Here is a 72,089-nt window from a genome sequence, read left to right as displayed (position 1 = left end):
ATATTTTCTTACCCCAGGAATGTCAGGCTGGGTCATGTGACTAGCTTTGTCAATAAAAAATGTGGATTAAGATGAAGTGTGACATTTCTGAGCAGACACTCCAAGAGTCTGAGTGCTTCCACCGTCTTCTCTTTGTCCTCTGACACAAGAACAGCAACAACCCAGGCAGAGATCACACCTTCATCCTGGATGCTGAAATGAAGAGGATATGGCATAGAATTATGGTCAATCTGCACAAGACAGGTAACGTGAGCAAAAAGCAAGCCTTTGCAACTGTAAGAAATTAAAATTTGGGGGTTGTTGGTTATCACTGCGTAACTTCCAAGGTGTCGGATACAAACTTCAAGCTGTCAAGTATAACTGCATTTTTAAAATATTTTGTATATTTTCTAAAACTTCCAAGTGTTTAGAGTAGATCCAAACACTACATAGTCATTATGCTTTTCATCATAGTAAAATATACATCAAATTTACCATTTTAACCATTTTAAAGTGTGCAATTCAATGGCATTAAGTATCTTCAGAATATCATGCAGTCATCACCACTATTCATTTTCAGAACATTTTCATTATCCCAAATAGAAGCTCTACACCCATTAAACAATAATTTCCCATTCTTTCACCCCCCAGCTTCTGGTAACCTTGATTCTATTTTCTGTCTTCTAAGAACTGCTGTGCTCCAGGTACCTCACATAAGTGAAACCACACAATATATGTTTCCTTTGGCATCAGGCTTACTTCACTTAGTATAATATTTTCAATGTTTATCCATTTTGTAGCATATGTCAGAATTTTGTTCTCTTTTCTTTTTTTAGATTTTTTGTTTTTTGGATGCAGACTGTTTTTAATGTCTTTATCGAACTTGTTAAAATGTTGCCTCTGTTTCATGTTTTGTTATATTTGGCCACAAGGCATGTGGGATCTTAGTTACTCCACCAGGGATCAAACCTGCATTTCCTGCGTTGGAAGGTGAAGTCTTAACACTGGACTGCTAGAGAAGTCCCAGAATTTCATTCCTTTTTAAGGCTCAGTAGTATTTCTTTTGTGTGTGTCTGTGTGTATACCCCACCTTTTGTTTATCCATTTATCTGTTGATGGACATTTGAACTGTGTCTCCTCTTTATGGCTATTGTCACTGTGCTTTTTTGATCTAGTAGCAGCCAAAAACATACTATAATAGAAAAAGACCTGAAATATTGCACAAAAACCCATCAGTTGGTGAGTGCTGGTTCAATATGCAAAGAGGAAACTTTTACTCTATTTTTTATATTCCAAAATTATTTGTATTACAAATTTTTCATATTCCAAAATTAGCTACAATAATTTTTATTCAATTTTAAAAACCAGTAAGAGTTTTAAAAATAGTTCCTTTTGATCAGAAGGGGGAGAGAACAAGAGACATAACAAATCCCTGCAAATGTGTTTAAAAATTATCAGTAAAAGCTCAGGGTGGTTCCACTAGTCGGTTGGCCACAGAACCTCCATAAATGAAAAAGAGCATTCATTAAATATTAAAATCACACTGCAGGAAACTATATCACTAGATGAGACTTGCATGTAACACTATCACTTTTTTCCTTTTATTCTTCTGGATCAGATTTTATAGCTCATCATCATTAAAGATTATTAGTACTCTTTAGTCCCTTTTGAACAAAGCGGAAGCTTATTACAGTACCACATTCCCTGAGTCTAAGTGTGATTGAGAACATACTCAGTTTCAGCCTCATCATTTGTAGTAAAATACCACCCTTGTGGAATTGCCCTTAGTTTTTAACTGAAAATGCTACTGTGACTTCCACTGTTCAAACTGTGTTAACACTGCTCCTGGCAGCTCTCATGTGCTTTATTTCCCAGGTGATTAGAATAAAGTTCAAGTGGTGCTTCCTAATATCTTAGAAAAGGTTAGACTCAGGGAAATGGAAACTTTGATCAAAGGTTTGCTTAATCAGAGTTGGAAAGCCTGGCTTTAGTGTTCAGCTACTTGCATCTTCTCAATACAACTTGAACTTTCAGCCCTTTGACTAGAAGGAAGATTTCCCACTGAGTTCACATACTGGGTTTGTTGGACACAGCAGCAGTAGCATAAACAGCTAATCACAATCAACCAGCGACGGCACTAAGAAGACCAGACAGCAATCATGTGCTTCAGGGCTAAACCCCAGAAGTGATTTCAAAGCCAGCTCAGCTCCTAAGAGCCCAGGCTGCTGGTCCACAGTAACCAGAGATCCCCTCACGACCATGGGGCAATCTATATATAAGGTGAGGATTCGATGTGAGAAGACCTAGCGTTAAACTTCAGCTGAGCCACCTGGAGCGCCGAGTTGCTGAAGCCAACAACTACTTTTCCATTTTCTGTTCACCTGACTGTTGGGGGTCGTTTAACAGCCCCATCGCCCTGCTGGGCTGCTCAACGTCCTTCCCTCCTCTTGCCACGTTGGGCAGTCTCCCGGAGCCGAACCCAGGTCACTTCCTGTATTCCCACCGAGAGCCACTCATTCTTTCTCTGCGTCCTTCTCCTTTGCTGCTGGGTCCTCTCTCACCACTCCCTCCTGCCTGGAGGATGAGCACAGCAGTTTTCTAATTGGCCCTACTGTCCCCAGTCTCTCTCCACCACTAACTTACCTACAGAGCGACCCTCATCAAGGACGATCCTTGCCATGTCATTCTCCTGACTTATGATCCAATGGATCTGTGACTGTAGGGTAAAGCTCACCTCCTTGGCTAAAACATAAGGCCTTTCCTAATCTGGTGTCTGCCCACCCAACTACGCTCCTCACACACTCCTCTGTGCAATGGCTGACTGAGTGAAATGGCCAGAACAATTCTTTTGCTTTGGTGCATTCTGAACCCCCAAATCAGCGGTCCCCAACCTTTCTGGCACCAGGGACTGGAAGACAATTTTTCCATGGACCAGGCGTTGGGGGGAAGGGGATGGTTTCAGGATATTTCAAGTGCACTTATTGTGCACTTTATTTCTATTATTATTATATCAGCTTCACCACCAGGCATTAGATCCTGGAAGGTGGGGACCCCTGCTCTAAGGGCTGCAAATCCTTAAGGACCTGTCTCCCTAAACTGAATTTAAGTATCATTCCTCCAGGAAGCCCTTCTAGACTCCTGAGGTGAACATCTTGCAGGGTCCACAGCAGCCACTTCATACCCTTTACCCTACCCCTAGACCTCTTTAATGTTTTATTAATGGTCACTCTCCCCACAGGGAGCTCCTCAAGGATGGGGCATGTCTTCCACATGTATGTCTAGAACAGAGCAGAGAGAAATGAGGCAAAACGAAGAAAATAAAGCCAAGAAATGACAGTAACTTGTTACACGGATGGGGAGTCATGTGCTTATTTCTTCTCTTCCTGTCTTCTATGTTTTCTAGCATGTGGATTATTTTTAAACTTTTTTTTTTTAAACAAATCAGTTCATTCTTGAGATGTGTCCAATCGCTCCTACCGTAAAAGCTTCAATAAAAGAACTTGCTGCCTAAAGAAAGTTCCTCTTTCCTCAGACCACTCTGGCTCAAGACCTCAGGCTCCACAAATTCTTCAAACTGAGCAAAGCAGAAACACTTCAACATTTTCAGCAGACAGAAGGACCACCCACATACACATAAATTCCTTGGCCTTGAAAAGGTTACACTGCTCTAGCAGTCGAGTGCCAGAACCCATTTTTGGCCAAAAATTCATCAGACCCTCACTGTATTCGCAGTCTAACACAAATGAAGAGGTAACATTCACAGACCCTAAGATGTAAAGAGGATAAAAATGATGGAACTTCTGAGTGCTAAATCCATTACCTTGTCAAATTGAGACATCAGTGAAAGATAGGAAAGAAAAAAAACTCTGAAAATTCTTCTGAAACATTATCTTCTCAGATATCAAAACTTTCAGCCACACACACTGGCTTGTAACTCTTTTTAAATTTGTGAGAAATAAGTCAACCATTCAATGTTCAGTCTGACATTTGCTATTGTTTTCCCTTAAGAGAAAACAAAAACCTGATTAATTCCAAAAATAAAACATAAAAACTCAGTTGAGAAGCGAACCCTGTGGCTTAGAAGTAATCACTCTGATTAACAACACATAAGTGTTACCTGACGAATGGATTCCTATCTCAAATGCAATTATCGACAAATTTCTCATGATCCCCACTGTTTTAATAGTTGATGCCCAGTTCTTGAAGCAATAACTTTAACAGCAATGAAACAAAGGTAAACTCACCTCAGCACTCAGGCTGACTAGACTGTTTTCCATGTTAGGTCAGCAGAGACACTGGAATGAAGTGTTTGAACCAGGCTCAACAGCTGTTCAGGAAGGTACCTACTTCTGTGCCCTTGCAAGTCCTGGAGCGGTGATCTTCACAATTAAGCCTGTTGCTAGAACCTGCTGAGACAGTCGGACAAGCAGGGCTCAGCCCTCAGGAAATCCTGGCCTGAGGCACCGCTGGCGTCCATCCTGGGATGACTCCACCAGGCCGCTGGGGAGGTACCAGAGCAAAGTGCTTCCATCAGTGGGGCTAGCTGCTGCTGCTGCTGCTAAGTCACTTCAGTCGTGTCCGACTCTGTGCGACCCCATAAACGGCAGCCCACGAGGCTCCCCAGTCCCTGGGATTCTCCAGGCAAGAACGCTGGAGTGGGTTGCCATTTCCTGCTCCAATGCATGAAAGTGAAAAGTGAAAGTGAAGTAGCTCAGTCGCGTCGGACTCTTCGCGATCCCATGGACTGCAGCCTGCCAGGCTCCTCCGTCCATGGGATTTTCCAGGCAAGAGTACTGGAGTGGGGTGCCATTGCCTTCTCCGCAGTGGGGCTAGAGCAGCACCCAAATCAGAGGGGCCACTGGAGTACAAGAATGTCAAGAATGGGAGTGGGGTGTGGGCAGGGATCACACAGAGAGACCTGGGGTGGGAAGGGGAGGCGGGGAGGGTCACACAGCCTTTCATTAGGAAGACTAAAAGGATCTGGCAGCAATCTAGACCCCTGAGAACATACTCTAAACAAGTACCGCATTTAGAAGGTATAACCTCCAAGGCTTTTTATTCAACTCAACACATATTAGGTGCCTACAGGTACCCATTGTCATTGCCTGGACACTTACCTCATGTAGAGCACTGATGTTCTTACCATAGAGAGGCGCAGTTAAAAGGGAGAAAGAGGGAAAAAAAGGGGAGGGGAGAAAGAGAGAATGTGAAAGCAAGCCAGGGAAGATCTAATAATTGATTCAAAGCCTCACGACAGTAAGAAACGTTGTCACAGTCAGGAGACACCTTTTGTGCTTCATCACCATTAGTTTATTGCAAAGTGAAGTTTGGGTTCAAAACAAAAGGGAAATAAGTCTACCAAGAATGAAATACATTAACCAATGAAGTCAACGGCAACAGATAGGAACAATTTAGTACCAGCTGTAGGTGGTTCTCAAAGTCAAAATTTATTAACTATCAAATGGTCAAGCTGTACAGGTTTTTTTTCAGATGTACGTATAACATATGTATATCATAACAAAGTTATTAATAAAATATTTCCTCAGGGACTAAAGAAACTACTAATTAAATAGTTGATGAGCATTTATAGATACTATTAAAGATCTGACATAAATATGTAAGTCATGGAGCTGAATAAGAATGCATACTTTACTAATTCCAAATTAAAGTAGAAAACAAAATTATGCCACATAAATTGAGCTGATTTTAAGAACCTTTTTATCAGAAGATAAAAGTGACGTCCATTTAAACCATCATTCCTGAAAGAGATACTAAATAATAAAATTATTACCTCAAATCCCAAACTATAATACAAACTTTACTATCCAGATTACCCTGCCTATTGGTTGGCAGTTCATCTATCCCTCCATCATACAGGCAACGGCTATTAGCGATGAGACTTAGCAGTAGCTATGAATACACAGCAGAGGTATAGACCACATGGTAGAACGGACATTCACACAGCTCTGAATCACTACTCTCATTGAGAATAGGGTCGATGAAAATAATGGTTAAAACCAACAATTTACCTGTTCAGTCATTTGCTATCTTTAGCAGTAAACGTCACACTACACTCAGTATTTTGTCCATAAAATTTTTATGTGTCCAAGGTATTTTTTTAATCCAGGTTTAGATTATTAACAGTGAAAAGGCATTCATCTCCTTTTTTACTTCCATGGACTTGATCAGGCCACCATTCACCAGGCACACAGAAATATGAATAACTGGAAAGACAATTTGATGGCAGACTGTTTGCAAAACAGGAGCGCTCTATTTTAAGGCAAATATCTTTATCACATATATACACAGCAGTTTATTCATTGGCGAACTTTATCATATGACAGTACAAATTCAACAGAAAAACTGAGGTATAACTTTACTTAACATAAATACAAATGTCAGAAAGTCTAAAGACATTTTCAATGTGCCTAACATATTTTACCAAGAACCAAATAGAGAATTCAGAATTCTTCTCCAAGTTCTTATATGTCCAGAAATACCCAAGATTCTGAATTCTAGGGAAAAAAATACTAGAAATAAAATATTCTAAAATCTTCCCAATAAGGCTCTCCACATAAGGCTACCTTTGATATAAGGCTACTTCACCTTGGTCTGAAAATAGCAAAGATATGCATCAAAATTCAAGCTACTCTGAACTGAAGAGAAAGGACTTGGTCTCATGAAGGATGAGTTTACTGAGCAAAATTAAACTTGGGCAAAAAGCACATTTTAAAGTACATCAAATGAAAACATTTCCCATCATTTTTTAACATAAAGCTGAACTATTGTGATATAAAAATGACTGAATCTGTATGACAGTTTTTAGGGCAAAACAGACATACATTTACCTTTACATAAATAAGTGAAATATAATCCATAACTTGGTGTGTATATTTTTAAAATTCTACATTCTGTGACCTTTACAAAAGGAGCTCTATTCTTTACTTTCAAGTTAGAAACAGTGTAACAGTTTATCTTTGGATATTTCCAGTCAATGGCTGTATAAAATGAGAGATAATACAAGTATAAGTCATAGGCCATTTGGTGCATTAACATGTAAGCCATCAGCCTGGAACCCTAAAAGCAAAAAAGTGATCGACTGATAGTACACATAAAGTGGAAAAAATATACCCCAGATTTCTGCTCTAGTCCAGAAACTTACAGTCTCTAAGTACTTTTAATTACTGAGTAGTCTGATGCAATGACATTCACTGAAAAAATCTTATTACTAACTGTGTTCACATTAAAATGTTTTCCTTAAAATGCAAATTGCAGTATTCATTATGCCTAAACACAAAGGTAAGTTAATGACAAGGTAAAGTTTTTTTTAGGTCTGACAGAGCACTCATTTCCTCTGTCAAAGTCCAAGTGATATTAAGAGAAAAAAAATTCTACTTATTTTCACCTAATAATTTAATTAAATGCTTAAAGATACTGTTCTAAAGGAAAGTTCAACATGAACTGCTTATTAAATTTACAAATTAGGCCAAAATAAGAGAAACAAAAATGGGATTCAAAAAAATTAGACTATGTAACTGAAAAAATAACATCAATAATAACAAATAACACCCCAAATTTGGAAAATTCAAGCAAAACACTGGTAACCTCATTCTTGATGGCACATAAATAAAGGAATTTAAGACTGTGGATGGAAAAACAGAAGCTTCCATCAAAACAGGTACACACAGAGTAACCAGAAAGAGTCACACCCTGAATTCCACATCCACAGTGATGTCAGTCGTCAGCTGGCTGTGGAGCCTTCTGCTGATTCCTACAGGAACAGGCACAAAGCACCCTCGAGTTTTCGCTGGCACCAAACTCAGTTGCTTCTCTGAAAAACTGTCCTGACATTGGTAATAGCAGAGGGTGGGGGAAAGGAGTGGTAAGAGTAAATATCAAGTTAAGTGCTCCTTTGTGTGAAGGAATCTAGAAACCCTCTTATTTAGTAATCAACCCAACATACCACCAACTTCAAACACTTGTACTTCTAAAGACAGCCACAAACCCGCCACTTCCTTTGTTTTTTTCAGCCCCACTCCCTCCTCAGCCCACTGCTTATTGCTCCACTGGACCCTCCTGTGTTGCTCACAGGAGGTGACTTAACACCTTACCAGCCATGACTCCTGCCCCCAGGTCCATCCTCTCATTCTTGTACCCCCGGCTGATCACAACCGCACTTGGAATTTTGGCTGAGCTTTTTCCTTCGAATACCCCAGACAAGACCAATCACTAAGTATCTGCTCCCGCCTGTTCATCACATCCAATCAGCAAAACACCATAGACGTGTTGGCCCAGGGTGTGGCTCAGGGCAGTGGCTCTGCAAACTATATAATGGCGCGTCTCAGGGAAACCGCCCTGCCCTCAGCAGCATCCCCCACCTAGAAAGACTGCTTTCCCCAAGCCTGGAAAACCACTCTCCAAGCTGGGTGATGGTAAGGCTAAGCTAATTCTACTCTGGAATTTGAACAGGGAAAAAAGAAGAGGATCAGTCAGTGGAAATGAACAAGTGGAGAAGTTCCTGGGAGAGAGGCACAGATGCCACTCTGCGGAGAGTGATGGCAACCCTAAGAGGTAGGAGGAGAGACATCAGAACGGCCACACTCCCCCAGGCAGCTGCTGTTGCTTCTTTACAATCAGTAACCCCTACCTAGGACTTCCCAGGTGGTTCAGTGGGTAAAGAATCCACCTGCAATTCAGGAGACACAGGTTCGATCCCTGGATCAGGAAGCTCCCCTGGAGGAGGGCATGGCAAACCACTCCAATATTCCTGCCTGGAGAATCCTCATGGACAGAGGAGCCTGGTGAGCTACAGCCCATGGGGCCGCAAAGAGTCAAACATGACTGAAGCAACTCAGCATGCCCTCACAACTCCTACCTCTGGAGCCTACATTCCCTGTAAATACTGCCAGTTATACTTTTTTTCCTCTCTTAGCAAATTTTGTTTCTTAGGATGACCAACAAGGGTCAGAGATTTATTTTCAGAATGCTTAATAAAAGTACTAAGCAAAAATAAAAGAATTATAAAACATTAGTACATTATTTCTTGTGAAAAATTGCCATAATTTTCATTCCTCTATAAATTTTAGGAATTGTGGCTATTATTCAAGCATTCAACGAGTAATAATTGGAAACCCTACTATTTCTAAAACAGTTAAGAGTAGTACTGAATACATTTGTAGGAAAGTAGACCTCTCTCTGAAACCTTTTTTCCCAGACATCTTTAGTAAACATGTAACATTAGAGATGTAGCGTGCCCAAAATCTTGGATCATAACTCCATTAGGTTTGATATTCACATTTCCACTGAAGATTATTAATATTCACCCAGCACATTCATGAGATTTAAAATGCAGACATTAACCAAAAGTCTTTAGGGCATATGTATAAGAGAACTTATTATACTATTATGTAGTATTTAGTCAAATACTACATTAGCAACATTACTCATGAAAAAAAACTCCAGTAAAAGATAGTCAGACTTGAAAACTCGACCTTGCCAAGTAAGCTTCCAAACTATTTGGGGAAGTGCTGCTTACAAATACACTGAACTTTTCTCCAATTATTTTCCTAACATAATTTCCTAGAGGAATTAAAAAATGATTATAAGGATAGCAAGGGATTATATTTTAAAATCTGGGCTTACTCTTGGTGTAAAGGACCCTCAGAATAGGTCTTCTGAGCACAACAGGAGACTTTTTTCAAAGGGCATCTGCCAGGGTGAGGGCAGCTGACAGTCATCCCTGTATACCCCACAAATCAGGCAAAACTCCTGCTACCCACAAAAAAAAAGACTAATAATAATAACAACTTTCCTACAGCAGTACTGCAGGTTAATAACTATCAAGTGCTGCTTTTTAGATGGTTTCCTCCCCATCCCAGTAATTCAGTGATATTTGCACTTCCTGTAAGAACTATGAAAAGATGCAGATTTAAACACACTAGGAAGCTTTTCCATACTGTTCATACTGTTCTTTTCATACTGTTTATGGGGTTCTCAAGGCAAGAATACTGAAGTGGTTTGCCATTCCCTTCTCCAGTGGACCACATTCTGTCAGACCTTTCCACCATGACCTGCCCGTCTTGGGTGGCCCCACACGGTGTGGCTTAGTTTCGTTGAGTTAGACAAAGCTGTGGTCCTAGTGTGATTAGATTGACTAGTTTTCTGTGATTATGGTTTTAGTGTGTCTGCCCTCTGATGCCCTCCTGCTTATTTAATTTACATGCAGAGTACATAATGAGAAACGCCGGGCTGGAAGAAGCACAAGCTGGAATCAAGATTGCCGGGAGAAATATCAATAACCTCAGATATGCCGATGACACCACCCTTATGGCAGAAAGTGAAGAGGAACTAAAAAGCCTCTTGATGAAAGTGAAAGAAGAGAGTGAAAAAGTTGGCTTAAAGCTCAACATTCAGAAAACAAAGATCATGGCACTTGGTCCCATCACTTCATGGGTAATAGATGGGGAAACAGTGGAAACAGTGTCAGACTTTATCTTTTTGGGCTCCAAAATCACTGCAGATGGTGATTGCAGCCATGAAATTAAAAGACGCTTACTCCTTGGAAGAAAAGTTATGACCGACCTAGATAGCATACTCAAAAGCAGAGACATTACTTTGCCAACAAAGGTCCATCTAGTCAAGGCTATGGTTTTTCCTGTGGTCATGTATGGATGTAAGAGTTGGACTGTGAAGAAGGTTGAGCACCGGAGAATTGATGCTTTTGAACTGTGGTGTTGGAGAAGACTCTTGAGAGTACCTTGGACTGCAAGGAGATCCAACCAGTCCATTCTGAAGGAGATTAGCCCTGGGTGTTCTTTGGAAAGACTGATGCTAAAGCTGAAACTCCAGTACTTTGGCCATCTCATGCGAAGAGGTGACTCATTGGAAAAGACTCTGATGCTGGGAGGGATTGGGGGCAGGAGAAGAAGGAGACGACAAAGGATGAGATGGCTGGATGGCATCACCAACTCGATGGACGTGAGTCTGAGTGAACTCCGGGAGTTGGTGATGGACAGGGAGGCCTGGTGTGCTACGATTCATGGGGTCGCAAAGAGTCGGACACGACTGAGCGACTGAACTGAATGGAACTGAAATGAGGAAGCTTTTCCATCACGGTATCCTCCAAACAGGCAGAAGAAGAAAACTGCAAGGGTTCTAACCCTGGCTGTTCAGGGAGATAGAGCTGCCTTTATCAACACCCTCTGGCATTCTCCTAGGACTCCTATAACATCCAAGTCTGAGAAGCAAAACGTCAGGCAATAAAAAGGCATTAAATTAAACCAACCAACAGAAACAAATTATCTCTTGTGTCTGTATGTCTCTACATCTTCAGGCAATTGAACACAAACTCAAATAAACTTGGGTTAATGAAGAGAATCGGTTTAATAGCCTTAGAAACCATTAAATGTATATCAATTGGCAAACTGCAAAAATCATCAACAAGCACTTCTATGGCTTCAACCTGAGTAGCATCCTATATAGATTTAGAAACTCACTTCAAGAAAATTTCCTGACACAGTACAACATCTCAATTCACAACCAAATCTGTCTCTTTCTTCATTAAAACACATTGTTAGAATCCTACACCCTTTCGTGAAAAAAAAAAAAAAAAACACTTAAGAAACTAGGAATACAAGTCCCTCAACCTGATCACAGGAATACTAACATTATGCTTAATGGTGTAAGACTAGATGTTTTCCCTCTAAGGTCAAGAAAAAAAAAAGGATGTCCATTCTCACATCTGCTATTTGACATTGTACTATAAGTTTGAGCCAGGGTAATTAGGCAAGAGAAAGAAAAAAAGGAAGCATAAAGTTAAATTCTCTCTCACTGCAGATAATATTATCTTTTATATATATATATATATGGAAAACAAAAAAAAACAAAACTAATAAATAAGTTTAGCAAGGTTATAAGATATAAGATCAGTACACAAAAACCAGTTGTATTTCTATACACTAGCAATGAACAATCTGAAAAAAATTAAGAACACAATTCCATTTATAATAGCATCAAAAAGAATAAACACTTAAGAATAAATTAAATCAAAGCAGCACAAGACTTGTACAGTGAAACCCATAAAACACTGGAAGAAATTAAAGAACACTTAAGTAAATGGAAAGACATCTTATGTCCATGGATTGAAAAACTTAATATTGTTACAATGGGAAAACTCCCCTCACTGATCTACAGATTCAATGCCGTCTCTATCAAACTTCCAACTGCCTTTTTTGCAGAAATGGATATGTTGATTCTAAAGTTCATATGAAAATGGGAGAAACCCGATAGACAAAACAACCTTGTAGAAGAGGAACTCACATTTCCTGTCTTCTAAACTTACTACAAAGCTAGAGTCTTCTATGTGGTTTTGGCATAAGAACAGACACGTAGATCACTGGGAAAGCACCGAGAATCCATAAACCCACAAATCTACAGTTATCCAGTTTTTGACAAGTATGCCAATACCACTCAGTGGTGGAAAGAACGGTCTTTTCATCAAATGATACAGGGACAACTGCATATCCACCTCCAAAAGAATGAAGTAGGACCCCTATCTCATACCATATATAAAAAATCAACTCGAAATGGATCAGAGTCCTGAAACTAAGAGACAATACCATAGAAATTTTAGAAGGAAACATAAGAGTAAATCTTCATTGCCTTGAGTTCCTTAAGATACAATACCAAAAGCATAGAAGGCAAGAGAAAAACTAAAACCGGACTACACGGAAAGTGAAAACGTGTGTACTGCAAATGATATCATTAAGAAAATGAAAAGCCAACTCTTTAGTCTGAGAGAAAATATCTGCAAATCACGTCCCTGATAAAGTTCAATATTCAGAATATATAAAGAACTCTTAAAAGTCAACAATTAAAAAAAATTTGTTTTAATGGGTAAAGGGTTTGACTAGACCTTTCTCCCTAGAGGGTAGATAAATAATCAATAAGCACATGAAAAGATGCTACACATCGTTAGCTATTAGGAAGATGCATGCCAAAATCACAGTGAGATACCAACTCATACCCACACTAGGAGGCTGTTATTTAAAAAGAAAAAAGAAGAAGAACAAGGAAAATAACTGTTGGAGAGACTGGAACCTTCATATATTGCTAATGGGAATATTAAATGGTTCACTTGCTTCAAAAAACAGTATGAGAGCTCCTCAAAAAGTTAAACATGATGTTATTACCTTGATCCCTGGGTTGGGAAGACACCCTGGAGAAGGGAAAGGCTACCCACTCCAGCATTCAGCCTGGAGAATTCCATGGACTGTATAGTCCATGGGGTCTCAAAGAGTTGGACATGACGGAGCGATGTTCACTTATCATATGACCCAGGAATCTCATCCTGGGTATATACCAAGAAAATGAAAAACATACCATTCACACAAAACTTGTACATGAATGTTCATAACAGCATTGTTCCCAACAGTCAAAAAATAAAAATAACACAAATTTCCATTAAATGAGAAAAGGATAATCAAAATGTAGTATATCCATACAATAGAAAATTATTAAACAATAAAAAGAATGAAGTACTGATCCATGCTACAACATAGATGAATTTCGAAACATTACGCTAAGCAAAAAAAGACAGACACAAAGACCACGTTTCCATTTATATGAAATGCCCAGAATAGGCAAATCCCTAGAGACAGAAAGCAGATTAGTGGTTGTCGGGAGACGGGTAAGGGAGGAGTGAAGAGTTCCTGCAAAAGAGTACGGGGCACATAAAAATGTGTTAGGATGTCCCTGGTGGCACAGTGGATTAGAACTCGCCTGCCAATACAGGGGACACGGGTTTGATCCCTGGACCAGGAAGATTTCATAAGCCACAGGGTAAGCCCGTGCACCACGACCACTGAGCCCGGGTCCCACAACTACTGAAGCCCGTGTGCCCTGGAGCCCATGCTCCACAAGCAGAGAAGCCACCACAATGAGCAGCTGTGCACCACAATTAGAGAGTAGCCCCCGCTCACCGCAACCAGAGAAAGCCCACGCGCAGCAACAAAGGTCTAGTGCAGCCAAAAATGAAAAAAGAACTGTTCTAGAATTAGAACATTTGGTAGTGATGGTTACATAGCTCTGTGACTATTCGAAAAACTACAGATTTACATACTTTAAAAACGATAAATTTTATGGTACGTGAATTATATCTCCAGTTGTAAAAAAACAGAAAACCACGCACATTGTTAATACCACCTTATATTTATTTAGTTCCACTTTTTAACTCCCCTGAGGCCTGGCGTGCTGCGATTCATGGGGTTGCAAAGAGTCGGACACGACTGAGAGACTGAACTGAACTGAATCTTCCCAGATCGCCTAAAGTTTATCAGCAAAACCACAATGTTAACAATGCGTCGATCAATTTAGTCAAATATCCTGTAACTATTTCTCATTCTTCTTTCCCGCCCCTTGCTTGCCCCTTGGCGTGGTGAAGACGTGCTTAACCTCACTTGTCTGGTTTTAAACAGAATAGGAAGTGAATTACTAAACTGAGAAAGGGAAAGGCAGAAAAGATTTAGAACAAATAATAAAAAGAAGGTATTCGTCCTTTCATCTCCAGCTACCCCTCAGAAAACTTTTTAGGGGATCAGGAAATCACATTCTTCTATTAGCTGACAAAAATTGTCATTAAGTCAAATGCTATAATTCATCAAATCTGATTTCATACATAGCTGCTATTCAATAATTTGATATGAGTCTGATCCCCATGCAAGTATGCTCTTCATAAGAGACCTCATTCTTACATATACAAAAAGTCAAATCTAAAAAACACATAGATCAGGAGATAGTAACACAACAGAAAGATGACTCACAGGTTAAAAGAATTCCCTACTTGAATTCCTGTACACATCCATTATTATGTATATGAAATATGATGAAGTTTACAAACTTTTTTTCATACTAATGTTTGGAAACCTACTTATTATAAAAAGTGGATGCACCTAATTATTTGTTGCATGCTACAATGTTCCTATCTCTGCCATGCACTGGAGCACAGACAAGTGCATTAATAAAACTGTATTTCAGAAAAAGACATAGACATACATACGTTCAATTTCTTTCTGATCTTTTTAAACTGAATTGATTGGAAGAGCTAATTAAAAGTGATTCTTATGTAAGCCTAAGTTTTCAAGAAGGGAACCGTGACCCATTATTATAATTTTAAAACTATACTATTACATAATTTGAATTACTTATTTTTTACAAAAAAAAAATAACAAACAACCTTCCACTGGTAAAGATTATTGAATCAGTAAAAATACAGGTAAGAATTTAGGCAGTTTATCTCAAAGCAAAAAGTCTAAACTTTCCACTTCTGTCTGATGAACAAAAAACAAACAGCCTTTCACACAGACCTGAAAGCTCAGCATTATATTGATTTCATAATTTTGCATTTTACTTTCAAACATTTCATATTAAAGAGTGGCTATGGCTAAAATAAATGAAAGGAAACACATGCATCGCTATGGGCACACACACACACTTCTCGTATATCAGAGTTGAGGACTTAAATTCAAATACTGCTCTCCACTAAGGAAGTCAGACTCTCCTGTACTCTGCATGGTAGAGAAGGAAAGCATGGAAATTCAATGGACCTGCAAGATAAAACTTATAACACACAGTTAAAAAGCCATATATTAAGTTGAACAAATCACTGTATTTTAATACAGCAAAAACATCTGTCATTATTTACACTTCTTTAATGAAAAAGAAAAACAGAACAAAAAACACTTTATAACAATACACACCACAAATGGCCTCTACTCGGTCATGGGCAGAACTACAGAATTACTTCAAAACGATCAAAATAATTGAAGTCTAGAAGGGATAAAGTCTAAAGTATAAAGTCATGGGAAATTTTCGTCTCAGTTTCAATACAATGTTGTATAAAGTAAACAAAAATACTATTCCAGACATAAATGACATAGCATTACTTAGTGCTGGTAGGTGAACTCCAAATAATATATATTCCCTCTGGCTTTCATTCACTAAATGTATATTGGGATAGTGTTGACATTTTAAAATATAAATCAAAGGATTCTCACCAAAGATATGTAAAATTAATTTGTTCAAAATTAGGATAAGATAGTTGGATGGCATCACCAACTCAATGGACCTGAGTTTGAATAAACTCCAAGAGCTGGTGATGGACAGGGAAACCTGGTGTGCTACAGTCCATGTGGTCGCAAAGACTGAGTGACTGAACTGAGCAACTGAACTGAACTGGTAGCATAAATGCAGATTATCCAATTCAATTCCTTAACAAATAATAAACTGACGACTGAGCCGCATCAATAGTCAAAAGTTCAAGTGCTTATTAGGAATGTCTGTGAGCTTCCCTGGAGGCTCAGCAGTAAAAATGACAATGCATGACAATGCAGAGGACAGGGGAATTTGACTTCCTTACTGGAGAGCAGTATTTGAGTTTAAACCCTCAACTCTGATACAAGAGAAGTGTGTGTGTGGCCATAGCTATGCATATTTTTCCTTCATTTATTTTGCAATGTAGGAGACCACCTGCAACGTGGGAGACTCAGGTTCAATCCCTGAGCCAGGAAGATCCACTGAAGAAGGATGGCAACCCAGTTGAGTATTTGTGCCTGGAAAATTCCATGGGGTCGCAAGAGTCAGACATGACCTAGTGACTAAGCCACCACCACAATACCACTTCAAAATCTCAGTAGCTGAGGAATGTCAGGGAGAACTGCAAAAATCCCAAAGTTTAGGTATAAGTGTGGAGTTGGTAAAGGCAAAATAAAAGTTAATGACAGAATGGGACAACGTAGTCATGCTTGTGGATGACATCGCACAAGTCTATGGCAGGCTCAACTGCATGGGGCAGCAAATTATTAGTTTACTTACAGGGTCAGAACTGACATGCCTAGTCCTCCAAGTACAGATGGGTCTGGAAAAGCAGGAAGCAAAACACCATATGAAAGCATGCTGAACAAACAGAAGTGTATGAAACCTTCCCTGACCAAAGTGGAATTTTTCCTGAACATTCCATTAATGCTTCAACCCATGTTACTTCCTCTTCAGCTCTGACATTTCTCAACCTGGCCCTTCTAAATAATGAAATGATAAACTATGAAATAACTGCACTTATTTACTTACATGTGAGTAAGTGCACAACTGTGAAGTTTTTGCAATTTAAAAACTGTATTGAAAATCTGAGTTCCCTATACACTGGTTCCAAGCCTTCCTTCCTGACACGCAGGGCACCTAAAAGCAACATCTGATTTTTATATGACCTACAAAAAGGACCCCAAAACATTTTTAAGAGAAATCCTTCATGCTTTCTGATGTTACAATAAAAAAAACAAAGTAAGTCCAAAGGGTGCTGAATCAAAAGTCTGAAAATCAGGTTTCTGAGGCCTGATCTGACACTAGAGTGACCAACTGTGCCAGATCACCTGAGACTAAGAGATTTCTCAGGATGGGAGCACAGTTAGTGCTAAAACCAAGGAAGTGCCAGCCAAACCAGGGCTAGCTGGGCTCACTGTGGCTGATGATGGCTAAATCACAACCCACTGGGAGCAAAGTTGCAAACATTTGGATAGAATGAAGGATGCAGAAAGAGGCAAGGTAAACCAGAAGGCCTCCAGGGCCCTTTAGTTGTCATTTATTACAACCCTATGAAATATTTATACCAGGTTTGATTGGAATGTACATTGCACACTGTAAGTGTACACTTACGTAGGGTCAGAGCTTACTGGGAATATTTTGTGAAGCTATTCATTAAATTTATTAAATTTGGAGCTACATAAGCATTAATAATAAAACAGAGCTAGGAGTTTTTAGTTTTTTTAATTTTCATTTCTATAGCAAAGAGGAAAAATAAGCTGCTTCTAGAAAATACCAAGCCAACAGAGAAAATTCTTCCAATATCCACATCCAGCTTAACCCCATTTCTCCTCTTCCCAAATCACTGGAGACCTAGGACATCTGGACGAAAGTTTAAAAACAGAACATATTATTTTGACTTACTGATAGCCACTCTGAAAGAATACATTTCCACATTTTTAAGAAAGTAAGAACTTAGAAACATGTTTTACAAGTAACTATAAAACCCTACAGAAAAGTAAAGGCAACTATAGCAACCAGCAACAATAGAGTCGTAAAAGAAAAAAGATAAGAAGATCTTGAATTGTTAGAGTATGTTCACTTTCAAATATGTTCCCTAACTTTGGAACTCTAATCCTGAAGAATCCCACTTCAGAGGATAACAAAACAAATTATATGTAAGATCAAGTCACATAAGCTCAGGGGTGATAAAATGAGAACAAACATTTGGACTTCTTCTTTCCTCCTTGGGCATTCTAATTTAAGATAATATCTGACTTACTGGGACTAATACAGGTCCTAACAAAAGCATTTCTCCCATGAAGATTCAGTGATGAGAAATCTCTGAAAGTACAACTATGAAAGAATTGCTACTCAGTTACTGTTTTTTAAGGCAATAACACCAGGGAAGCTTATAAGAAAATGCCTTCAATCTGAAAAACCTACAATATCCATGATATATACTTTTTTCAGTCATGAATGAACTAGTCTACCAGGTCTCATCAGCATCTTAAGTACAGCAGTGGCTGAACCACCACTAACATTTATCTAACAGGCTCCTTTATGAGAACTGGTCCTATGAAGTCTGATGTCACCAAGAGATTTCTTACTAGTTACTTCAAGGCAGCCTCAAAGTATGCTTGCGGATTCACCCAGGTGGCTCTGCACACACACAACCAAGCATGTGTTTCCCCTTGCCTCTTCCGAAAGTAGTTTCTCTTCCCAAATCAGTCAACAGTTTGTGCCCAAGTCTATCACAGATGCTGTGGGGACATGAAGGTGTGTGCAAGAGAGGGGATCCAGGCCTTCAGGATAGTTAAACTTGACTTGGGGAGATAAGACATATTCTCACGAGGAGTTCCCAGTGCCAGCAAAATGGACGGCTGTCTTATTAGGAATATGGGGATGCTATCACTTGCCTATTACTTGCATAAATGACAAAGCTTTCATCAAAATAGGTAAGAAATCCATGCTATCTATTTCAAATATACTGGAGTACAATGAATATTCAATAAACAAAAGAGTTTTAGTATGTAATAAGTAACATACCAGTGTGCAATAGTAGAAAAGATGGGGCAAGAGCCCTGTTTAGGGGGTTTTGTTTGTTTTTGGAAACACTGTGGGGCACGTGGGATCTGAGTTCCCTGACCAGGGATTGAACCCATCCCCCTACAGTGGAAGCTCAGAGTCTTAATCACTAGACCACCGGGAAGTCCTGGGATGAGAGTCTTAATGACAAAAGTGAAGTGAAGTCGCTCAGTCGTGTCCAACTCTTTGCAACTCCATGGACGGTAACCTACCAGGCTCCGCGGTCCATGGGATTTTCCAGACAAGAATACTGGAGTGGGCTACCATTTCCTTCTCCAGGGGATCTTCCCAACCCAGGGATCGAAGCCAGGTCTCCCGCATTGCAGACAGACGCTTTACCGTCTGAGCCACTAGGGAATCACCTAAACTCAGGAAAAGAAGTCAGGAAAAAGGAACGGTTTTGCTATTATTACCTCAGCAGTAGCAACAGCAAAGGAGAGTGGCTTCTCAAGGCTTTTCTTGAAACCCAGGGGTGTGTTAAGAATAAGCTGCTGGACTAGGTTCTCAGAGGTTTTAATCCTAACTCCTTCACAATCACATTCTCTCTTGCCCCAGTTTTTTACCTGTACTACTTAAGGTTTGAACTAGATGATGGCTAATATTCCTTTAATGAACACTTCTGGTAACCCTTTCTTTGATAAATATATCCCCTTTCCATCTCCTCTGCTCTCCTTCCCATCCCCACTAAATTACAATGTATAATATTAAATTATTCATGAATCAGTGACTTTAGTTTTTTGTGTTTATATATTGCTGGCTTTATGGCAACTGGTTAACAAAGCAAAATTCTAATTCAGATTGTTAACATTATCAGTTTATATTATCTAGTCCTAATAACCTAGCCAGATTAGTGTGGCCTATTACTCAATGTTGTTACAAGAAGTTTTGGCATAGCTATAATTGCCAATGGTGAAGACCAACTCAAATACTGATGTATTCACTGCGTTTAGCTGGTTTAAAATTGGCTTAGCTACACAGCAACCAAGAGTAAGAAAATGTTTCATTTCTTTTTTAAGACAATCTAGTGACAACATCTAAGTATGACTTTGGTATAAAATGGTTACATAAATATCCTTTCATCTTAAGTCTTATTAAACACATGGTGTTTAGTTTTAAAAAAAAAGACATTAAGAGCAGAAGAAGATAAATATGGGTTGCAATATCAAACTATTTCTATTATCATTTTAATGTTGGAAATCTTATTTGGATATCTGAATGTTAGGACAATTAACATCTAGTAACAGCAATGAATTCAAATAAAATGAACTCCAATAAACTGCTAAACAATACAACACTCTTTTAAGTCATTTCAAGACAGAGAAAAAAGAAATCCAAAATGGAAAAGGAAGAACCTACTCAAGCTTCCATATCATATTATGGTATGATAAGGTATGATATCATACCATATTATATTATGGTATGATAAGGAGAATAAGAACAAAAATAAATCAGATAATTGAGAAATATGCCGGAGAAGTTTTTAAATACTATTCTTGCTTGTATCTACTAGCTCCACTCTACACTTTAAAATTTGGCCAAATTTTCAAAGTATTTGTTAAACAGTTCCTGCATCTGACATATGTTTCCAGGATACTTCTGACATTGATATAAGAGATTATAAAACATTTAGAAATGAAAATGTTACTCTCCAACAAAAAACACTGTAACTTCCAAGCTTCTTCTGTATTCACAAGATGGAAAAACATTTGGAAAATAGTAGCTTTCAGTTTTAAAATGTTCAAATAATATACTTTAAAACAAACACAAAAAGTGTAATTGTTCAAGGCAGGGAAGAGACAAGTCTAAATAAAATAAGATTTTAAAATTTATTCTAGGAGACATTCCCTTTCCTTTGCAGTCTCAATCTTCTTTACTCCATAATAAGTAAATTCTTTTATCCCTTCAGCTGGGAAGGACAATTTTTACTCCACCAAGGTGAGGACAGGACCACTGCAGGGCTCACCCAGCAAGAAACGCATACATATGGAGTAGCGTCAACTAGAGCAAATGAAGTGTGTGCAGGAATTGCTCTGCAATGCATTAATTTAGGAACTCAGCGGAGAGGCTCCTACTATATCGAGCTGATCTAAACTTGAGCTCATGATAACACTGCACGAAGCTATGGTAGATAAAAGTGATAGGTAGCGCCAATAGAACAATTCCACTGACAACACAAACTCCTCCAAGAATTCTTCCAGGCACTGTGATAGGATACATATCTCCATAGCCAACTGTAGTCATAGAGATAATCACCCACCAGCAGGCAGCGGGGATGCTGGCGAAGTCCTTGTTGGATGTTTCCAGGTCCAACCCATGTTCAAGAAGCTGAGAAAGTGCACTAAAGATTGCCATGGCAACACAAATGAAGACAAGTAACATAACCATCTCTCGGTAGCATCGTTTGAGAGTCAAACCAAGTGTCTGAAGACCAATGAAGTGACGGGCCAGCTTAATCACCCAAAAAATCCTCATCATTCTAAGCACCCGCAAGGTGACTCCAGCCCTCTGGAGTTGAGAGTTCTCGCCTGTAAATACGGTCATTAACACGGAGATGTAATACGGTGTGATTGCCAGTAAATCAATGATGTTCAGAGGTCTCTTGACAAACTCACACTTGTTTTTGGAGACGATGAACCTCACGATGCACTCCGCAGTGAACCAGCCTATGCAGATAGCTTCAATTATCCTGTCAAGAGAACAAAAGAAGAATTGATCATTTTATTTTTAAGCATTTTAATAGCTCTTAGATTTCTTCAGATAGTACTACACTAACATACTAATTTAGTTACTTTTCCAGAAAACATAAAAGAACAGACAGCATCTCCAACATCACCAGACCCACCAGGATGCAACAGAACAACAAATACTTCAACAGATGAAAACTGAACTTGATGAAGCTCTTATTAATATACAGCATGTAATACCATTAAAAAATTTGTTTGCTTATCACTAGTACTGTAGAAAAATCTCTCTCTTACATGGTGGCCTGAAATTAACTTATACTCAGCTTGCCACAATACGAAATGTTATTCCATGAGGATAGTGGTTCTCTAGTGTGATGTAAGTTATTAGGTGAATCAGAAAGACATGGTTCCTACAGACAGTGGGCACACCCAAGTTTTTGATGATTTATTTCTTGGTAAATAAGAGTGAAAGGGCCTTGTCCAGTGCGTCTCAAGCCAGGAGGACTCCATCGCTTTGCGCTGCGAGGATTGCCTTGCCGACTGCTGCAGGCCATCAAGCTCTACCTGCAGAGGCAGAGGCTGCTTCGAGACCTGCGCCCCTTCCCCTCGCCCCCCACTCACTGGCTCTACGGGCATCAAAAGGTAGACACATCGGAGGCAGGGGTGAAGGAGGATGCTGGAAACCCGATCGCGCAGAGAAGCAGCTGCTTCCTTCTTTTCCTCCCATCTCTAGCCTGTGGCTCCCGGCACTTACATTACTCCATCAAACACCCTAGAGCCACTGCTACTGCTGCTGCTGCTAAGTCGCTTCAGTCGTGTCCAACTCTGTGCGACCCCACAGATGGCAGCTCATCAGGCTCCACCTTCCCTGGGATTCTCCAGGCAAGAACACTGGTGCGAGTTGGCATTTCCTTCTCCAATGCATGCCACTAGAAGGGATATTTAGGGGGTAGGAGTGGACTTTCCTCACAGCTTAGTCGGTAAAGAATCTGCCTGCAATGCAGGAGACCTGGGTTCGATTCCTGGGTTGGGAAGATCCCCTGGAGAAGGAAATGGCAATCCACTCCAGTACTCTTGCCTGGAAAATCCCATGGACAGAGGAGCCTGGTGGGCTACAGTCCATGGGGTTGCAAGAGTTGGACACGACTTAGCGACTAAACCACCACCACCACCACCAAATAAGAGTGAACTCAAGATCATTTCCTAAAATGTTACTGTTATTTCTTTTTCTCTACAGGCTTGTGTGGGAGACACTGAATCTGAGCCTGCTTTTAGGCTTTGCAGGAATGCCAGTGCCTCCACCAGGAGAGCACCAGATCATGACCATCTTATCACGAGCGTCAGAAAGGAAAAAAGGCTGAAGATTCCTACACTGGAGCAAAATAATCACTAGAATTTTCCCAAAGACCCAACAAGTTTGCTTATTCATTTTCCATAGCTGTTTTCATGCATCATGTATTTTTTTAAATATAAGGTCACATTTTACCTAGATCGGTATTTACCAACCTTTCCACATTACTGCACACAGAAAAGCATGTAATAAATAGAGCATACTGGCATCAGGGGTAGCATTTCTGAAGTGGAAGCCACCAGCCTTGCCTCATACTCCCCAAGGCTGAGGAATTAAGTCTCAGCATACTGGTTAGGAAGCCCTGATAAAGAGTGAGCGGTAAGGCTAAAGTGATTTTTAATTAAATTACATTTTACAATTCAAATTAAAAGTTATAATTGAGACTTCCCTGGTGGTCCAGTTGGTTAAGAATCTGTCTTCCAACGCAGTAGACGCAGGTTTGATTCCTGCTTGGGGAACTAAGATCTTCACATGCCTCGGAGCAACTGAGCCCCCATCACAACTAGAGAGTTCACACATCGTGACGAAAGATCCTGTGTGGTGTAACTTAAGACTCAACACAGCCCAAAAAGTAAATAAATACGTATTTTTTAAAGACATAATAATCATTATGCCCTCATTCATTTTTTCCCACTTAATTCAGTCTTGCTACTAACCTAGACCCAAACCTGAGAAGTATGATGGAGAGAGAAGAAAATAAAGCAGGTGGGATGGTAAGGTTTGTGGAGTGACAATTTGAAAAGAATTACCCACGGTGCATTGCACAGGACACAAACTGCACTGGATGAGACTTATGGAAATGAATAAATAAAATGAACCATGTTCCCCTACTACAGATGCTGGGAAAGACTGAGGGCAGGAGGAGAAGGGGGCGACAGAGGATGAGATGATTGGATGGCATCACTGACTCAATGGATGTGAGTTTGAGCAAACTCCAGGAGATGGTGAAGGACAAGGAAGCCTGGCATGCTGTAATCCATGAGGTCACAAACAGTCGGACACAACTTAGCCACTGAACAACAACAATCTGCTTACAGTGGTTCCCAGAGCCACAGAGATTAATTTTATTTATTTATTGAATAGGTGATAAATTCACAGGGTTTAAATTTCAAAGGTTAAAAAAAAGTACAGTGCCCCATTCCCCCAGCACTCAGTTCCCTAGTGTCCATCTCAGTCCTGATTCCTCAGAGCCCTGGTTAGAAGGGCAAGAGCCACTGCCCACCAAGAGAGTGGAAACCTAAGTGTATTAATTTCTTGAGGCTACTGTAAAAACTCAGTGGCTTCATTTCAGTTCAGTCGCTCAGTCATGTCCGACTCTTTGTGACCCCATGAATCACAGCTCGCCAGGCCTCCCTGTCCATCACCAACTCCCGGAGTTCACTCAAACTCACGTCCATCGAGTCAGTGATGCCACCCAGCCATCTCATCCTCTGTCATCCCCTTCTCCTCCTGCCCCCAATCCCTCCCCGCATCAGAGCCTTTTCCAATGAGTCAACTCTTCGCATGAGATGGCCAAAGTATTGGAGTTTCAGCTTTAGCATCAGTCCTTCCAATGAATATTCAGGACTGATCTCCTTTAGAATGGACTAGTTGGATCTCCTTGCAGTCCAGGGGACTCTCAAGAGTCTTCTCCAACACCACAGCTCAAGAGCATCAATTCTTCGACGCTCAGCTTTCTTCACAGTCCAACTCTCACATCCATACATGACCACTGGAAAATCCATAGCCTTGACTAGACAGACCTTTGTTGGCAAAGTAATGTCTCTGCTTTTGAATACGCTATCTAGGTTGGTCATAACTTTCCTTCCAAGGAGTGAGCATCTTTTAATTTCATGGCTGCAATCACCATCTGTAGTGATTTTGGAGCCCAAAAAAATAAAGTCTGACACTGTTTCCCCATCTATTTCCCATGAAGTGATGGCACCAGATGCCATGATCTTTGTTTTCTGGACGTTGAGCTTTAAGCCAACTTTTTCACGCTCCTCTTTCACTTTCATCAAGAGGCTTTTTAGTTCCTCTTCACTTTCTGCCATAAGGGTGGTGTCATCTGCATATCTGAGGTTATTGATATTTCTCCCAGCAATCTTGATTCCAGCTTCTGTTTCTTCCAGCCCACCGTTTCTCATGATGTACTCTGCATATAAGTTAAATAAGCAGCGTGACAATATACAGCCTTGACATACTCCTTTTCCTATTTGGAACCAGTCTGTTGTTCCATGTCCAGTTCTAACTGTTGCTTCCTGACCTGCATACAGATTTCTCAAGAGGCAGGTCAGGTGGTCTGGTATTCCCATCTCTTTCAGAATTTTCCATAGTTAATTGTGATCCACACAGTCAAAGGCTTTGGCATAGTCAATAAAGCAGAAATAGATGTTTTTCTGGAACTCTCTTGCTTTTTCCTAGAGAAATCTACTTTTTCACAAATCCAGAGGTCAGAAGTGCCAAATCATTATCATCAAGCCAAAATCAAGGGTGAGGAGGAGCCACTCCCTCTGGAGGCTCCAGGGTAGAACCCATTCCTCACCTCCACCAGCTCCTGGTTGGCATCCCTTGGTTGGAGCCACATCACTCCTATCTCTGCCTCCGCGGCCACTGTGTTAAATCTCCCTCTGCTTCCACCATGTAAGGACACACCATGTAAAGATACATTTGATAGCATTTAGAGCCTCTGGGACAACCCAAGACACATTCCCATCTCAAGGTTCTTAACATAATCATATCTGCACAATTCCTTTTGATATATAAGGCAATATCCACCAGGGGCTACCCAGGTGGCGCTAGTGGTAAAGAACCTGCCTGCCAATGCAGGTAGACATAACAGACACAGGTTCGATCCCTGGGTTGGGAAGATCCCCTGGAGGAGGGCACGGCAACCCACTCCACTATTCTTGCCTAGAGAATCACATGGACAGAGAAGCCTCACAGGCTATAGTCCATAGGGTCGCAAAGAGTCAGACACGACTGAAGTGACTTAGCATGCACAGTGTAAACTGGTTACCAGCAATTAGGACCTGCCTTTTTTTGTGGAGAGGAAGGGATTATTTTTCAGCCTACACACAAACCAACCAGGAAGATGAAGTCCACAGTGAAAGTAATCCAACCTACTGCCTGGTGAGGGAGGTCAGCCGATGAAAGCACAGCTGTCCCTGTTTCTCTGTTACCTGCGGCTCAGCACACAGACCCCCATTAATCGGTGGCTGGCAGCAGCTTCTCTGTCCCCATTAGACTATCAATAAAAGCTACTGCCATAATGGCTTCTATGAGCCCCGAGGCTTAGAAAACTGGGATGGTAATGAAACTTGGTAGATCTAGAAAACAAGAGGTGGAGATTTTCCAATATGCAGTTTTTATAAATGTAATACCATGCATCCCTTCTCCCCGACAATGCTCATCAAATACTCCGTGTGTTCCCCCATATCTCTAGCCCTCTGCAGTTAGGCAGGGTCATGTGACCAGTTCTGATCAATGAGCTGTGAGCAAAATGACTACAGTTCAGGGCAGAGGCAATGAAGAGTAGGTGGGAATTCTCTTCCCTGCCATGGCAACCTGAAAAGCATGTGTCCTAAGAGGCTCCAAGATGGTATGGTCTCCATCAACCCAAGTCCCTGAGTATATGTGCAGAGAAAGACAGAGATTCCCCATCCTGACTCTGATTAGATATGGTAATATGAGCAACCATAAATCTTTGCTGTGTTAAGCCACCAAGATTTCTAAGTTGGCTGTTTGTTATTGATGTTGTTTAGTTGCTAAGTCATGTTTGACTCTTTTGCAACTCCAAGGACTGTAGCCCATCAGGATTCTCTCTGTCCATGGGATTTCCCAGGCAAGAATACTGGAGTGGGTTGCATTTCTTCCTCCAGGGGATCTTCCTGACCCAGGGTTTGAACTTGCGTCTCCTGCATTAGCAGATGGATTCTTTCCCACTGAGGCACCACGGAAGCCTATCCAAGGTAATAAACTGGTAAATTCAGTAAGTAGTAACACATGCACTCAAAAGGGGTTGCAAAAGCACAAAGCAATCACAACAATAGTTTTCTTCGATCAGCTGTGGGTCTTTCCCGTTCCCCAGCTAAAGTACTGTGTCTCCTCTCCAGCCACACATGAGCAAGAGCTCTGGACCTGATGCAGAGAGCCCTGCTGCTGTTCTCGCTCTGATCTTCTAAGGGCTCTCCCAGCAATAAAATCCTAAGATTTGATTAAATTAAGAAGAGTAAAAATGCTAATTGTGCCAAAAACACCAGAACATTTTCAGCTAATTACTTCCACTAGCAGCCAAATTGTTCAGATTTAAAAGGAGGAAATCCAAATGATGCAAAATAATCTTTCAGTCAGGAAATTTCAAAGAGACAAAGTCATCTGTAATGAGGCCCACCGGGCTCCTCCTGCCCCACCTCCCAAGTCAGACACAGTTTATACAGAACTCCATGCAAAAGGGATGAATCAGTGAGAAACCCCAGGCATCCCTCTTCCACCAAGGACTATGCCAAAGCATTCTCCAACAACAAACACCACTAAGCCTGCCAAACCTCCCCATGTTTCCAAATGGCACTGTCACCAAAGCCACCTCCAGCAACTGATGGAAAACTTGAGTGCTGTGTTACTGAGTACTGCAGCCAACGACCGGGTACTCCGTGGGCTACTTGTACAAAAAACAAGTTGGAAAAAGAGAACAGAAGATACTGAAGGATACCAGAAGCCTCAAAGCCCATTCTGACTTCTTTTGTGGTGCAAAGATAAAGAAGCTAATGAATTTACAGCCTAAAATACAGTTCCCACTTGTTCAGGCTTTTCCATTGGGCAGACATCATCTCATTTAACCTTATTCAAAAACTCTAGAGCGTGTGTATTTCCCCGAATACCTCCATTTTACAGATGACAAAACTGAGGCTGAAAGTTAACCATCTCTTCAAGATCTCATAATGAAGAAATTGCTGTGGCACAGGTAATGAAACCCAGATCTACTGGGCTTTGAAGCACTAAGGAACATCTGAACATGCTTATAATTGTATGGCAATGTTCACCGTTAATATTAAATGATATATGTCAATCTCTTCATCTCCATGGTTGATGTATTAAAGCAGATTTTTCACACTGCTGGTTCTTAACCCATTAATGGATCAAAATTGACAGAGGTCTTTTTTTTTTGGAAGTTAAATAACAATATTACAGTGCATCAAAGTATAAAATTTTTTCTTCAGTTATATATAATTGTATACTAAATTACGATGAAAAATGTATTCCTTTCTGTAGGCACTGGACGACCTCAAAACTTGCTGGCAATCACCAGTCATTCTAATTCCCCTAACTGATCCCTCATAATAGAAGGCGCTTATGGCAATGACTCAGAGGTTTACAAACAGGCTCCACAGGAGAACAAATGGTTTTAGTGCTAACGAGTTCTACCACGGCTCCCTCTTGCCTGCAAAAGAGACCAGGACAGGACACAAGAGACCATTAACTATGTCGTGTGAGGTGAACCTCCGCCTCCCTCTGGGTACTATCTTCTCATCTTTTTCCCCTCATTATTCTATTTTGAAAAAGTTCAAACATGGAACAAATTCATTAATATTTTAAATATACTTGCTTATCACCTATTCACCCCTTTATCCAGGTATTAATCTATCTTTCAGGAGGGATGCATTTTATAGAAAATCCAGGACTTCTTTGCTGCCACAGTGGATAAGAATCTGGCTGGCATTGCAGGAGGCATGGGCTCAATCCCTGGTCCAGGAAGATCCCACATGCTGAGGGGCAGCTAAGCCCCTGCACCACAACTATTGAGCCTGTGTCCTGGAGGCTGGGAGCCACAACTACTGACGCCTGCGTGCCCTAAAGTCTAGGCTCTGCAACAAGAGAAGCCACCACGATTAGAGGCACTGCAACCAGAGAAAAGCCGCATAGCAAGGAAGACCCAGAACGGCCAAAAATAACAAATAAATAAAATTATTTTTAAAAAGCAATGAAGATCCAGATGAGCCAAAAATAATTAATTTAAAAATAAAGTAAACCCAGACATCAATGCATTTCCATCTAAAAACTTCAGAATGCATATTATTAGCCAGAGTTCAATAACTGTTTCATTTTTTTCTTTTGATTTAAACTTTACATGCAATGGAGCACACAAACCTTGAGTGCACATTAACTGAGGTCTGACAACTGCATGACTCCTATAACCAAAACTCCTACTAAGATGTAGAGCATTCACATCTCCCGAGAGCTCCCTGCCTTATTCATCGTTGTATCTCCTGCCCTTCCTTCCCAAGTTCATCAGACACATAACAAGTGTCAAACAGCTTTTTGCCCAGTACAATATAAGTGACCTTGACAGAACTTGAAGGACGAGAATGGCTTCTTCTGGAAGCTTTATAAGATAACTGAAGTCTGCCATCAAAAATGGTGCTGAATTCAGTTGGACCCTTGTCTTACACCAAGTACAAAAGTGAACTCAACATGAATTAAAGCTAAATGTAAGACCTAAGATAATTTATTTTTAATTCCTAGAAGAAAATACGGAAGGAATGCTTCATGACATTGAACTTGGCCATGATTTCTTGGATATGACACAGAAAGAACAAACAACAAAAATAAAAAGAGACAAATGAGACTTATCTCAAACTTAGAAGCTTTTGTGCGTCAACAAACACAACTGAGTGAAAAGGCAAGCTACAGAAGAGAAAATGTTTGCAAACCATATATCTGATGAGAGATTAACATCCAGAATACATATCAAACCCCTACAACTCAACAACAACAAAAAATCAAATAGATCCGACTTAAAAATGAGCAAAGGATCTGCATAGACATTTCTCAAAGATGATACACAAATGGCCAACAAGCATTTGAAAAGATGCTCTATGTCACTAATCATCTGAGAAATGAAATCATCAGAATCATCAAGTCATCAAGATCATCAGAAGATACCACCTCACATCCATTAGGATGCCTACTATTAAAACAGAAAACAAGTGTTGCTGAGAATGTGGTGAAATTGAAACCTCCATGTACTATTGTTAGGACTGTGAATGAGTGCAGCAGCTATGGAAAACAGCACCAAAGTTTCTCAAAAAATTAGAAATAGAACTTCCATATGCTCCAGCAATCCCACTTCTGGGTATATACCCAAAAGAACTGAAAGCAGGATGTGGAAGACCTGTGTTCACAGCAGCACTATTCACAACAGTCAACAGGTGGAAGCAACCCAAACGCCCACTGACAAAGGAATCAATAAACAGAATGTGTCATAGTCTTACAATGGAATATTATTCAGCTTTACAAAGGAAGAAAATGCTGTCACATGCTAAAAGATGGATGAACCTTCAGGATATCACACTAAGTGAAAGAAAGCCATCACACACACACAAAGACAAACTCTGTATGATTCTACCTATATGGGCTTCCCTGATAGCTCAGTTGGTAAAGAATCCGCCTGCAATGCAGGAGACCCTGGTTGAATTCCTGGGTTGGGAAGATCTGCTGGAGAAGGGATAGGCTACCCACTCCAGTATTCTTGGGCTTCACTGTGGCTCAGCTCGTAAAGGATCCACCTGCAATGAGGGAGACCTGGGTTCAGTCCTTGGGTTGGGAAGACCCCTGGAGAAGGGAAAGGCTACCCACTCCAGTATTCTGGCCTTGAGAATTTAAGGACTGTATAGTTCACGGGGTTGCAAAGGGTCGGATGTGACTGAGCGACTTTCACTTTCACCTATATGAGGTATATAAAGCAGTCAAATTTAAAAGTAGAGTGGTGGTTACCAGGGGCTGAGGGAAAAGGAAAAAGAGAAATTGTTGTTTAATGGGTATACCTCCTAACACCTCCATATTACCGATGACAAAACTGAGGCTAAGAAGTTAAACATCTTTTCCAAGATCACACAATTAAGAAATGGCAGTGGCACAGGAAATAAAATGAGGATCTACTGGGCTTTGAAGCGCTAAGAAACATCTGAAGGTGCTAACGACTTTTATAACAATGTTCACTAACATTAAGTGATATATGTCAATCTCTTAGTCTCTATGGTACATGTATTACAGCAGCAGTTTTCACTCTTCTGGTTCTTAACACAGTTTCACATATGCAAGATGGTATATTTTATATTATGTATTTTTTACCATGATAAAGAAAAAGGAGAGAAGGCAGTGGGATTTAAATCCATGCTCCCAAAGAAACTGGAGCCTTAATTCAGACTCTTAGACCATGTGCCCATGCTACCCACTGGGTCAAACTAAAACAATGGTGCTGATGCTGCCATTAAAGTAGTGACTTACATTCTGCCTTACTGCAGAAGGATTTAAGGTGATTGTTCCTGTCATTCACTCCAGCCAGAACCTGATTAAAATTCAATATTACAGAGACAATTAAGAAAGCTAAAATATAACGGGGCTTCCCTTGCGGCTCAGCTGATAAAAAATCCACCTGCAATATGGGAGACCTGGGTTCGATCCCTAGGTTGGGAAGATCCCCCCTGGAGAAGGGAAAGGCTACCCACTCCAGTATTCTGGCCTGGAGAAATTCTATGGACTGTAAAGACCATGGGGTCACCAAGAGTTGGACACGACTGAACAACTTTCACTTCACTTCACTTCACGATATAAAAAAGTCGAAGACTGAATATTTTTACTGAATAGGTGACTTGAAAAAGTTAAATGAATGACACAAATATATGAAAGAACAGAAAACATCTGCAATATTTACTGTATATGTACATTATATAAATACTATATACATAAGCATACATATGTAATTATAATAAAATTATATTTAAAAGCAAGTACAATGTCACAGTGATTAAGAATATAGCATAAAAAATGCTTTATTATTTCAAACCTCAATAACTGTTTCTTTTCAACTGAAATAGAATTTTAGGATTCAAGTTTATAGTTTTGGTGGGGAAAAATGAAATGTAAGTCCCTTAAAGGCATATACATGTTGACAAACAAATATAAGATAAATGATAATAGACTGAGATCATTTTTTACACAAAATAAAAATATGAACATGAAACTGTCCAACAAAGGAGGATTTTTAAAAATATTTATTTATTTGGTTGTACCGGGTCTTTGTTGCAGCATAAGAGATCTTTAGTTGCAGCATGTGGGATCTAGTTCCCTGACCAGAGAGAGAACCTGGGCCTCCTGCACTAGAAGCATGGAGTCTTAGCTGCTAGACCACCAAGGATGTCCAAAGGCAATGATGTTGATGTTCAGTGGCTCAGTCATGTCTCATTCTCTGCGACCCCATGGACTGCAGCACTCCAGGTTTCCCTGTCCTTCACTAACTTCCGGAGTTTGTCCAAAGGTAGGGGAATCTTGAAGCAAGTAACCCTTCTCCGTTAATAACATGCTGTGAAACCATGGATACACTATTCAATCTCTCTTCCTAAATCTTGCTCAATGGTTAAATGATGAGAATGCCAGGAGGACCTATCTCTCAGGTTGTCTTAAGGATTAAAGGAATTAGGGATTTCCCTTGTCCAATGGTCCAGTGGTTAAGAATCTGCCTTGCAATGCAGAGGACGTGGGTTTCATCCCTGGTCCAGGAATGAAAATCCCACGTCATGGAGCAACTAAGCCCATGCGTCACAACCAAAGAGTCCTTGCACCACAACAAAAGATCCCGGTGTGCCACAACTAAGACACAGCCAAATAAATAAACAGATAAATTTTAAAAATATACATTAAAAAAGAATTAAATGAATTAATATGAAATAATAGTAAAAGCTTAACATATTGTGTCTATAATTGTCACTATTACAAACCATCTCTGGACTCATAGTCTTCTCTTCATACTCAAAAGGAGATCACTTCGGTATTTTCCTGAGCACAAAGAGAAGGCAAGGATGAATGCTTCATCTTTTCATTTTCTCTTTTCCCAAGAATTCTGCTTATATTTTTATACACTGCTCACTGTAGCATAAAGTGGTAAAAACCACTTAAAAGAGCAATTGCCAGGATTTGTCAAGCTTTATACTGCACATGAGACCCAGCCACCCACTCAAGGAATTTATCTTACAAACACTCTCTCATATTTACACAAGAATAAGTACAATGAGAGCCACTGTTTGTAATACCCAAGTATAAAAAAAAATACAAACATCTAGCCATTGGAGATTCATTATATAAATGTATTTCCTGAAGTCATCAGGTTGAATCATAGGAAATCGACATTGGGAATTTAACAACTCCACCTTATGCCACGTAGCCACAAAAAGGAATGTGGTGAGGTGCATTACTGTGATTATGTGAAACAGGCTTCATGACATACAGGTGCAGAACAGTGCATATATTATGCTCTAATTGTGTGTATGTGTGCATACATGTACTAGAAGGATACTTAAGAAACTGTTAGCTGCTGCCTCCAGAGAGGGAGCCTTGCTCAGGATGGAAACTCATTTTTTATTTTATTACCTGTGGTAATGTTAAATGATTTACCATGTGCCCATATTATTTTTCCAATTAAGAAAAAATTTAAAAGAAAAATGAAAAAGCACGCCCAACTAGAAGAGCAAGCACTATGATGGAGTTACCAGTGACTTGAATCAACCAGCACACTCCCAAGAGTGGCACAGAAAGAAAAGTTGCACCCTTCCTACCCCAAGCTTTCAGACCGAAACATATGAGGCATTTCCAATCATATTTCCAAAAGGTCTGTACTGTCTGATGATACCGGGTGTAATAAAAATTTCCAACAAATTGCACATCACCATCCACTACACTCTCTACAGTCTCTTTCATGTCCTTATAAGAGTTTTCGCCACAAGTTCAATGGGAGAAAAAGCTCAATTTTAAAAACAAAAAAAAACCTGAATTTTTTCTTATGTACTTTAATTATCTGACCAAAAAAAATCCACTCATACATGTTTATCCTTCTACTCTATAATAATAATGAGAATACATTAAATAAAGTACTAAGCATTTTTCTGTAAATTTACACATACTAATTCACTTAATTCTCACAACTGAATGCAATAGGTTTTATTTTTTCCCACCTATAAATGAGGAAACTGAAGCGACGATAAGTTACTTGCTCATGCCACACAGCTAATAAATGGCAGATTAATAATATATACTCATTGGTTATGTAATACATTGAATCCTGGCTGGGATTTATGCATTTCCTTATAGCTGTAATTAATGTACGCTTGTTATATTATGTTCCTCATTTTGTATTACTTTGCTTACTCATGCCTGTGTTTGGATGGCATCTTTAGGACATGTGGTAGGATAAAAACAAGGATGAACAGAAAGGTCAGTCTTCTACCACTGGGGATTGGCTACAGAGGACTGGACTCCCCTTTGGAGTTTTTAAGGGGTCGCTACTATTCTACTGGGCTTCCCTGATGGCTCAGATGGTAAGGAATCTGCCTGCAATGCAGGAGATGCGGGTTCAATCCCTGGGCTGGGAAGATCCCCTGGAGGAGGGCATGGCAACCCACTCCAGTATCTTGCCTGCAGAATGCCATGGACAGAGGAGCTTGGCAGAATCAGTCCATAGGGTCACAAAGAGTCGGACACAATTGAAGTGACTTAGCAAACACACACACATGAGCATACAACCCAGAACCCTTTATTGTCCTCCCTGTCTGATGGGTCAGCAAGCATTCACAAAGGGAGGCAAGAAATGTCCAAGGCTTCATCTGAATCTCCTATGCTGGGGGATGCAATGTCCTGGGGTAAGGATGGAGTGACAATCTGTTACTTGGATGTGGTTCTAAGCCGGTGGAGCACGTTAATTCATTCATCACACAGTGAAGTTTGTGAATTCCTAATGTATGCCAGGAGCCAAAGAGCCACCAAGAGGTCTAGAAAGATGACTTATATATAGAACTTAATTATAGTTATTCAAGGTGTCATCATTGGAGGAAGCTGGGTGAAGAGTACACTGGAACTCTCAGTATTACTTTTGCAACTTCTTGTGAGTATAAAAGGATTTCCAAATAAAAAGTTTCTTTAAAAACAACAAAACAGGGACTTCCCGACAGTGGCTAAGACTCTAAGCTCCCGATTCAGGGGGCCCAAGTTCGATCCCTGGTCATGGAACTAGATCCCACATGCTGCAACTAAGAGTTTGCATGCCAAAACTAAAATATCCCACATGCTACAGTGAAGATCAAACATCTTGTGTGCCTCAACTAAGACCCAGCACAGCCAAATAAATAATTTTAAACAACAACAACAAAAAGAAGACTGAATTTAACCTAAAAAACATCTTAGTGAAAGGTAAGATATATCCTCCCCAACAACAACCTTGCCTGTAGAAACTCAAATGTAAAATGTAGAGAGTGATAAATGCTGTAATCAACATGCATTAAGTTCAGCAGTTAAGTTTTCCTTCATCTGGGGGATTATGGAAAACTTCAAGAAAGTGGAGATCTAATCTGTCATGGAAAGACCAGCACAAGCAAAGGCAGGAAGGTGCTGATAAACTCAGAACAATGAAAGCAATTACATTAAAAAAAAAAAAAAAAGTCCAAGGCAGGTAATAAAGATGGAAAGGTAAATTAAACCCTGAAGTTTATTTGATGGCAATAATCATGGGTACCATTTACTGAAATGACTCCTATGAGGCTGGTAATTTCAATATGACCATGTCATAAGCATAAATGGAAAGGAGCCAGGTTATCAAACTGTTAACAGTGGTTAGTCCAAGAGAAACAGGAAGACTGGCAGGTAAATTACTATAAAGTAGGAATCCATTTTTTTGCCATAAACATCTATGAATGGCTGAATTTTTCACAATTAGAATGTATTCAAGTATTAATTATGTGATTCTTTAAATAACTTTTCTTAAACTTTTATTCTTTAATTAATTTATTTTTATTTTTGGCTGTGCTGGGTCTTCCTTGCTGCATGGGCTCTTTCTCTAGTTGCGGCAATGGAGGGGGGGCCCTGCTCTCTAGTTGTGGCAATGGAGGGGGGCTGTTTCTCTACTTGCGGCAACCGGGGGGCTGCTCTCTACTTGCGGCAATGGGGGCGGGGCTGCTCTCTAGTTGCGGCAATCGGGGGGGAGCTGCTCTCTAGTTGCAGGAATCAGGGGGCTGCTCTCTAGCTGCGGCAATCGGGGGGGCTGCTCTCTAGCTGCGGCAATCGGGGGGGCTGCTCTCTAGCTGTGGCAATCGGGGGGGCTGCTCTCTAGCTGCGGCAATCGGGGGGGCTGCTCTCTAGCTGCGGCAGTCGGAGGGCTGCTCTCTAGCTGCAGCAGTCGGGGGGCTGCTCTCTAGCTGCGGCGATCGGGGGGCTGCTCTCTAGCTGCGGCAGTCGGGGGGCTGCTCTCTAGCTGCGGCAGTCGGACGGCTGCTCTCTAGCTGTGGCAGTCGGGGGGCTGCTCTCTAGCTGTGGCGATTGGGGGGCTGCTCTCTAGCTGCGGCAGTCGGGGGGGCTGCTCTCTAGCTGCGGCAGTCGGGGGGGCTGCTCTCTAGCTGCGGCAGTCGGGGGGCTGCTCTCTAGCTACCGTGCAGAGCCTTTTCCCGGCAGTGGCTCCTCCTGTTGTAGAGCATGGGCTCTAGGCATATGGGCTTCAGTAGCTGTGGCACGTGGGCTTTGTTGCTGCACAGCATGTGGGATCTTCCCGGACCAGGGATCAAAACTGTGTCTCCTGCATTGGCAGGTAGATTCTTTACCAGTGAGCCACCAGGAAAGCCTTTCAAATAACTTCTAAGGATACATTATTACCGTCAGGGCCCACAAGTTGGTCATCACTATTGCATTATTTCTATTGTACAGATAAGAAAACAAGTTCTAAGCTAAGTCAGTGGCCTGGCTGAGGGGATGGGACTACAGCAGGGACATTTCCGCTGGGGAGGCGACTGAAAACAGGAGGTCTGGCTATGGACTTACTAAAATATGCAAAAACAAAAATAAAAGCCAGAAACCAAGCAGTGACAGTAGAATAAGGAGAGGAGGGACCAGGTCAGAAAAGTCACAGGTGCAGAAAAGCCGCAGAGAGCAGAGAACAGGGGGCCTCACTGGGCTGCCAAGTGAGATGTCAGAGCAAAGAGGAGTGATTGTAGGATCAAGGGCTGGAAGCCTTATGGCAAAGCTGATAGATTTTCAAAGTTACAGCTTTAAAGGCAAAGGGAACCCATTAAAGATTTGGCAACAGGTGGGTTCATTCACTGAATAAGCATTTCTTAAGAGGTTACTATGTGCTGGGCACATTGCCAGGCTCAGGAGCTGGGAAGAGGCCAAGTGCACTGTGGGAATACATGTCGGGCAGGACTTTATGAAATGACTGGAGGCTGCAGACAGTCAGGAGACTAGACACAGGCAAGAGAAAGGGAAGGCCCAAACTGGTAGGTGTGGGGGAAAGATAACAGAAGCCTTCAACAAGACTCTGCCACTGACTGGCTATGAGAACTGCAGGTTCTCATCCTCTCTGCAAGGATGTCAGCAAACGTCAAGGACTCAGCAGACCTTCATCGCCACCCTGGAGACGTGTGGGTCAGATGGAACCTGGCAGGTGCCCGGAGCCCATCCCTATACTAAAAGGCAAGGGAAGAAAAACCACCCAACAAAATCCTATTACAAAAGATGGCCACTCTGAAGAAGTCTCTCGATTTTCCTTAGAGATGAAATGGCAGATCACCTTCCAGAGCCAGATTATGAAAAGCATTTCATCAATATCATGCACTGCTGTAGGGCTTCCCCAGTGGCTCAATCAGCAAAAAAAAAAAAATCCACCTGCAATGCCGGTGACCGCCTGCAACGCAGGAAACACGGATTCGAAATCTGGGTCAGGAAGATCCCCTATAGAAGGGAAAGGCTACCCACTCCAGCATTCTTGCCTAGAGAATTCCATGGACAGAGGAGCCTGGTGGGCTACAGTTCATGGCGTTGCAAAGAGTAGGACATGACTTAGCAACTTAACCACCCCCACCACATGCATTACTATTTGTATTCATTACCCTCTAATCGAGGACCTGGCTCTGGGCTGACTCTAAAGAAACCGTCCACGTTTCTGTCTGTATCTCACCAGATGCTCTCATAGTCAGGGACACCAGGACAGCTTTTCTTCACCAGATGCTGATGAATGTGTTTTCAGTAAACCACCATGTTCTAGATGAAAATACACATAACAAGTAGGGAGACCCAAAACCTGTGGTTCTGTTCTCATTACTAAAAAATTTCCCAGAGGTGAGATGACCCAGACCCACCAGCACCTACCCACCCAGGCCACCAGCATTCTCCACTCCAGAGGGATCTCCTTCATCCTGCAGGTACATCACCTCCCCCAGCACCTTCATCTCCACTCCAAAATCCATCTAAATAATGATACAAGAAGATCAACTCATTGCAAGAATTAATCTGTTCCCAATCCATATATAACTACCAGATGGGTTCTACTACTTTCTGTTTATTTCATTGGTAATTAATTGCTAAAAGGAATTTTTTTTAAAAGAAAGGATATCAAGAGACCATCCTCCTCTTTAGACATGATCCTCTTATAAAAACTGATACCAATTTTTCCTTTCTTTTCTAGTTTCCCTTTTTTTTTTCTACATTTTAAATATTCTTTTCCATGATGATTTATCACAGGATATTGAATATGGTTCCCTGTGCCATAAGTAGGACCTTGTTACGTATCCATCCCATATACACTAGTGTAAACTAGTATGCTAGTATAGGACCCGCCTTCTGCTAACCCTAAGTTGTTCCCTCCTCTAATTCTTTTATTTAATAGCATTTTACCTTTTAAAAATTGAAATATAGTTAATAAATATTGTGTTAGTTTCAGACTCACTGCATAGTGATTTGATATCTCTATACATTATCAAATGATTGCCATGGTAAGTCTAGTAACCATCTGTCCCTGTATAAAATTATTGACCATATTTCTTATGTGCTATCATATACCACATAATATACCTCAGTGTCTTATTTATTTTCTAACTAGATGTTTGTACCTCTTAATACCCTTCATCTAGTTCACTTTCCCTACCCCACCCCCAAACAGGCCCCAGCAACCACCAATTTGTTCTCTGTATCTATGAGTCTTTTTTCATTTTGGTTTGTTTCCTTTATTGTGTTTAAATTCTACATATAAGTGAGATCATAGGGTATTTGTCTTTCTCTGTTTGACTTATTTCACTGAGCATGGAAAAAAAAATTGATAAACTAGACTTCATCAAAATCTGAAACTTTAATACACTGAAACCAAATAGGCAAGCCAGAGAATAGATGAAAACGGTCATAAAACATTTATCTGGGGCTTCCCTAGTGGCTCAGTGGTAAGTAACCTGCCCACCAATGCAGGAGACACGCGTTGGATCCCTGATTTGGGAGGATTCCACACACCTCCGAGCAACTAAGCCCCAGCCCCACAACTACTGAGCCTGTCCTCTAGACCCTGGAGCCTTAACAAAAGAGGCCACCACAGTCAGACTCTGATGCACTACAACCAGAGAGTAGCCCCTGCTAGCCACAACTAGAGAAAAGCCCGAGTAGCTACGAAGCCCCAGCACAGCCAAAAATAAATAAAGAAAATGTAAAAGCAAACAAGCAAACATTTATCTGACAAAGGACTGGTATCCGCAATGTAAAAAGAATTCCTAAGACTCATTAATAAAGACAAAAAGCCCATCTTCTTATTTTTTTAAAAAAAGGTAATTTGGACAAACACTTCACCTAATAAAATGTAAAAGGTGATCAGCACTCTCATCATCAGGGAGATGAACATTAAAACCACAATGAGGGCTTCCCTGGTGGCTCAGTGATAAAGAATCTGACTGCCAATGCAAGAGACACAGGCTCGGTCTCTGGTCCAAGAAGATCGCATGTGCCATGGAGTACGTAAGCTCACGCGCCGCAACTGCTGAGTCTGTGCTCCAGAGGCAGCGAGCCGCAGCTACTGAGCCGCACGCTGCAGCCACTGGAGCCTGCGCCCTGCAACACGAGACGCACTGCAGTGGAGTCCACGCACTGCAACTAGAGGGAAGCCTGCACAGCAGTGAAGACCTAGCGCGGCCAAAATAAATAAATAGTAAGTAACTACAGTGAGATATACACGCAACAGAATAACAAGGCTGGCCACACCAACTACTGGTGAGGATGCGGAACAATAGGAACCCTCATACGTTGTGGGCAAGGGGTTGGGGGGATAGACGGGTGCAACCTCTCTGGGAAAAGGTGTGGCAGTGTCCCCAAAGCCCTAGACGAATTTCTGATGTGCCAGAACATACAACACAGTCAATGAGTTAGGAGTGTCCTAAGTGTGCATTTATTAAAACAAATTTTATGTGATTTTGAAACAGAAAGGTTAAAGTGGAGAAGGGAAAAAAACAAAGAATCAAGAAAATAATAAAGATAAAAATATATAAAATAATAAGAACACAAAGATTAAAAAAAACAAACAAACATGAAACCAAAAGCTGGTTCAAAGAAAAGATTAATAAAAACCAAAAACCTTGCCCCTGGCAATGCTCAGCAAGGAAAAAAAGGTTGCAAAAACAGTAATGTGACCGCAGAAGTAGGTCCAGGTACTCATAGAGACTAGATACGTGGCAGATGAGGCCCTCCAGGTCCGTGGAGTAAATACTGGACTATTTTATAGTACTGAGGAAACTCTCATCCATATGAAAAAATAAAATTAGATCCCATGTACATCTTAAGTAGAGACTTCCCTGGTGGTACAGTGGATAGAACTCCGTCTGCCAATGCAGGGGACATGGGTATGATCCCTGGTCTGGGAACATTCCACATACTGCCAAACAACTCAGCGCATGCACCACACCTACTGAAACTGAAGCCTGCATGCTCTAGGGCCCTCAAGCCACAACTAACAAGCTCCTGTGCCATAGCTACTCAAGTCCACGTGCCCAGAGCCTGTGATCCGCTACAAGAGAAGCCACCACAGTGAGAAGCCTGGGCACCACAACGAGAGAGCAGTCCCCATTCTCGGCAACTACAGAAAGCCCACCCAGAGCAGCAAAGACCCGCAGCCACAAATAAAATACAGAAATAAATTTAAAACCTCCAAAAAATAATTTTTGGTAGATTAAATGCCAAATTTGGAAAATAAAAGTTGAGCAAAATCTTTACAAATATATTTTTAAATTTTAAGACAGTATAAAAGAATATAAAAGACTCCTTAAGATTTTAGAGATACAAGATGCCTTCTTAAGTAATAGTAATTAAAAAAATACAAACCATAAAGGAATATATTGATAAATTTGTCTATGTGAAAAATATACAAATTGTGTACACCAAAAAACACGATGTATCTCTGTGTACTAAGTCACTTCAGTTATGTCCGACTCTTTGCGGCCCCAAGGACTGTAATCCACCAGGCTTCTCTGTCCGTGGGGATTCTCCAGGCAAGAATAATGGAGTGGGTTGCCTCCAGGGTATCTTTCCCACCCAGGGATCAAAACAAGAGTCTCCTGTGGCTCCTGCATTGCTGGTGAATTTGTTAACGCTGAGCCACTGAGGAAAAAACACTATACCTCCAAAAACACTATAAACGAAGTCAAAAGGCAAGCCACAATCAGGAAGAAGACATCTGCAATGCACATAATTGACAGATATCGGTACCCAAGATAAACAGTTAATCATTACAGAAAAAATGAGCAAAGGATACAAACATACAGTTCACAAAGAGAAAATTCATGTAGCAAAAATTATATGAAAAGATGCTCAACTTCACTTGTAATCAGAAAATGCAAGTTAATCACATCGGGATACGGTCTCCTAGAAAGGCCAACACTAGAGACTGACAATGCCTAGTTGTAGTGAGAACAGAACGCAACTGGAACTCTTATACACCTCTAGAGGGAGGATAAAACAGTACAACCATGTTGGAAAACAGTTTGTCAGTATCTTCAAAATCAAACATGGGAGTTTCCTGGTGGCCTAGTGGTTAGGATTTGGTGGTTTCACTACCAAGGCCCAGGTTCGATCCACGGTCACAGAAACCATCCCACATGCCACGTGGTGCCGCCAAAATACATACATACACAGATAAAATTAAACATACATCTATCCTTCAGTATTCTTGCCTTGAGAACCCCATGAACAGTATGAAAAGATAAAAAGATAGGACTCTGAAAGACGAACTCCCCAGGTCGGTAGGTGCCCAAAATGCTACTGAAGATCAGTGGAGAAATAACTCCAGAAAGAATGAAGAGACAGAGCCAAAGCAAAAACAACACCCAGCTGTGGATGTGACTGGTGATGGAAGCAAGGTCTGATGTTGTAAAGAGCAATATTGCATAGGAACCTGGAATGTTAGGTCCATGAATCAGGACAAATTGGAAGTGATCAAATAGGACATGGCAAGAGTGAACGTCGACATTTTAGGAATCAGCAAACTAAAACGGATTAGAATGGGTGAATTTAACTCAGATGACCATTATATCTACTACTGTGGGCAAGATTCCCTTAGAAAAAAAATGGAGTAGCCATCATAGTCAACAAGAGAGTCCGAAATGCAGTACTTGGATGAAATCTCAAAAACGACAGAATGATCTCTGTTCGTTTCTAAGGCAAACCATTCAATATCACGATAAGCCAACTCTATGCCCCGACCAGTAATGCTGAAGAAGTTGAAGTAGAATGGTTCTATGAAGACCTACAAGATCTTTTAGAACTAACACCCAAAAAGATGTCCTTTTCATTACAGGGGACTACAATGCAAAAGTAGGAAGTGAAGAAACACCTGGAGTAACAGGCAAATTTGGCCTTGGAGTACAGAATGAAGCAGGGCAAAGGCTAATAGAGTTTTGCCAAGAGAACACACTGGTCATAGCAAACACCCTCCTCCAATAACACAAGTGAAGACTCTACACATGGACATCACCAGATGGTCAACACCAAAATCAGATTGCTTGTATTCTTTGCAGCCAAAGATGGAGAAGCTCTATACAGTCAACAAAAACAAGACCAGGAGCTGACTGTGGCTCAGATCATGAACTTCTTGTTGCCAAATTCAGACATAAATTGAAGAAAGTAGGGGAAACCACTAGACCATTCAGGTATGACCTAAATCAAATCCCTTATGATTATACAGTGCAAGTGAGAAACAGATTTAAGGGACTAGATCTGATAGACAGAGTGCCTGATAAACTATGGAAGGAGGTTCGTGACATTGTACAGGAGACGGGTATCAAGATCATCCCCAAGAAAAAGAAATGCAAAAAAGCAAAATGGCTGTCTGAGGAGGTCTTACAAATAGCTGAGAAACAAAAAGAAGCAAAAAGCAAAGGAGAAAAGGAAAGATATGCCCATTTGGATGCAGAGTTCCAAAGAATAGCAAGGAGAGATAAGAAAGCCTTCCTCAGTGATCAATGCAAAGAAATAGAGGAAAACAGTAGAATGGGAAAGACTAGAGATCTCTTCAAGAAAATTAGAAGTACAAAGGGAACATTTCATGCAAAGATGGGCTCGATAAAGGACAGAAATGGTATGCACCTAACAGAAGCAGAAGATATTAAGAAGAGGTGGCAAGAATACACAGAAGAACTGTACAAAAAAGAGCTTCACGACCCAGATAATCACGATGGTGTGATCACTCACCTAGAGCCAGACATCCTGGAATGTGAAGTCAAGTGGGCCTTAGGAAACATCACTACAAACAAAGCTAGTGGAGGTGATGGAATTCCAGTGGAGCTATTTCAAATCCTGAAAGATGATGCTGTGAAAGTGCTGCACTCAATACACCAGCAAATTTGGAAAACTCAGCAGTGGCCACAGGACTGGAAAAGCTCAGTTTTCATTCCAATCCCAAAGAAACGCAATACCAAAGAATGCTCAAACTACCACACAATTGCACTCATCTCACACGCTAGTAAAGTAATGCTCAAAATTCTCCAAGCCAGGCTTCAGCAATACGTAAACTGTGAACTTCCAGATGTTCAAGCTGGTTTTAGAAAAGGCAGAGGAACCAGAGATCAAATTGCCAACATCTGCTGGATCATGGGAAAAGCAAGAGAGTTCCAGAAAAACATCTATTTCTGCTTTATTGACTATGCCAAAGCCTTTGACTGTGTGGATCACAATAAACTGTGGAAAATTCTGTGGAAAAAGAGATGGGAATACCAGACCACCTGACCTGCCTCTTGAGAAATCTGTACACAGTTCAGGAAGCAACAGTTAGAACTGGACATGAAACAACAGACTGGTTCCAAATAGGAAAAGGAGTACATCAAGGCTGTATATTGTCAACCTGTTTATTTAACTTCTATGCAGAGTACATCATGAGAAATGGCTGGGATGGATGAAGCACAAGCTGGAATCAAGACTGCTGGGAGAAATATCAATAACCTCAGATATGCAGATGACACCATCCTTAAGGCAGAAAGTGAAGAAGAACTAAAGAGCCTCTTGATGAAAGTGAAAGAGGAGAGTGAAAAAGTTGGCTTAAAGCTCAACATTCAGAAAACAAAGATCATGGCATCTGGTCCCATCACTTCATGGTTAGATGGGGCAACAGTGGAAACAGTGACAGACTTTACTTTTTTGGACTCCAAAATCAGTGCAGATGGTGACTGCAGCCATGAAATTAAGACACTTACTCCTTGGAAGAAAAGTTATGTCTAACCTGGACAGCATATTAAAAAGCAGAGACATTACTTTGCCAATGAAGGTACATCTAGTCAAGGCTATGGTTTTTCCAGTGGTCACATATGGATGTGAAAGTTGGACTATAAACAAAGCTGAGTGCTGAAGAATTGATGCTTTTGAACTGTGGTGTTAGAGAAGACTCTTGAGAGTCCCTTGGACACTGCAAGGAGATCCCACCAGTCCATCCTAAAGGAAATCAATCCTGAATATTCACTGGAAGGACTAATGCTGAAGCCGAAACTCCAATACTTTGGCCACCTGACGCAAAATGCTAATTCATTTGAAAAGACCCTGATGCTGGGAAAGAGTGAAGGCAGGAGGAGAAGGGGATGACAGAGGATGAGATGGTTGGATGGCATCACCGACTCAATGGACATGAGTGTGGGTGGACTCCGGGAGTTGGTGATGGACAGGGAGGCCTGGTGTGCTGCAGTCCATGGGGTCACAAAGAGTCAGACACGACTGAGTGACTGAACTGACTGACATCTATCCTGTGATCCAGCAATTCTACTGCTACATATTTGTCCAAGAGTGAAAAAAAAGGTCCACAAGAAACTTGCACATGAATGTTCATTACTAAAAACAAAAAGCAGTGCAAATGCCCATCAAGTGGTAAATTGACAAGAAAATGTGGTATATTCATATAAAGGAATACTATAAAAACAAATGAGCTTTCCTCAAAAAGTTAAACACAGAACTACCATATGACCATTCCTAAATGTCTACTTAAAAGAAACGCAAGCATATGTTCACACAAAAACTTGTATACATGAATGTTCACAGCAGCATTATTCACAGAAATCAAAAAGTGGACATAATCCAAATGTCTATCGACTGATAAATAGATAAACAAAATGAGGTATAACCATACAACAGATTATTCAGTTGTAAAGAGGAATGAGGTACTAATGCTACGCGCTACTGGGTGAACCTTGACAACATTAAACCAAATGAAAGAAGCCAGACACAAAAGGGTCCTTACATGACGTGTCCAGAATAGGCAACTCCATAGAAACATAAAGGACACTAGGGGTTGCCAGGGGATAGTTGGAGAGGTAACTGCTAACATGTAGGTTTCTTTTGGGGTGACCAAATGTTCTGGAACAGTAGCAAGATTGTAAATTGAACAATAACGTGAATATAGTAAAAATAACCAAACTATACACTTTAAAATGGTTAATTTTATTATGTGAATTATATCTAAAAAATTTTTTAGAACTTCTTCTGGTGGTCCAGTGGTTAAGACTTTGAGTTGCCAACACAGGGTGTGCAGGTTCGATTCCTGGTCGGGGAACTAAGATCCTGCATGCTGCGCGACATGCCAAAAATTTCTCTAGAAGAAAAGGAAGGGCTTCCCTGGTGGTTCAGATGGTAAAGAATCTGCCTGCAATGCAGGAGACCAGGTTCAATCCCTGGGTGGGGAAGATGCCCTGGAGAAGGGAGTGGCTACCCACTCCAGTATTTTTGCCTGGAGAATACCATGGACAGAGGAGCCTGGCAGGCTACAGTCCATAGGGTCGCAAAGAGTCGGACATGGCTGAGCGACTAACACCTAAAAAAAAGAAAAGAAAGGGAATAAAAAAAAATTTAAGGTAAACTGCTACAAATAACGTATGGATGAATTTTTGCAAATATTATGCTCATGAAAAGAAGCCAGACATAAGAATACATGCCATACAACTCTAGTCTTGTTAAATTCTAGAACAGGCAAAACTGCTTATGGCAATCACTGCCTGTGGCAATAAGGCCGAGGGAAACTTTAGGGTGAAAGAAACATTCTATATCCTGACTGGGATTGGAATCACACATATATATATATGTCAAACGTCAAAATGTATGCTTCAAAATGGGTGCATTTCATTTTATGTAAACTGCACCTCAGTGCTCATGTTCAGTCTCTAATCTGTGTCCCACTCTTTAGAGACCCCATGACTGTAGCCAGCCAGGCTGTTCCGTCCATGGGGTTTCCCAGGCAAGAATACTGGAGTGGGTTGTCATTTCCTTCTCCAGGGGACCTTTCCAATCCAGGGATCGAACCTGAGTCTCCTGCATTGGCAGGGGGATTCTTTACCACTGAGCCACCAGGAAGGCACGACACCTCAATAAAATTGATTTTAAAAGATTATAACATGAGATATTATTTCACACCAACAAGATTTCCAAAGCGGTAAAGTCTGACAACATGTAGAAATAGTAAGGATTGAGCAAGAGGACTCATTCACTACTGATGAAAGAATGACTCAGTACAACTACCCTGGAGGACTATTAGCAACATCTAGGAGAGAGATGGGCTTCCCTGGTGGCTCAGAGGGTAAAGCGTCCGTCTGCAGTGCTGTAGACCCGGTTCGATCCCTGGGTAGGGAAGATCCCCTGGAGAAGGAAATGGCAACCCACTCCAGTACTCTTGCCTGGAAAATCCTATGGACAGAGGAGCTTGGTAGGCTACTGTCCATGGGGTCGCAAAGAGTCGGACACGACTGAGCAACTTTACTTTAGGAGAGATAGGTTTACCTTTCAATACAGCAACCCCAGTCCTCCATAGATAGGATAATTCTCCTACATGTGCACTGAGAACCCCAGTCGTCCGTAGACAGGGTAACGACATTCTCCTACATGTGCACTGAGATGTGAACAAAGCTTCATCTCGCACTGCGATAACGGCAAAATTTCCACCGACAGAACAACAAATCAATGCTCACTCCATTACAGCTAAGATGAAAGGGCTATACCTACAGACACCAACATGCCCACATCTCAAGAAACATAAAGCTAAAATGGCAAGAAACAGATTTCACTAATGATTCTGTTTATAAAAACAGCTTTATCGCTTCTCGGCCTTTTGGCTAGGATTAAGTATGTAAAAATGGTTTTAAATATGCTGAACAACCCTATATTTTACAGGTAAATACAAACATGTATAGGCAAGTATACATTAAAAGTGTTTTAAAATGCATAAAACAGTAACACCAAAGTCAGGAAAGTGGCTCTGTCTACGGGAAAGAACGGGATTTCAATGGGGAAATAGCACCCGGTAGACTTCAACTGTATTTTTTATATTTTATTTCTTAAGTTGGGTGGTCAGTACACAGGTGTTCGATGTACTATAATCTATACTTTTTTATATGCCTGAAAGACTTTATGATGGTTTTATACATAATTTTCTCTTCTGCCTTTGTAAAACATGTGTTTCTTTTATTTCACAGATTGATTCGTTCTGCTTTTTAAGTTTTGGATAATTGCATTCAAAGAAAACACATTTTGATTGGCATAAAGAATTCTGTATTTTTTAAAAAATGCTTAAATTTTGCTTTATTTTCAGTAATCTCCTAGGTTTAAAAAATTCCTTAGAGCATTTGCAGTAAAAATGTTAAAGCAACAACATCCAACATTTAAATAAATTATACAGATTAAATAAGAAATGGCAACAATTTGTTTTAAAAGCCCATTGTAGAATGTACTGTTAACTAGTAAAATTTAATTTTATCTTTATAGAAACTGAAAAATTCTGCTCTTTCACTTACTTGTTTTTAAATGATATCTGTAAAAATAATTTTGGGGACCTCCCTGGTGGTGGTGGTGGTGGTTTAGTAGCTAAGTCATGTCCAGCTCTTGCAACCCCATGGACTGTAGCCTGCCAGACTCCTCTGTCCATAAGATTTTCCAGGCAAGAGTACCGGTGTGAGTTGCCATTTCCTTCGCCAGGGGATCTTCCTGACCCTGGGATCAAACCTGCATCTACTGCATTGGCAGGCAGACTCTTTATCACTGAGCCACCAGGGAAGCTCATGTCCTACACACAAGGAAATAGGCACAGACGTAAAGTTGCTCCCAAGATGACATACAGACAAGCTATACAGCTTCGAAGAATTTCTAAAGGACACAAGGCAACAAAACCAGAAACATTTGTTTTCCTTCAAAGACGTATCACACATCTCATCATACAACCACATCCTTAGTAATCACAAATGAACATACACTGTAAGGAAATGAACAAAGGGGTAGATGAAACCCTGTCATGAACTATCCCATGAAGAGGTATTTAATAAAAGCCAAGAGCTCAATGTTGTCTTCCAGGTGTTTCAGTCTTATTGTTTAGGGTTCAAATGCTTCCTTGGCCTATTTTATCCCCTCCTGAAAAGGCCAAGCTCCTTGTCACTCAGCAAGCTGCTGCCCAACCTGACACCCTTTCCTGACCCTCCGCATCTCCTGACACTTCATGACACTATTTCAACTTACTGACATAGAGCAATGCAGTGCCCCAAACCAAACCGGCAGCTCTCACCTGCCTCTAGCGCACGAGAACACAGTACTTTTTGCTCACATGACCCCTGAAAAACTATGCTTTCCCCTTTGACATTTTCATTTTGACACCTGACCATTTTTAAGTTAAAATAATAGCAAAACATACATATTCTTAAATGCTGGCATTTTAAAAAATGAAACTTCCATCACTTTTTTAGAGTAATGAATCCATGTACTATAGTTTTGATACAATCCACCAACTCTCATGAAAAAAAAAAAAAAACACTAACAAACTCTTTGATACAAATTATACATTTTACTTTTTTTCACAAAACTTGGACTTCCACTCCACTTTTCCCACATATTATTGCTCTAATGTAAGGGGTTTAATGCTTGAAAAAAATTTAAACATCCTTTCATACTTCTCTGCAACAATAAAAAATGTGCTTATATCTTAATTTTCTTAATTTGTGACTATAACCTGTAAATGTCCTTTTTCTCATTGCTATTAGGAAATTTAGTATATAATTAAGCAAAAAATACAATTTTATTGAAACTCATCTATTAATTAAATGGATAGGTTTTTTTTTTTCCTTTCCATTAGCTCATGTCTTTTTGAAAGTGAAAGTTAGTCACTCAGTTGTGTCTGACTCTTTACAGCCCCTTAGACTGCAGCCCACCAGGCTCCTCTGTCCACAGAATTCTCCAGGCAAGAGTACTGGAGTGGGCTGCCATGTCCTTCTCCAGGGGATCTTCCCGACCCAGGGACTGAACCCTGGTCTCCCACATTGCAGGCGGACTCTTTACCATCTAAGCCACCAGGGAAGCCATGTCATGTCTTTTTAGTAGTTGGATATTTTACATCCATATTAATAAATGAATATTTCTTACTGGTAGAATAACATCGATCTATTCCTATTTTTGTTTTCACAAATAAAAAGGCTGAAAACCCTTATTTATTAAAACAGAAACGGAATGAGCTGTATCAAAGTTAATTTTCCCTTTTCCCAAGTATATACAAAAAAATCATAGTTCCGTCTATAGCCACCTATTATCAAAAATTATTTTTATACCTATGCTGTATTTGTACAGAGAAGGTTTGACTTGAATATAATTATGATGACACCATCAGGTGAGTCCAAATTAAGAGATAACTACAAAACAACTGGCCTAAGGTCTCTAAAAACATCAATGTTAAATAATGTCCTGAGTATGATCACTGTTATTGTTAGACGGGAAAATATCCTTGTTTTGGAATGATACATGCTTCAGTGTTTAGAGATGAAGTGTCAAGATGTTTGTAACCAACTTGCAACTTTTTCAGCAAAGTAATAATGATTATAGACAGGTTCATAAACAGAACAAAGGAAGCAGAGCAATAATGATGATAGAACAAATGAGGCAAAATGTTCACAACTGGTGAATCTAGGTGAAAGATGCAAGACTGTTCACTGTATTTTTCTTGCAACTTTCCTATAGTATTGATATTTATAAAATTAACTGGAAAAAAATTTTAATGATTTATCTGCTGTGAAACCAATTATGTTCTTCAAATTTGTTAAAAGTGAAAAAATTAACAACCATCTAACTTTTAATAGAATTTGTTGCCCATCATTAGAATCATTCACTTTCTTACTTCCTGGAAGGTACTACATAAAAAACACTTAAACCAAGATATATCCAGTGACTATTAAAGACACTGGTTATTCTGCCACTTTGAGGCACCAGTTCTAAATCTGATAATATTAGAGAGGGTTGGGATATTTCAATGTTTCAATAGGTCTTTGTCAATACAACTTTGTTATTAAATACTTTTACCTTATGTGGTTTAAGTATATTTTCATCAAAACATTGGGACCACACACTTAGCTTAGTTTATGAAAAATCCCCACCAAATAATTGTTTTGAGAGTTAGGGTTGACTTGGCAGATTCAATCATTCAAATCAGATGTACTTTCTTAAGGAACAAAGTGATTTATTTTTCAGTTCAAATGATGTGTAAATACATTTCCCTATGGCAAGCTTCTCACTTTTGAATTCTAAGACAGAAAGGGAAAGAAAGGCAGAGAGAGGAGGAGTGAATAAGGAGAGAAAAAGAAGGAAGAGAGAAAGGGAATGATAGAGGGGGAACTAGGGACTGAGGAAGAGTATTGCCAGGGGTCTGCTGCCTGGATGAAATAAGGTACCTCTGGATACTTTCTCATGAACCCGACTCATTCCCTAGGTATTTCTTACCAATGTCATCTTTGCTTTATTGCCATATGCCTCTCTCAGAGAACAGCAGAGATAAGGTCATTAAAAGAAAACTATTTTGCTGGGGGGTGGGTGAACCAGGTGAAGGAGGTCAACTGTATGGTGATGGATGTAAACTTCTACAGTGATCACTCTGTATTGTATACAGATTATAATGCTGTCCACTGGAAACTTACAGAATAAAAAAGAAAAGAAAAGTATCTGGAGTGGTTTCTTTCATTGGCACTCATAGGTTTTTTACACTCTGAGACAATGTACCTTATTCAATAAGATTCAGGGCTAAAAAGGGAATGCTCTCCATTTGTGAAATGGGAGAAGGAACCATGAAAGGAGAATACTGCCTTCAGCACAGGGATGATCTCAGGCAGATTGGTATACAAGACTGCACAGACTGGGGACTTCCCTGGCCATCCAGTGGTTAAGACTCCACCTTCCAAGGCAGGGGATATGCATTTGATTCCTGCTCGGGGAGCTAAGGTCCTACATACTTTGCAGTCAAAAAACAAAAGACACCCAAAACATAACACAGAAGCAATACTGCAACCAATTTAATAAACACTTTAAAAATGGTCCACATCAAAAAATAAAAAAGTTTTCAAGGAACAAGTACACATACTGAAGTTGAGAACTTAGAAATTCATGCTTTTAAAATTGTGGCTGTCAAACTTTTTGGCCTCAGGACCCCTTAAACACTTAAAAATTACTGAGGCCCCCAAAGAGCTTTTGTTTCTTGTAGGTTACCTCTATCAACATGTACCATACTGGATATTAAAACTAGGAATTTTAAAAACTATTTAGTTATTAGTTTAATTAAAACAACACATCCATTACATATAAATGACATTTTAATTTAAAAAAAAAAAAAGCTTTTTTACAAAAGCAAATAGGGAATGAATAAAGTGACACTGCTTTAGCTTTCTGCAAATCTGATTACTATAATGTCTGGCTTAATATACGATAGCTGAATTCCCAAATCTATTTTTGCAATCAGCATGTTATGCTATGGCCGCTGCAATTACTGAAACCCGTGGGCCTAGAGCCCGCGCTCTGAAACAAGAGGAGCCACCAATATGAGAAGCCGGTGCACTGCAACGGAGAGTAGCCCCCGCTTGCCAGAACTACAGAAAGCCCGGAAAAGCAATGAAGACCCAGCACAGCCAAATAAGAAAACAATTTTAAAAATACAGATGTTGTGCTATGTTGTTTTAAACTATATATGAAGAGAATTTAGTGTCAGAAAGACAGATAGTTAGAAAAGGTCTTGTCTTTTATTAAAGACTACTTTAATTAAAGTATTTTATTAAATACTTTTAATACTAAGTATTAAAGAGTACTTTAATAGCTTTAACCAACACTGTGGATATTCTTTGACACTACACCAAAACTCAAAAAGTGGTAGTTTCTTAAAGGTTAGCTGAAATGTGGAAACTGAAATCACTGAACTTATTCAGTATATTATTCAGTTATATTAAAACCCAATGCTTCCTCTGACACTCAGAATATATCTTTTGCCCATACATGGTTATATGCCATCTGGCATTGGTCATTTAGGAGGTACTGGTTACTGAATTATGCATCTCTTCCAAATACTAACACATTTCACTCTACAGTATTTTTCAAAATCACATGTACTAATATTACCACCCATTTCACCAGGAAAGTTGATAAGTTACTTGGAGGCTGGCAAGCACACAGAGGCAGATTCAAGTTTTCCAAATGTCTAATTTTTACTTGAAAGCTCTAATTTTAATATTGGCAAGAAGCATGATGTGGTTTTTGATCCCTCGGTCGGGAAGATCCCCTGGAGTAGGAAATGGCAACCCACTCCATTATTCTTGCCTGGGACAGAAGACCCTGACAGGCTATAGTTCTTAGAGCTGTAAAGAGTCAGACACGACTGAGTGATGAAGTACATAGTACTGTCTACTGTTTTCCTTGACGTGATAAACTCATCTTGTTCCTGTGTGAGAAAAGGTCTGCTACACACGCAAATCCCAATAACCCTGGTTAGTCAGTCATTCTTTCAAATAAAAATGGGTGTTTCAATGAAAAAAGCCACAGGTTCCGCTTACAACTTCTTTAAATGTATAAGTCCTTTCCCTCCGACAGCCACAGTGTTTCACGAGGCAGGGGACGTGCTCTCTGCAACTTCCCATACACTTAAGAGTCCAGGTGCAATAAAATTAATAATTTTGACTACCGTCAAGGACATTCTTAACAAATTGAGGTAAAACTTTTTTGTCAACTGTGAGGGCACAGTGGTGGAGAAGACAACTGCAGCCTGGTGCCACCCCCACTCCCACTGTGTGCTTGTGCCTGGCATTCGGGGAATTCAGTGTAGACTTAAGTGCTGCTACAGCAGAAGCCCTTCTACAACACCCCAGGCTACACCAGCTCTGCCCGCTTCTGCAGCAGCACCACCTCACCTGCTCGCCCTCCATCAGCGACTCTCTGGCTCCTCCCCCCACTATGAGGAGGGCAGGGGCCTTCTCAACAACCAAGAAGTTGTATGGTATATTAATAAATATGACTCACTTCCTTTTTAAAAATGCACTTCCCATTTTATTCCCTATAAAATCATGAACTTTATTATGTTACAAAAATGCAGTCCTGATTTAATAGGCCCTGCCTGTCTCACAAATCCCTATTTTGATCATCCGTCCCATCTCTAGCCACCTCCCACGTTTACCAATTCAGAGAAAATGAGTAAAGCTAAATCTGTAACCTGAAATTACTACAGACAGTCCCTAACTTATAAATACTTGATTTCCCACACCAACCGCAAATACTAATAAAATGCCCTGCTCTACCAGAACTCCTATGACTGAACAAAAAGCTCTGGGAAGGGGAAGTCTGGGGCTTTTCTAGTGGCTCAGCAATAAAAAAATCTGCCTGCAATGCAGGAGACAAGGGTTCGATCCTTGTCGAGAAGATCCCCCGGAGGAGGGCATGGTAACCCACTTCAGTATTCTTGCCTAGAGATTCCCATGGACAGAGGAGCCTGGTGGGCTATAGTCCAAGGGGTCACAAAGAGTCGGACATGACTGAAGGGACTGAGCATACACACAGGGGAAGTCTTTTGGGAAAACAGAACCGTCTGAGAGCCAGGGTGGGCACTGCTGACATGCAAGGACAGCATCTAGCATCAGGCTGGTTAGAAGACAAGGATCAGTCATTGACCCTCACTTCTTAAGAACATAGGTATGATTGCTATCTCTGTTTTACAAAGGAGACAATAGTCACAAGCAAAGCCCAGTAACAATTCCCAAGGAATAAAGATAGAATCTGGGTAATGAAAGCTAACCTTTTTCTCCGTTCCTTTGTGCTTAGTCTGGTTTACACTTGCTCACAGGGTGTCATGTGCTACAGCCTTGACACGGGCACCTCAGACCAGAGTTCCTGGCACGACATGGCTGTGCCCACTCTTCAGCTGCTTGGACCGTGTGCAGAAGCTGCACACAGCCCTCAATTCAATATGGCGGCAGTGGCAGTGGGCAGTGTGCAAAGACGCTGCTCCCAGCAGGCACTGCAATCCGGCGCCCTGACCAGGGCATCTGAGTCAGCCTTGCAAGGACTCCGCCCCCTCCCCTCCCTGCTGTCCAGATCTCTATTAAGCAGCCTCCCAGCCAGCCTTTCTGAGAAAAGCTTCCCTTTGCTTGTGAACTGAATGCATTCTTGTTCCTGAGTCAAATGACACCAGGCAGGAGGACTCCTGTTGGGGCCTGACTTGAGAGCGTTGATAATAGAAATTTAGGTTGAAACAAGGAACATGTCTGAAGGTGCCCTGCTGGACAGGCTCAAACCCTTGACAAGACCATTCTAGACCAAGAGTTGGCAAACTTCTGTCAAGAGTCAGACAGTAAATGTTCTAAGTTTTGCAGGCCGTATGGTCTCTGCTGCAGCTACTCAACTCTGCCCAAGTAGCAAGAAAGCTGCCATAGACGATATGGAAACGATGGGGGCTGTGCTCCAGTAAAACTCTATTATTGGACACTGAAATTTGAATGTCAGGTAATTTCCAAGGGTCACAAAACAGTATTCTTCCTTTGATTTTTTTTTCCCCCACCATTTAAATATGTAAAAACCATTCTTAGCTCAGGGGCTGTACAAAAACAGGAGGTGGGTCTGAACTGAGCTGTTTCCGTGCTACCACCAGTCCTGCAAAAGAAGATCTGGGTGGGGCACAGTAGAGCCCCTTGTCATACAATGATGTCAGAGGCAAGTGTGGCCAATTACAACATCCTCTTTACCCAGTAAATGGGAAAGAAAACCCTGACACCACAGCCTGGACCAACACAGCCATTAGTAGCCTGGACCCAGGACTCAAGGCAGCCCTTTGAGAGTTGAGGTGAAATGTGGTCCAAATTGGCCTCACTGGCCACACCATTAATCCCTAGAATCTGTCCTCCACCGATGCCAGAGTGATCTTTTAAAATTAAGTCAAATTACATCTTCTGCTTAAAATCCCACATTCAGATACAAATCCAAAGTCTTTATCATTTTCTCTTCTATAAAAGACTATTGGGCTTCCCTGGTGGTCCAGCGGTTAAAAATCCACAAGCCAATGCAGGGGACACGGGTTCAATCCCTGGGCCCAGAAGATGCCACATGCTGAGGAGCAACTAAGCCCATGAACCACCCTACTGAAGCTCGTGCACCTAAAGCCCATGCTCGGCAACAAGAGAAGCCACTGCGATGAGAGAGTAGCTCCCACTCGCTGCAACCAGAGAAAGCCTACTCAAGCGAGGAAAACCCAGGGCAACCAAAAATAAAATGCATAAATAAATAAATAAAAGATTTTTTAAAATGTGAATTCATGCCGACTGAAAAAAAGAAGACTATCAAAAACAAATCCTCTTAGTTGGTGCATCTATAAAGCTCTACAACACCTACAGTCCTCCTTCTTCACTCTCAATTCCCTACCACTCTGCTCCCTTGCAGACCCATCAGGGGTTTGTAACTACTGTGCTATACTGCTTGAAACTTTCTTGCTCAGCTACCTACATTGCTTTCTCCTATATCCCTCTTGGTCCTTGGTCAGACATTCATCACCTTATCAGAGAAGCTTATCCTGACCATGAATCTTACTTATTCTATAAACCCATTACCCTGCTTTATTTCTTCATAGGACTTAGAACCATCTGCTATACATATTTGTTTAGTAGACTAGATGGTTCTGGAGGACAGAGACGTTCTCTTTTCTTGTTTGGTTTTTATTTATTTTCGGCTGCAGTGGGTCTTCGGTGCTGTGCGTGGGCTTTCTCTTGTTGCTGAGCACGGGCTCCAGAGCATGTGGGCCTCAGGAGCTGCAGCTCTCAGGTTCTCGAGAGCGGGCTCAATAGCCATGGTGCACAGGCTTAGTCGCCCTGCAGCATGTGGGACTGTCCCAGCCCAGGGATAGAACTAGTGTTCCCTGCATTACCAGGCACGGACTTTCAACCACTGGACCGTCAGGGAAGCCTGACTCTCTGTTTTGTTTACTGCTGTATTCCTAGCACCTAGAACAGCCCTAGATACACAGCAGTTGTTGCTCAATAAATGTTTTTTGAATTTAACAAATAAATGACTGGAGAACCATAAAACCAATCTGCAGTTTATCTCTTAAAATATAACCTGCTTATAGGTTAAAGACAATATACAAATATACATATTCCTTTCAAAAATGAAAATGCTGTTGTGTTTACATGATTCTTTCACATGTATAATTCATTTTAAAATATATATTTAGTGCCTACCCGTGTGCAAGGTATTGAACTATGTGTCTTCAAGTGTTCTATGTGTTCTCAGAGAATCTCATTTTAAAGGGAGTTAAGACATGCAAGCAACCTCTAGAAAGGACAGACAGTGAGAAGGGACCGAAGACAGGGAAAGATAATTCTTAGTTTGGCTCCCCACTGAAGGCTCCATCTTTATTCTTATCCTTCTGTGTGAAAGCCCCATTTAACTAAGCCCAGTGACCCCCCTGACCCTGAATCCTGGATTCTTTCCACCATAGCCTTTTCCTTATGACATTTTTTTTAACCTGAGAAAGTCATGGTGATTGCCTCAATTACACACTTCCCTTTGCCAATACAGTCAGAAGCTGATGACTCCTTGCTACTCAAAGGGTAAGAAAATCATTTAAAGATACACAACTACGCAAAACTCAAACAGAACCCACCAGTTTGTGAATGAATGAATTAATTCAAACACAAATGTTTTGCTTGTTGCTTTGTCTGATTCACCTGCTCAGCCAAAATGCCTGGGTCCCTTTATTAGCCATTCATGGATTCCAGCTTTCTAACACACTGCACACTCCTTCAAACACACCACCAAAACATAATTTTTAAAACAGTACGAATGAGAACTTCCCTGGTGGTCCAATGGGTAAGACTCCCCAGTCCCAATGCAGAGGGCCCAGGTTCAATCCCTGGTTAGGGAACTAGATCCCACATGCCACAACTAAGATTTGACATGCTATAGCTAAAGATCCTCCATGCCACAGTGAAGATCATAGATCTGGCATTCTGCAAATAAGACGAAGTACTGGATTTCTGTCTGCCTACAGTGCGGGAGACCCAAGTTCAATCCCTGGGTTGGGAAGATCTGGAGAAGGAAATGGCAACCCACCCCAGTATTCTTGCCTGGAAAATCCCATGGATGGAGGAACCTAGTATGCTATAGTCCATGGGGTCGCAAAGAGTTGGACATGACTGAGTGACTTTACTTTTCACTGTCAAATAAAAAAAATAAAAAGTATGGATGAAGATGACTGTACAACTCTGTAAATACACTAAAAGTCACTGAATTGTGCACTTTAAATTATGATTTCTATGGCATCCTTTTTTTAAAAAAGAATATTCCTGAATGTTTGCTATTAAAATATTATTAATATTAACTGCATTATCATTATAATACAGGCTTCCCTGGTGGCTCAGACGATAAAGAATCTGCCTGCAATGAGGATACCGGGGTACAATCCCTGGGTCAGGAAGATCCCCTGGAGAAGGGAATGGCAACCCAGTACTCCAGTATTCTTGCTTGCAGAATTCCAGACAGAGGAGCCTAGCACGGGCTACAGTCCATGGGATTGCAAAGAGTTGGACTGAGCGACTAACACGTTCATGGGCTTCCCTAGTGGCTCAGATGGTAAAGAATGATATAATTATCATTACAATAGTGATGATTAACAAAAAGCAGTGATGAATAAAATTCATGTTTTAGACAAAAATTTGGCAATATCCATCAAAGCAATTTTTTTAAACACAATCCTTTTAACCCAGCTATATTTCCACTTTGGAATTTATCCAACATATACACAGACACCAATTTGCAAAGAAACATGAAAAAGACTATGTTCTGCATCACTATTGGCATTTTTGAAAAATCAGAGTCGAACTAACCATTCCACAGGGACCTGGGGATCAGATGCTAGGCCACAACTTACCTGCTATGTGAGTCTGACATACTACTTAATTTTTCTAAATCTCAGTCCTAAAATGGGGAGTAACAATGGTGCTACCTAGTAGGGTTACTATGAGACTTAAATTATAAAATAATTGTAAAAACTTAAAGGACTAGCACAGATTAAGTATTCTGTAAATACTGGCTATTACAGTCATTACTGTAATTGACAGGACAGACACTTGTTAAATGAATTGTGGCATCTATACAATGGGATATTACACAGACTTTACAAAGGATGAAGATTTACATTAACTGATGTGGAAAAGAGTTTCTAGATATTCAGTGAAAAAAGCAAATCACTAAAGAAGATTATAGAATGACCCCAGTTATAAATTTAAAAAGACATCTGTGTGATATGCACACATAATTTATATGCCTCCATATGCATATGGGCCTCCTGAATGGCCCAGGGGATAAACACTGTCTGCAACGCAGCTGACGCAGGAGACTCAGATTCAATTCCTAGGTCAGGAAGATCTCCTAGAGGAGGAAATGGCAACCCACGCCAGTATTCTTGCCTGGAGAATTCCATGCAGAAGGAAGCCTAGTGGCTACAGTCCATGGGGTTGCAAAGAGTCAGACACAGCTGAGAACACTAGCACACATATGTGTATATGTACACTTACACACACATATATATGAGTGTGTATCTATGTTTATATACGCGAAGAAGATTTCTGGAATAATACAAAGAAACTGGGTAATAGGATGGAGGAGAAAGGGGCATGTTTACTCCTCACTCTGACACTTAGAGCCATACTTTGTTTCCAGTGAGTAAAGTTTTCATGGAAAAAAAAAAGTCTGAAATAACTTGCTTACCAAAAGGGAGAAAGCAAGCACTTTGATTAAAGAAAAGGTATTGACAAAAGGGGGCTTATCTGGTGACTCAGGCGGTAAAGAATCTGCCTGCAATGCGGGAAACCTGGGTTCGATCCCTGGGCTGGGAAGATGCCCTGGAGGAAGGCACGACAACCCACTCCAGTATTCTTGCCTGGAGAATCCCCATGGACGGAGGAGCCTGGCGGGCTACAGTCCATGGGGTTGCAAAGAGCCGGACACGAGTGAGTGACTAAGCGCACAATGACAAAAGGAAGTTTCCAATGAATTCTAAAATTGGTGGGAGATAGAAAAACCCTGTATACATACTAAAAGAAACAGTCCACTGCGAAAGAACAGACTTTCACTGAGGTTTCTGGGTTATGTTCAATCCTATCAAAGATCTATTAATTACTGGCTTCTGAAAATATCCACCTTATCTGCAAAGTAAAAGCAATGAGACTTTCATCTACAGTTCCAAATACTGCTTTTTATTTTTCAAGTGCTTTAAAACCTACTGAATTTATATAATATTGACCTAAAAGGCAATAGAAATAATAGAATTGATTTTAAAATTTCCATCACCTGCTGTTTCATTTTTATTTCATTTTTTAAACTTGGACTTAAAATAACACCTCAAGAAATTCAAACATCTTTACATCTCCTCAAATTCTCATCACAACACAAAGCAACTTTTAGAAATAATTTCTAAAGAACTCATTAAAATTACAGCAAGACTTTGCATGGTAAAGAGACGTAAAACTCAAAAGAGAATACCCTTGCTGAGACTGACTGAGGAAACAAAAAGTAAAAGGGACAGCTTTTTTATATCTGGTCCATCTTTTAGAAGTTCTGACTAACAACGGCATCTTTTTATGAAATAGCCAGCACTGCTTCATAATATGAAAAGATGACTATGTCTTTAGGTTAAAATGCTAAAAAGAACATTATTCCCCTTCGGCAGTGTTGAAATGATACTCAGATGTTACTGGAAGGCAAACTGCCTGAAAAATCTGTTGTGCGTCTTATAAGTCAGATAAAACATTAAGAACATCATCCACTCTAAGACTACTTACTTACCAGAATTTTTCACTAAGGAAAGTGGTGAAAGTGTTCACCAAACACCTTTAACAGAACAGACAGTCCTCTCCATGAGATGGTTTTTGTTCCACAGAAAGAAAAATGGTCCATGATCCCTTTCCCACTGACCCTCAGGTGATCTGTTTTCCAGAGCCTGCTCCTCACAATACTCCAAAGTGGGAAGCAGATCCTTGGAGAGAAGTGTTGGATTCCCAGCTCACCACACGTGGGCCAAGGCAGGTAAGCAAGAGGGACCTCAGTGTCTGTGGGCACTGTCACTGCTCCACTCAATATACATCTCATAGACCTTCCTAGTACTGGCAGATGAGTCATCATTAGTAACCTAATAAAAACCCAAGCATTTACCCAAATCTAATCACTCTCACCTTTTTCGCTACTGCTACTGCCCTAGATCAAACACCTATTCTCTTGCCTGCCACATCCTGCTGCATCTCCTGTTGCCCCTTAAAAGTCCATCCACCAGTGGTAAGTGGTGTTTTTAAAAAATACATCAGGTCAGGACTTCCCTGGCAGTCGAGAGGTTAAGAATCCACCTGCCAATGCAGGAAACCAGAGTTCAACCCTCGGTCTGGGAAGATCCCACGTGCCTGGGAGCAACTAAGCCCGTGTGCCACAACTACTGAACCCGCGCGCCGCAACTATTGAAGCCTCTGCGCCCACAGCCTGTGCGCCACAACGAGAAGCCACCACAATGAGAAGCTGGTCCACCGCAACCCAGAGTAGACCCTGCTCTTGGCAACTAGAGAAAAGCCCAGACAGCAACGAAGACCCAGCCAAAATAAATAAATAAAACGTTTAAGTAAAAGGATTTACATTGCATATTAAAAAAAAAAAAAAACTACATCAGATCATATCTTTCCTCTGCTTTAAAACCTTCCAAAGGCTTTGCTGTCACATGTGAATTGAAATCCAAACTCTTTCCCGGGGCACCTAAGACTTGCCTGAGAGGGCACTGCCTTCCCTCCAATCTCACTTACCTCTCTCGCTCTTGGACTAAGATCTAGACCACATGGTCTTTCTTTTCTGTTCTGGAAACTCACCAAGTTCACTGTCATCTCAGAGCCTCTGCATGTGCTATTTCTGCCATCCAGAACACTGCCCTCCCTTTCCCAAGGCTGGGTCTTTCCTATAATCCAAGTCTTAACTCAGGTCACCCCCTCACATCCTTTGCGAATGAAGGACCACTGCTGCTGTATTCTGTACTCTGATTTTCTTTCACTACCTGAAATTCTTACTTATCTGCTGACTCTGCTGGCTGTCTCCTTTCCCACTACCACCACTAAGTACTCCAGCTTCATGAGAGCAGAAACCCTATCTTTCTGTACCTCAGTATCTACAGTGCCCCGCACGGTCACAGGACCCAAGAAAGGGTTGATGAATGGTTAGAATTCACAATTATTCTTTAGTCATTATGTATTTTCTCAAATAGATACTAAAAGTACAGCTACTATGTTCCAAGCAACTGTGATTTTCTTTGAATGGTGTCCGAAATTAGAGAACAAAATGTTTTCAACTCATATCATTAACAAAAAGCTAATTTCTTAATTCTTTTTCAAAATCTTCCAACTAAGAAAGTCATTGACAAAATGAGCAAATGGAACACACAGCTCACTGAAAAGTAAGATAAGTAACTCCTAAATATATATAAAGATGCACATTTTTTACTCAAGGACAAAACAAAGTAAACTACTAGACCATTTTTCACCTCCCAGCATCAGTTCAGTTCAGTCACTCATTCACGTCCGACTCCTTGCAAACCCATGGACTACAGCACATCATACTTCCCTGTCCATCACCAATCCCTGGAGCTTGCTCAAACTCATGTCCATTGAGTCGATGATGCCATCCAACCATCTCATCCTCTGTTGTCCCCTTTTCCTCTGTCCTTCAAACTTTCCCAGCATCAGGGTCTTTTCTAATGAGTCAGTTCTTTGCATCAGGTGGCCAAAGTATTAGAGCTTTAGCTTCAGCATGAGCCCTTCCAATGAATATTCAGGACTGATTTCCTTTAGGATTGACTAGTTTAATCTCCTTGCAGTCCAAGGGACTCTCAAGAGTCTTCTCCAATACCATAGTTCAAAAGCATCAATGCTTTGGTGCTCAGTTTTCTTTATGGTCCAACTCTCACATCCATACATGACTACTTGAAAAACCATAGCTTTGACTAGATAGACCTTTGTCAGCAAAGTAATGTCTCTGCTTTTTAATATGCTGTCTAGGTTGGTCATAGCTTTTCTTCCAAGCACCAGGTGTCTTTTCATTTCAAGGCTGCAGTCACCATCTGAAGTGATTTTGGAGGCCAAGAAAATTAAGTCTGTTATTGTTCCCATTGTTTCCACATCTATTTGCCATGAAGTAATGGGACTGGATGCCATGATCTTCACTTTTTGAATGTTGAGTTTTAAGCCAGCTTTTTCACTCTCCTCTTTAACTTTGCTCTTTCACTTTCATCAAGCGGCTCTTCAGTTCTTCTTCGCTTTCTGCCCTACGGTGTCATCTGCATATCTGAGGTTATTGATATTTCTCCCGGCAATCTTGATTCCAGCCTGTGTTTCATCCAGCCTGATTACATGATGTACTCTGCATATAAGTTAAATAAGCAAGGTGACTATATACAGCCTTGACATACTCCTTTTCCTCTTTGGAACCAGTCTGTTGTTCCATGTCTGGTTCTAATGTTGCTTCTTGATCTGCATACAGATTTCTCAAGAGGCAGGTCAGGTAGTCTGGTATTCCCATCTCTTTCAGAATTTTCCACAGTTTGTTGTGATCCACACAGTCAAAGGCTTTGGTGTAGTCAATAAAGTAGAACTAGATATTTTTCTGGAACTCTTTTGCTTTTTCTATGATCCAATAGATGTTGGCAACTTGATCTCTGGTTCCTCCACCTTTTTAAAATCCAGCTTGAACATCTGGAAGTTTTTGGTTCACATACTAAAGAAGTACGTCAAGGCTGTATATTGTCATCCTCCTTATTTAACTTATATGCAGAGTACATCATGAGAAATGGCTGGGGTGGATGAAACACAAGCTGGAATCAAAATTGCTGGGAGAAATATCAATAACCTCAGATATGCAGATGACACCACCCTTACGGCAGAAAGTGAAGAAGAACTAAAGAGCTTCTTGATGAAAGTGAAAGAGGAGAGTGAAAAAGTTGGCTTAAAGCTCAATATTCAGAAAAATAAGATCATGGCATCCAGTCCCATCATTTCATGGGAAATAGATGGGGAAACAGTGGAAACAGTGTCAGACTTTATTTTTTTTAGGCTCCAAAATCACTTCAGATGGTGACTGCAGTCATGAAATTAAAAGACGCTTACTCCTTGGAAGGAAGGTTATGACCAACCTAGACAGCATATTAAAGAGCAGAGACATTACTTTGTCAACAAAGGTCCGTCTAGTCAAGGCTATAGTTTTTCCAGTAGTCAAGTATGGATGTGAGAGTTGGACTACAAAGAAAGCTGAGCGCCGAAGAATTGATGCGTTTGAACTGTGGTGTTGGAGAAGACTCTTCAGAGTCCCTTGGACTGCAAGGAGATCCAACCAGTCCATCCTAAAGGAGATCAATCCTGAATATTCATTGGAAGGACTGACAGTGAAGCTGAAACTCCAATATTTTGGCCACCTGATGCGAAGAGCTGACTCACTTGAAAAGATCCTGATGTTGGGAAAGATTGAAGGTAGGAGGAGAAGGGGACTACAGAGGATGAGATGGTTAGATGGCATCACCAACTCAATGGAAGTGAGTATGGGTAAACTCCGGGAGTTGGTGATGGACAGGGAGGCCTGGCATGCTGCAGTTCATGGGGTCGCAAAGAGTCGGACACGACTGAGCGATTGAATTGAACTGTTGAAGCTTGGCTTGGAGAATTTTGAGCATTACTTTGCTAGCGTGTGAGATGAGTGCAATTGTGTGGTAGTTTGAGCATTCTTTGGCATTGCCTTTCTTTGGGATTGGAATGAAAACTGACCTTTTCCAGTCCTGTGGCCACTGCTGAGTTTTACAAATTTGCTGACATATTGAGTGAGCACTTTCACAGCATCATCTTTTAGGATTTGAAATAGCTCAACTGGAATTTCATCACCTCCACTATCTTTGTTCATAGTGATGCTTTCTAAGGCCCACTTGACTTCACATTCCAGGAGGTCTGGCTCTAGTCCAGTGATCACACCATCGTGGTTATCTGGGTCATGAAGATCTTTTTTGTATATTTCTTCTGTGTATTCTTGCCACCTCTTCTTAATATCTTCTGACCTTCTTAGGTCCATACCATTTCTGTCCTTTATTGTGCCCATCTTTGCATGAAATGTTCCCTTGATGTCTCTAATTTTCTTGATGAGATCTCTAGTCTTTCCCATTCTATTGTTTTCTCTATTTCTTTGCACCGATCACTATGGAAGGCCTTCTTATCTCCTTGCTATTCTTTGGAAGTCTGCATTCAAAAAGGTATAGCTTTCCTTTTCTCCTTTGCCTTTAGCTTCTCTGCATTCCTCAGCTATTTGTAAGGCCTCCTCAGACAACCACTTTGCTTTTTTGCATTTCTTTTTCTTGGCAATGGTCTTGATCACTGCCTCCTGCATGATGTCATGAACCTCTGTCCACAGTTCTTCAGGCACTCTGTCTATTAGACCTAATTCCTTGAATTTATTTGTTTCTTCCACTGTATAATCATAAGGGATTTGATTTAGGTCATACCTGAATGGTCTAGTGGTTTTCCCTACTTTCTTCAGTTTAAGTCTGAATTTGGCAATAAGGAGTTCATGATCTGAGCCATAGTTAGTTCCCAGTCTTGTTTTTGCTGACTGTATAGAGCCTCTCTATCTTTGGCTGCAAAGAATATAATCAATTTGATTTTGGTATTGACCATCTGGTGATGTCCTTGTGTAAAGTTGGCTCTTGTGTTGTTGGAAGAGGTTGTTTGCTATGATCAGTGCATTCTCTTGGTAAAACTCTGTTAGCCTTTGACCGGCTTCATTTTGAACTCCAAGGCCAAACTTGCCCGTTATTCCAGGTATCTCTTGACCTCCCAGCATGGTAAAGATCAAAAGTATAACACTTTGTAGAGGATGAAGAAACATGGTCTCTCACACATTGCTGGTAGGTATAAACTGATACAACCTTTTCTTAGAGCAATTTGGAATTTCTATTGAAAATGACAAAGTACAAAATATGGAGTACCAACAAGGACCTACTGTACAGCATAAGAAACTACATTCAACATCCTGTAATAACCTATAATGGAAAAGAATCTAAATATAAATATACAAATGAATCACTTTGCTATACACCTAAAACTAATACAACATTGTACAGCAATTATATTTAAATAAAAACTAAATATATATATATATATATATATACATATACATATAATAAAAAAAAGACAAGTGCAAATGCTGTTGGACCCAATGACAACTTTCAGGAATTTATCCTGTGGATATTCTTTCATGAAAGCAAAATAATGTACATGTACAAGGATATTCACTACAGCATTTCCTACAGACAAGGAACAATATTAACAGTAGAAAATTTCTAGGACATTCATACAATGGAATGTCACGCAGTTCCATAAAAAACTGGGCAGCTCTTTACAGACCGATACAGAATAATCCCCGTGACATGTTGGTGAGTTAAAAAAGCAGGTCATGACACTGTTCTCACACTGTTTTTTTTGTTGTTGTTTTAAATATATATGTGTTAGCTGTTCAGTCATGTTTGACTCTTTGCCACCCTGTGGACTGCAGCCCGCCAGGCTCCTCTGTCCATAGAATTCTCTAGGCAAGAATCCTGGAGTGGGTTACCATTCCCTTCTGCAGGAAATATATATGATATGCTTGTAAATACAGGGAATATATCTTCCATGACACACACACTGCTATAACTTTGGTTACATTTAGGGAAAAGAACTCCATGTTTGGGAAATGGAGAAACGCTTGCTTGTGTAGCTTCTGAACTTTAAATTATTATTTATATGATTTTTAACCACCCCCTTAAAAAAGCAATTTAAAAGGAGCATATTCATATATAAAAAGTTTTCAAATCATTGATTTGGAAGACATCTCAAGATTTCTTGCAAATAGATTGTGTGGTATTTCAAAACTTCAGAAAAATCTTTTTATTAAAGATATATTCTCATCCTTATTCATTTTACACAATAAGTACTTGATAAGTAATTATTCCTTGACTTAGGCTTTTTTCTCATTCTAGCACAGGATCTCATCTTCCTCAACTAAGAGTTCCACCACCTGAATGCCTCAGCCTGATTGCTCCCCACAGCTCCTCCAACTATGCAACTGAAGATATACTCCTGGAAGTTTCTACTTTAAAACACAAGATAAACAACAGATATTTACTGTGCCTGAATAATAATTTCTTCTAAAAGATGGTATCATAATAAATAGTATAAAAGACTTTAGATGCCTTCTAGGGCTTTCCATCTCATCTAGTTTGGGAGCTAAGACATGTTCATAAGAAAAAATAACTACCATGCTAGGAAGGATAATACAGCTGCCAAATAAGTTGCACGAGGAAGCAATGCCTCAATAAACTCAAGAAGAACCATCATATATACTAAGGCAGTCAGGAAAGGTTTCAAAAGGGAAATAGACTCTGATTTGGGCTTGATGAATGATCCAATTTCAATAGGCAAGGGACTGACTGCACAGTAAGGGATGCCCAGGTGGTTCAGGAACATGTGAGTAGACTGGTCTGGACAAATGGACCCTGCAGGTGGCAGAGAGTGGTCCCCAAGCTCCTGGAAATCCACTTACTCAGTCCCTGAGCCTGTATCCTCCCGATGCCCTGGATTTACTTTGTTTCTTCCTAATTCTCCCAGAGTTGTCATTTCATCTCCATTTTCACCACCTCAAAGCCATCCAAGTTCTTATTCCCTCCCTTTGCAAAAATCTCCAAACTCATCTTTCTGTTTCCACCCTCCGCCATCTCCAACTTTCAGTACACAATTCACAACATTTGTCACTTTATATGCATAATCCAGTCACCCTGAACCTGCCAACAGTTAACCACTGCCTGCAGAATAAAATTATTCTCCCTCTCATTCCAGGCCTTCTAACACTGCACTCACTGGCCCCCTCTCTCTCCATCACTGAATTCACACTCCATAAACATAATATTGGCTTCCCTGGTATCTCAGGTGGTAAAGAATCCACCTGCAATGCAGGAGACCCCAGTTCAATTCCTGATTGGGAAAATCCCCTGGAGAAGGGATAGGCTACCCACTCCAGTATTCATGGGCTTCCCTGGAGGCTCAGATGGTAAAGAATCTGCCTGCAATGAGGGAGACCTAGGTTTGATGACTGGGTTAGGAAAATCCCTTGGAGGAGGGCATGGCAACCCTACTCCAGTATTCTTGCCTGGAGAATCCCCATGGACAGAGGAGCCTGGCAGGCTACAGTCCATGGGGTCACAAACAGTTGGACCCGACTGAGCGACACAGCGCAGCACAGCACAAATGTAATATATAAACATGCCTAGGCCCTGGATGTTCCTACTAGCTGGACAAGTCTCCTTATTTTGTTCCCATATGGGGTACACAAGGTTGCACAGGTTTTGAACACTGTAGTCTATATAAATGATACCTTTCACCAGTGTTGGGCAGTGCACAACCTCAGCACCCTTCCTAAGATGGCTTGTTTGCATCGTTTCCCACCTTGAAGACCTTCTCAAAACTCAACTGTTGATCAATTGTGCCTCTGATCCTACATTGCCAACCTGACACTTTTTCCTCACCAAAAAGAAAGCTGCAATATTTGGAATACCAATAGCACCTTAAACACAGCAGATACTCAAAAGATGCTTGCAAATTACAATGAGTATTTTAACAAAGGCAGATTGTGATTAAATGTTAAAGAACCTTGGGGAATTCCCAGGCAGTCCAGTGGTTAGGACTCTGCATTCTCACTATTCAAACCTAGATAGCATATTGAAAAGCAGAGACATTACTTTGACAACAAAGGTCCGTCTAGTCAAGGCTACGGTTTTTCCAGTGGTCATGTACGGATGTGACAGTTGGACTGTGAAGAAAGCTGAGCGCTGAAGAATTGATGGTTTTGAACTGTGGTGTTGGAGAAGACTCTTGAGAGTCCCTTGGACTGCAAGGAGATCCAACCAGTCTATTCTAAAGGAGGTCAGTCCTGGGTGTTCTCTGGAAGGACTGATGCTAAAGCTGAAACTCCAGTACTTTGGCCACCTCATGCGAAGAGTTGATCCATTGGAAAAGACTCTGATGCTGGGAGGGACTGGGGGCAGGAGAAGAAGGGGACGACAAAGGATGAGATGGCTGGATGGCATCACCGACTCGATGGACGTGAGTTTGAGTGAACTCCAGGAGTTGGTGATGGACAGGGAGGCCTGGCATGCTGCGATTCATGGGGTCGCAAAGAGTTGGACGCGACTGAACTGAACTGAACTGAATCCCTCATTGGGGAACTAAAATCCCATAAGCCACTTGGTACAGCCAAACAGAACAAAATAAAAGGTAAGAACCTTCTCTTTTGGCCAAGAGAGAAGTTTTGACCTTATCTGGCAGATGCCAAATTTGGTCAAATGATCAGAATGATGTTTCAGACAAAAAGACTAATTTCAGCAACCACAAACAAACAGGATTTGAGACACTGTTCTCAAAGGACCACCTTAGCTCTCTGTTAGAGGAGGCCTGTGGGAAGCTCCCTCTGCGATGTGCAGCCTCAAGTAACTCAAGTCATCTTTCAGTTTATCTGTTTGGGATTACAGATAATGGTTTTCACATACCTACACTCAGAGTAAAGCTTAAAACTGGGCCATTAAGCCAAGAAAAACATTGTTTCTGCCTGAAATATCTGCGTATCTAGGAAACAGTTCTGACTTGAATAATTATATACATACATAAAATGCATATACACAAATTAAACATTTATCTTCCTCCTTCACTTCTTTTGCAGTCTTCCTCTTTTCCATCTGTCTCTTCCCTTTTTGGTTTCTTTCTCGTTCTCCCACTAAAATTATTATTCATGTCTCTCATTCCTTTCCAAGTCCCTCACCTTAATGATCTCCAGACTGCACTCCTCTCCTCCCCAGATGCCCTCCCTCCTCCCGAAATTATTACTCAAGTCATTTCACTGTTTTTGCTTATAAGGTGACTTAGCCAATTCCGTTCAATATTTATACTAATAACTCATTTCTCCGATTTCCTTTGCTGATGTACCTTGAACTTTCACTAACCTTAGAATTCTACAATTACTAGTGAATAATTTCAAGGCCAATCATTTTCCTATGGACCTCTGAAAGAATCAAGGATTCTTGATGTATTTAGATACATAAATTAATTTCATTCACTGATACAGTACCAAATAAATAATTCTTTCCTGTAAATCAAAAAACTCAGAACCTAATACATTAAACAAAATGTGTTTCCTAATGAATCTCCTTTCAAAGTATGTATCTTGGATTTTATGCCAAGGCAGCTTATCAGTAATGGACTCCATGGTCCCAGACAGTTTTGTGTCTGAGAATTAAATAAAAATCTTTACTCTCCAAAGGAAGAGTATTATATGGAAGTAACACACTCCAGTATCAGGCTCATAGTACCACTGGAACCATGCACATGTCTATGAGGAAAAGACTATCAGGCAAGCAACTGAATTTTTTAAATGAATGGAAGGGGAATTTTAAATTAGGATCTAAGGTAAAACACATGATACAATGATGTGTTTGTGCCCAAAGAGGCTGTCTCCCTTGAAAGTCCAACTTTCCTGTTTATTCCTCCCACCAAACATGCAAAATAAATTCACTAGTACTAAAAACAGAAGTATGTTATCACTACTGAAAAGTAAGCACCATCGAAGGAAAGATCAAAATATTTTTCTTTCATCCTAGTAAAGTGAAAAGAAAAACCACTAAATACTGTAATACTGTTTCTGGGTTTAGGGCAGTTTCCTTGTTTTTTTCCCCTCCCCAGCCTGAAGATCTTCTAGAAGTCACATTGGCACCAAATGGTGGACAGGTGCTTTACTAACTCCGTACTTGATAGGAAAAGAGAGAAAAGGGCACAGACATCCATTATTTAGAATCTATCGCTAAATTAATCTTCTTTATCACAATTCCATTACAATATATTATGCAGCGTGTACGTGTGGGCAGTGTACAGCCGACCGCACTCCATGATAACAAGGCTTCCTTTTTTCAAACACCATCAAAAATTGGCAGATAATTCAAACTGCTCTTAGTATTCAAGAATTTAACCTTGGGCTAACAACAGAAGTTCAGAGAAATCTAATTAACCGGTTCCTATTTGCTCGAAAGTAAACTACAAAGATGAGAGAGGCTTGTCATCTCTATCTGTCCCTCCCCAAGGCTGGCGATTCGCCCTCAAGAGGGGCGTCTAGTGTGCAGACCAGAGCCGGCTAGAGCTGGGGGAAGGCGGGGGCGGGGGGGCAACCCAACCCCCTGGCTGACCGCGCCTGGGGCCTCGCTGGGCCCAGAACCCAACTGAGCTCGGCATCCCAGAGGCAAACAGGACGGAGACTGGACCGACGGACGGGACGGACAGACGCGACAGGACGGACGTGACGGGCAGAGAAGCAGTGCATCCTACCCGGAGGGCTCCCTCCCAGGGCCGGCGGAGTACCTGCTCCGGTCATCCAGGCTGCGGTTGTCGGCCGCCGCGGCGCGCCAGTCGGGCAGTGTGCTGGCGCACAGCACCACCATGGACACGATCACGAACACCACCGACACGCTGGCCAAGATCTGCGCGGCCAGCGACGACGTGGGTTCCTCGAAGGTCCGCCGCATGCGCTCCAGCCAGCGCCGGGAAGGGGCGGCCTCGGCACGGCCCGGTCGCGTCTCGTCCCGGCCCAGCGCGCCCGGCTCTTCGGCGGTGTAGAAGGTGTAGGTATCGGACATGCGGTCGTCGAGGCGGCGCTGGCAGCAGTACTCTAGGTGCGCGCCCTCCAGGCCCCAGTAGATCATCTCGTTGTAGAAGGAGAGTTCGCACATCCGCGGCGCGAAGCGCAGCTTGCCGTGGCCTCGGACATAGAGAAGGATGAAGCCGAAGGCCTCCGAGTGCCGGTCGAAGAAGTACTCGTTGCGCTCGTGGTCATAGTCGTCGCACACCTCCAGCACGTCGCGCTCCGAGCGGCAGCCGTGCAGCCGGCTCACGCGCCGCAGCGGGAAGTCCTTCAGCAGCTCCCGGGACAGCGAGTACCGGGCGCCGCCCACGTTCAGCACCACCGAGGCCGCCCCGCTGCGCCCGAAGGTCATGGCTGGCTGCCCCGAAGCCCCCCAAGCCCGAGGGCGCCGCCGCCGCCCCCTCCGGCCGCCGCGCGGGGCCTGCCTGCGGATGGCGGAAGGGGGAGCGCGCCGTCGGGGCCCGCGGGCTGTCCGGCCGGCTCTCCCTCCGGGTTCCGCTGCTGCCCTTCGCTGGCCCGGGGGCCCCTGGCTCTAGCCTTCTCGGCAGCCCAGCGCAGCTGCTAGCGACGCTCCCTCCGCACGGCTGTCCCTGCAGGTG

The 72,089-nt window shown here is 41.1% G+C and overlaps 1 protein-coding gene across 2 annotated transcripts; it reads right to left on the bottom strand.

Moving 5' to 3' along the window:
- Positions 1-21,177: 21,177 nt before the first annotated feature.
- On the bottom strand, positions 21,178-71,842 carry KCNG3 (potassium voltage-gated channel modifier subfamily G member 3). Of its 2 annotated transcripts, none has more exons than XM_068985645.1 (2): positions 71,178-71,842; positions 21,178-21,823 (listed from the first exon to the last, which is right to left on the bottom strand). In XM_068985645.1, the coding sequence occupies exons 1-2, from the start codon at positions 71,840-71,842 to the stop codon at positions 21,178-21,180; spliced, it is 1,311 nt and encodes a 436-aa protein (XP_068841746.1). The 2 variants fall into 2 exon arrangements, with proteins under 2 accessions (XP_068841746.1, XP_068841753.1); XM_068985652.1 differs by having other exon boundaries at positions 71,211-71,842.
- Between the last annotated feature and the right edge of the window lie 247 nt (positions 71,843-72,089).

Source organism: Capricornis sumatraensis, chromosome 1 (assembly GCF_032405125.1).
Source record: "Capricornis sumatraensis isolate serow.1 chromosome 1, serow.2, whole genome shotgun sequence".
Taxonomy (NCBI): domain Eukaryota; kingdom Metazoa; phylum Chordata; class Mammalia; order Artiodactyla; family Bovidae; genus Capricornis; species Capricornis sumatraensis.
The sequence above is the reverse complement of the archived record's forward strand: the minus strand, read 5'-3'. Positions and strand labels throughout refer to the sequence as shown.

Bases quoted from the DNA above. Each gene is read 5' to 3' on its own strand.
- KCNG3 (XM_068985645.1), bottom strand. From the start codon at position 71,842: ATGACCTTCGGGCGCAGCGGGGCGGCCTCGGTGGTGCTGAACGTGGGC. The intron at 21,824-71,177 runs GTAGGATGCACT...TTCTCTTGACAG, and splicing joins CCTGGGAGGGAGCCCTCCGG to GATAATTGAAGCTATCTGCA.